The sequence below is a fragment of the Lissotriton vulgaris genome, chromosome 1_1, assembly GCF_964263255.1.
Source record: "Lissotriton vulgaris chromosome 1_1, aLisVul1.2, whole genome shotgun sequence".
Lineage (NCBI taxonomy): Eukaryota > Metazoa > Chordata > Amphibia > Caudata > Salamandridae > Lissotriton > Lissotriton vulgaris.
In genome coordinates, this window is record NC_141685.1 from 1177436119 (window position 1) to 1177508207 (window position 72089).

Consider the following 72089-nt stretch of genomic DNA (forward strand, 5'->3'; position numbering starts at 1 on the left):
CCCTGTGTGTGGCTAAGTAGCAGGTAAATAATTGAAGTTGATAAGAACTGATCAAAGCAGCAGCGGCATTTTAATAAGCTATACTCTTCCCCAATGATTTCTGTATTCTTATTTTATATATTTTCTCCCCTTTTTTTCACCATAGTAGCCAAATGCCAGGTGGATCCCTGCTAGTTAGACCCCGCTGTCGCTTCCGCTCCCACTTCCTTTTCTAATCTTGTCAATTAGGCTATCAACTTCCTTTGTTTGGCGCAAGTTGTACATGTGATTGTTCCTCATGATCCGAAGAGATGCGAGGAATTTTAGCTGGGTCCGGGCCCCTAAAGAGTTCAGAGTTACCATTCTCTTGCCCAACTCCCACTGTTTGGTGGCGGTAATATGGGAGACATCTGAATGGATAGAAAAGGAAAAGGGGCTAGAAAAGGAAGTGCTCTTTATATGACCAGCTTTCAAGGCCAAAGACAAAGGGCCAGATGTAGGTAGGCTATTACCGGTCGGTAACGGCCGAATTTGGCCGTTACCGACCAGTAATAGACTTTTCCTATGTAGGAGGCTTTTTTACCGATTCGGTAAATAACAAATCGGTATTTACCGAATCATCATTTACCGATTCGGTATTTACCGAATCATCATTTACCGATTCGGTATTTACCGAATCGGTAAAATGATTGTAGGAAGCACTGTAAACAGTGCTTCTGGGCTTTAAGGATTCGTTATTTACCACCAACTATTGGTTGGTGGTAAATAACGAATTCCTATGTAAATGCAAATATGGTCATTTACACCTGTGCCATGTGACAGACATACATACCCTTAGGGCATGTATGTGTGCCACATGTGCACACAAGCACTAATCAGGGGTGCAACAGGGTGTCAAAGTGACCCCCTGCCACCCTTGACTTTTTCACAATTTTACCGAATCGGTAATTACCGATTCGTTAATTGACATTCATTCCTATGGGCCTCCAGGCCCATAGGAATGAATGGCAAATACCGTATCGGAAAATACCGATTCGGTAAATACCGAATCTTACCGATTCGGTATTTTTTACCGAATAATTACCTACATTGCATTTACGGATTCGAAAAATACTGAATCGGTATAATTCTGTATTTTCGAATCGGTAAATCTAATTTACCTACATCTAGCCCAAAATTCTTTCCTTGATGGTATACGTGAGGAAGTTCACCAAGATTTTTCTGGGAAGCTCTTTCCCTATATGGGTCACGATGAATCATTTGAATGCCACCCATTAAGTCCAGATTCGCCTCTGGGGAGTCTTTTAGAAGTGTTACTTTTAGAAGCAAAACCACAAAATTCTTTATGTCCCCCCCTTCAAGATCTTCAGGAACATTTAGGATTTTGACGTTGTTTTTCCTGGAGTGATTTTCGAGACGTTCAATATCATCCTTCATCTCCCGGTTCTGTTGAGCCAGCTTGTCCATTGCTGCGGAGGAAGAACATAAGGCGTCCTTGATCGTAGGGATCTATGCCTCGAGAGCATCCCATCTTTGCGAGACCTCCTCAACTTTCTGGGCTAATAACTCGCAGGATGCCTGAATAGCAACCTGGTTGGCCACTGAAATTGTAAATCTCCTACCAATGTCCTCCTTCAGACCTAGCAAAATGTCAGCCAATGTCCCAGGTACCGTCAGAGACTGGGGAGCAGGTACAGTAGGCTCGGGAACAGAGGACAAAGGGACCTCTTCTTCCGGCGTGCTTTTATGGGTTTTTCCCTGGTCTGTGTCCTGGTTTTCTAGTGCTGAAAAATTATTTGATAATTCTACAGATGAATGGACAGTAATCTGCTGGTCTTGTGATGCAGCCCCCGTTGCTTTATTAGGGAGGACCAGGGGCCCCGGAGAAGGCTGAGAGGCGCTGCCCGGGAGGGCAGAAGAAGTCATAGATGGCATAGAGGCAGTGGCATTAGCCATAGAGCCGGATTTGTTCTTCCCCCCACTCAGAGGTAGTTGAAGAGAGGACCCTGTAATAAGACAATAGTGATGGCGTAATTTTAAGCCTAATAGAAGGTCCCCCTCTAGCTTTCCTCCTGCCCTTTCCTTTACCTGGGGGAGTATTTTCTGCAATATGACTCTCCTTCCCTAGTCTGGAGACGGCCTTGATTTCTACTAAGGGGGGGTGAAACCACAGATGGATTAAGTGGGACTGACACACTGTTAGCAATGTTAGCAATCCTACTGCGTAATGTGTAGCGGCTTATCCCAGCCTCTGACGTGGGCGCTATCATGGAACATCCAGGGTTACTAAGGTTACTGCTGGCAGCACTGTGAGCTCTCCTCTCCATGCAGAACTCTTGTACTCCACTTAAAGCACCCCGGCAGCATCAACAAAAGGATTTAGGGGCCTTGTGAGCTTTACCAGGACTCCGATGCCTGTACACACAACCAGTTCCTGGGTGACTGCCAAACCCCTCGAGAGAAGAGGAACAAATAAAGCGATCCCGGAACCCCCTGGGTCCCATGGAACCGCCTCACCTCGATTTCAGGGCCGGGAAAACTCAGTCACAGCGAGCCTTTCCTCGATGGAGTGCCGGTCCTCACCCTCCTGCTAGTTAACGTTCCCTGGCACTTACTCCACAAATTACCAGCCCAGCCGCTCCTCTAGAGACAAAGAAAAACGGTCCTCCGAGACCAAAACGCCGAGGGAGTCTCCTGGGGTTTCTCCGCCACTCTCTGGCTGCGCCCAACTCCTGGAACCACGGAGGTTCCAATACTGCTCCGCCCCTGGCTCCACAAACCATCGAGTCTGCGCCAGATCGAGCCCACGCAGCCTCGCTAAACGCTCCGGTGAACTCCGAAGGACACAGAGATGAGGTGCGAGCGCTAACACAGGTAAGTGTTAGCAAAGGCTTGTTTCATGGAAGCATTCCATACAGGAGAGCTTTATAGGAGAAGAGAGGAAAAAAAGAAAAGTGGCAGCCGCCGACCGCTAGTGACAGTTCAAACACCACACACTGGGGAGCCCCGCCGCCACGACCGTCAGCTTCCGGCTGCCATGTCCCCCCCCCCCCCCGGATTGCAGTTTTGAATGGGCTCTGGATATGTGTCTCTGCAATAAGCTGTCTCCTATCCCGGATTATGATCTACTAATGAGTCCCTTAGTTGCTCATGAACTAGACTGTTCTGGTGTCGGGATTACGGCCTGCACAGCGGCTCATGGAGTCCTAGGTATTTGGAATATATGGACTGCAGCCCATGACTTTCTGGCACGCAGTTATCTTGAAGAACACTTAAGTTGTCCTCTGATGGTGCTACAGGCTCCGGCTGTTGAAGAACATGTGTGTTCTTTTTCATTACTGAACTGGATAGCTGAAATGTGCACTGACGATAACAACGACTTCCTATGGGAGGCGGTTGCAACATACTGTGCCTATACGCTGTTGGATTGAAGTGACTTTTTTTTTTTTTACTTCATAGACACATACTGGACTCATGAGTTTTCTGCACTTTTTCTTTCTACGCATTACTTGTGATCGATACTATACCCCCCTGTTGGGTTTTGTACTTTTTTTGTGGTTACTAATTCGGAATGTACTCTAATTATCCAGTTTGGCAAAATTTTGAACTTGGTACTTTCTCATTCAAACTTGAACTCTGCGTTCTATAATTGCCCCCTTCTTGTGCGTTCTCCGATCAAGGGAGGGTGTAGTGGAGGCAGACCTCTGATTGCACACATTGCTGTTAGCATAAGCTTATTAGAAGTTTAAACGCCATTTTGCCCTTTTGCCGCTTAACTGAAATTCTGGTGCCTTTAATATGGCACTGCATACATGATTTTGAACACTTGGAAGAATTCAGTTTCCAGAGAGATAGAGAGCTTTTGCAGATCCTGATGTAATTCACTCCTTCTGATCTTAGAGGTATGGTGTCCCCCATTCAAGCCTAAGAGACCTTCTATATTAAAAAAAACATATTTCCTAGCTAGGGGGGGGGGGTGGCATACAAGGCACTATAGGACCTGTTTCCACTATCATCATAATATGATTTCCACTTTTGTGTTTTATGGAATTGTAACAATATTGCCTGTATTATTTTTATTCATATGCCTGCTTATGCTCACAAAAATACTGCATCTTAGAGCACGTCGTTAAAATAAACGTTTTCTCCTTTTCCCGTGTCTCTTTTTTACCCATGTTGTGGACTGGTATGAGAATAACAAACAAAAGAGTGTTCTTGATTCCCACCATTCCTCTGAGTAACCTAAGTGGCATGTTCTGGGTTGTCTAATCATTGATTACATTGCTATAGGATGAATAGATAATGTGGCACTGATGCTAGTTGGTTAGGGGTTTTAGGGAATAAGGTGAGTATTTTGGTCCACCACAATTCACTGAGGTCCTAGGTCTCTGTGCACAGTTCTGTGTATGAGCAGAATCCCTGCAACAGCCTCTCAGGAGATGCGTCGGTAAACAGCTGCGACAAAGGCACGCTTCTCTGGTGATGCGGCAGCGACCTCTGCGGCGGCGACACGCTTCTCCGGAGATGCGACGGCAACAGCTGCGACTGCGACTGCGACATGCTTCTTCTCGTTGAGTCGCACTTCCAGCTCCCAGCGACACACAGGCTTCTCCAGACAGAATTCCCAGTAAGGAAATTCAGAGGGGAGCTGGTGGTGAAGTTTTTTGTCCCTGAGACTTCAGCAGGAGGCAAGCACAAGTTCAAGACCTTGAAGAAATATTCTCCAAGATGATGAAAGTTCCTTAAAAGTTCCTTCTCCTTTCCTTGGCAATGAAGAAACCACTGCAGACCAACCCAGCAACACAGCATACTGGCAGGGGGGCAGTCCAAACTCCTGCAGCTTCTTTTGTTCTTCTCCTTGGCAAAGGTTAGTCTTGTTTCCCAGAAGTGACCTAAATGCTTTGGGTCTGGGTCCCATATTTATCCTACTATTCTCTTTGTTCTCTGAAGCCAGAGGGTCCTGTACCTAGTCCAAACCAGTTCTGGGTGCATTCTGCCAGTGCACACCTTCTTCGTTTGTCAGTGTGGGCCAGGAACATCAGACGCACCACAAGAGGTGGAGCCAGCATTGTGGAAGGCAGGCACAGCCCTATTCAGGCCCAGGTGCTACTCTTCCCACCACTCTTCATGCAGACAGGTCTATTCAGCCTAGTGCTGACTCACCCTGTCTCCTGAGCCTGTCACTCACAAAACCAGACACATAACACACAAACTAGCAGAGGCAGGCTGGATGGTTAGGCAATAAAAGACCTATTTCTAAAAGTGGTATTTTCAAAGACAGAATGTTAAAACCAACTGCACTAAAAGATGTATTGTATAATTCTGAGTTCAGGCATACTAAACTTGGATTTCTCCCATGTTCCCTGGGTCAGCTAGGATTATAAGATGTTATAATCAAACTGCCCAGTATGGCCTATGGGGACAGGAAGCCTTGCAATAGTGAAAAACGAAATAGGCTGTAATTCACTATTAGGTCATGCCACACATATCAGGGCATGAACTACCTTTTACATACAATGCACCCTGCCCCAGGGCCTACCTTAGGAGTGTCTGATATGTAGAAACGGAAGGTTTAGGGACTTGCAAGTGGGGGTACTTCCCAAGTCGACATGGCAGTCCCAGGCTGTACACAGGCTGCTCTGCAATGGCAGGCCTGAGACACACTTTACAAGCTGCTTATGTGGGTGGCACAATCAGTGCTGCAAGCCCACTCACAGCATTTGATTTACATGCCCTGGGCACACGCGGTGCACTGTACTAGGGTCTGACAGTAAATCAGATAATCCAATTATAGAGTCACTAATCCATTTCATCACTTTTCAATAGGGAGAGCAGATGTACTTTAGCACTGATCAGCAGTGGTAAAGTGCCCAGAGTCATAAACCCATCAAAAATAGGTCAGAGAAAATACAGGAGGAAAGCAAAAAGTTCAGGGAAACCCAGCAAAAAGAGGCAAGTCCAACACAACCCCCTTACAGCCAAAACGCAGGGTAGACCAATCACTATCGTGATGGGATTCCCTGCTTTGGGCGATAGAACATGGACCCTGGCCCACAACAGCAGGGGCATATTCCAGTTCTGCGCCAGTCTGAAACCATTTGGATCCCTCTGTCCATTCTCTCAGGGCCCATCAAGCTAACCCATGGGGAACCCTTCTCCTCTTCTGTGGACACCATCTGTGCAGCACCTAACCGTATCTTGCTCACAGGTGTGTCCCAACAGACAGACAGCAAGCCACAGTGGCCACTGACAGTGGTCAGTGATAAGACACAGGCATTATGCCTCTCAGGGCTCTCAAACCTCTGCGGTGTCAGAGAGCGGGGGCAGTAGCCTCAGGTTCTTGACACCCTTTGTCCACTCTCCATCCTGTCAGGTCAGGTATGACATCCTGGCACTGACCTACCAGCCCGGGCCTATAGCCGGCAGCTGAACAAGAGACTGGGGTCGGCTTTCCTACACCCTGTCCTCCTCTTCCTTGTGGCTCTGCACCCTCCGACCTGGAGTGGTACCCCCTTCCGGAATTGTCAGGACACATGTGGCAGGTGTCCTGCACAATTCGCCAACCAGTTCAAGGGTTATATACTGCAACTGGGATCCCAGCCTAGGGTCTGTACCCTTAGACTTGGTAGAGGTCAGGGGTGAGGCTGTCATCTCCCTGCCCCCCCCTTACTGAGGCCTTGCACCCTCCCAGCTGGAGTGGTGCCCCCAGAAGACAAACCGGTAGGGACACTGATTACAGTTATCCTTCCCTCCAGGTCAGGCAACACCTGAACCTGGCTTCCCAAACCAGGGACCAACCCCTGTGGCTGAACACCTGCCTGGCAAACCAGGACTTCCTTGGGAGTACATATACCCTCCTGAGGGTGACACATAACTCATATGTCGTGTGACAGTCTGCCTGGTGCAGATCTAACGACTCCTATCCATCTGACAGTGGTGACGATCCCCAGGACAGAAGTGGTGCCACCATGATCACTCCTTGGGGAGTCAGCCCTTCTGGCTGGCTCCTGATGTGAGAAGTTAGCCTAGCATATGATGTCCACTATTCTAGTGGGCACCTTGCACCAGTCTAATCAACCCTTATTGATGGTGGTTGTAAAGTCAACCTTATAGACAAGCTTTCCTAGTGGTAGCATGGACCAGCAGTCATAGGCTAAGACTTCAGAGAGCATGTGAAGCAAGCTGTTTTACCAACTATAATCCCTTGAATACCAAATGAAAGGACACCACACAAGGTATATATCAAATATATATGTATTTATTTCTAACACAACCCCTCTGCACTCTTTATGAGGTCAGAGATCGAAGTGCATCACAAGTTACTCAATTAGCATACAATAAATTGCACAAATATAGTTCTGCCCTAGGGGCCTCACAAACCATATACTAAGTAAGTGGTATAAGAACCACTACAGAAATAGTGAGTAGGCTTAGGGCCTAGGGAATCGCTGGGGCTTCACTAAACAACCAAAGTTTAGGAAGTAGGAGACCCACGGGAGACTTGTGTAGTGTCTAAACACAGTCGCGAGTTACCATTGACTTATAATGGAAACGTCAAAGTTACAAAGTTACAGTTTTAGGGCACGTCCGGATGGACTACGACAAAACCTCTTTAGACTAGGACACTTCGAGAGTCAAGACACACGGGAGCACCCGAGTACTAGTGTTACCTCACCAAGGGAATCCGGGTGCATAGGTGCCTTTTGGTGTTGGGTTTTGTCGATGTTTTCTATGGAGATCTGCAAATGTATGTATGTATGTATGTATGTATGTAGGCATACTTATATAGCGCAGCTGTCACCCAAAGGGCATCCTGGCGCAAAGAAGTGCTGCAGGCGACCAGTGGAAAAGTGTCCAGGTGGATCCAAGGGTGGATCGAGGAACTGAAGAACCTGAAAGCAGAGGAGATAGAGTCTGGGTCACTAGCCAGTGACCAGGAAGGAACCAGGAAGAAACCAGGCGATGTCGAGTTGATTTCAGGTGAAGAGGTGAAGCTTGTCTCTGCAGCCACGAGGACCAGGAAGTGTCGACGATGACCAGGAGCCGGATGCGAGGTGTCTCACAAAGGATCTAGTTCACTGCGGTGTCGGTATCTGGACTGGACCCAACAAGCCTTGGCAAACGCAATCCATGCAGGAAGTGAAGATTGGCTTCAGTGCAGACCAGCAAGGTCTGGATAGCTTCTCCTTTGCAGGGAAGCTGGAGAAAGCCTGGAGCAACTAGGAAAACAGTTTAGTTTCATAGAAAAGTCTTCAGAGGGCTAACTAGCTAGCGGGCTAGCAACCAGGAAGATGCGTGAGCTGAAATGCAAGAGCGGGCCCCACGCAGCACTCATGGAGTGTGGAGGGCTGAGCTTCAGTGCAAATGGCGCTCGGGTCTGGGGCTTCTCTTACCCCAATGCAAAACTGCAAGGGTACCTCGGTCGTCAAGCAGTTAGCAAAAAGTAGGATATCCAGGGTGTCCGGTCCCACGTCTCTCGTGTCCGCCATGGATCTCAGCTTTCCTGTGAATGTGGGTCAGAGTCAGAGAAGTCTAAGAGTCCAGTTCCTGTGTCGCTGAGTCTTCGGGTTCCGGCAGGAGCGTCGACACAGCAGACCGGTAAGTTACTGGTGGTGCCTGTTTGCACAGGGTGGTCACTCCTTGACCACAAGGGAGATGTCTTCAGTCTTCTAGTCAGAATAGAATGTTGAAAGTCCAAGAGTTTTGTATCAAAGTTTCATTCCAGGATAATCTAAAGTCCTGGGGACACAGCTCTTATCTTCATTTTTTTGTTTTTTTTGTTTTGTTTTTGGAAGACCTTTATTTCACATTTGTCCATCATCATACAGGGTGCATTGCATGGCCCACAGAGGGGCGAATCAAATAGTCAAGAAACAGAGTGATACGGCATGGATGACACAGCCATTTAGCTGGCAACCCGGGGGTCCAGCGGCAGTATACATGATGGAATCAGCATTGTCATTTGGAATTGCCCATAAGAAATGATCAGTCTAATTTTCTCTTTTTTTTTGTAACAACAGTAGAAATGTGTCATTCAGGCAAGCATCGCAGTCGTCGCAGCTTTTTCCCCGGGACCTCACCTAGGTGTGTGTAGAGCTGTATAAATGCATAGCAATGCGCGGGTCTCGGGGGGGTTGTGGGTATGGCTCGCATTTGCAATGCTCTGCCGTGCATGACAATCAGTGTGTGGTATAGCTCACTGAGGCATAAAACTACCGGTGAATGCTCGCGAGTCCAGGTCGCAGCCCTAAAAGCGATGTCCACATGTGCGGCAGCAGGGCGTGCACACTAATCCTCAGGCCCCAGGCGCAGCGGTCAGTCAGTGTTAGGACAGGTTCACTCCGCCTTGCCGCGTGTTTGTTCACTGCGTGCGCCGGAGCCCTAAGCGTCAGTACCTCTTCGTACTTCAGGTGTAGCATGCGTTTCGTAGTGTGCTGTCGCCTAGTGGTCGCTCTATCCTCAGTGTCCATATCGAGAGCTAAGTGTAAGTCTGGTCGGGGAACTTGACCAGCGGTTAAACTATCCCCCCCGCGTCATAACGGCAGGGGAAAACTGGGGTCGGGTAATGTATCGCGGTCAGGGAGTGGGTGGAGGGGGGGGCATGAAGGAGATCATCGTGTGATGTAGCGGGGGGGGTAAGCAGCCAGAGGGACCAGGGCTAGGAGGACAGGAGCTGTGTGTGGGCGGGGGGGAGGGGAGATGGTGCATTCCAGGTAAGGTCTCGGCATGTGAGTGCGCCCAGCGCGTCTATGAGGCAGGCGGGTGTCGCCTTAGATCATCTCATGTTCCTGGCAGGCCTCCTGATACGTCTGGAGGAGATCGTCCCAGAGCTGGGCGATGGGGAACTTGCGTAGTCCCGCCATTTCCTCCCTCAGGAGCACGGCACTTTCCGCTCGCGCCCAGTTAGTGAAGGACGTTCGCCAGTGCTGCGTGTGGGGAGGGGTAGCAGATTTCCAATGCTTGGTGAGCAGGCGTTTGGCTGTGATGAGGCCCATGTCCCAAAAGCGCGCTTGCACTTTGTTGGACTTAGTGCGTTTGTATAACCCGAGAACGCACGCTTCCCAGGTGTGCGGTAGCCTCTCTTCAGCTCCATGTGAGAGGAGTTTCAGGACTACTTCCCAGTATTCCCTCACCTCAGAGCAGTGCCACAGCATGTGTAGCAAGTCCGCTCCCGGTAGAGAGCAGCGCTGGCAGGCCGCATCCGCAAGCGGGAAGTACCTATTGATTTTATCCGGCGTGAGGTATGCGCGCTGGAGCAAATAGTACTGTATAATCTTAAAGCGGGGGTTTCTAGGGATGTTGGTCGGTCCCGCCAAGACCATCGCCCACTCCTTATCGGTCCAGTCCCGGCCCCTGTCCGCCGCCCATTTGTCACGCAGCGGCTGTGTAGAAGGTTGCGAGTGTGTCTGTAACGCCTGCGCCAGCCAGTGTATGATGTGCGATCCGTTGCCCATGACATGCAGGTACTGGATATAGCAATGCATCGGGAGTTCTTCCATCACTTCACCCCAGGAGGCTGTGAGCGTGCGCAGTAGCGACGCGTGCTGCAAGAACTGCCCAGCCGGGAGATCTGCGCTGTCAGCCAGGGCTGCGAAGGTAAGCAATTCGCCTTCAGCGTACAGGTCGCTCAGCGTGTCCACCCCCGCCCGTGCCCATGCTTCCAAGCGCGTTTCCGTGAGGATCCCCGCCGGGGTCGGTGTGCCCAGCAGTGGTATGACCGGGGCATACGGCTTGGTCGCTCTGGTAAGGCGTAGGCACCTCAGGAAACATTTCCGCGCCACCGCCACGTGCAGCTGGGAGGGGCATCGTGTTTGGGTGAGCGGGTGAAATAGTGTATTAATCTGCGTTTGCGTCCATGCAGCCTCGTTTTCCGAGGCTGTATCTTCAAGATATTTGCCACTCAGCCAGTACGCCACCCATTGCGTCTGTGCCGCAAGGTAATACAGCTCTAGATTGGGAACTGACAATCCTCCCGAGTCAGTTGGCATGTACATCTTCGTCAGTGCCACTCGTGGGCGGCCGCTGTTCCATATAAGGTCGCGGAGTAGCACCTCTAGGTCTCTAAATATCCTGGTTGGGACATAAGTGGGTATGTTCGCGAAATAGTAGAGTAGCCGGGGCAACACAATCATTTTAGACAGAGCTATGCGGCTTGGGACATTAAGTGGGAGGGTATTCCAAAAGCGGACCTGCGCCCGTATCGAGGCGATCGTCCTAACGAGGTTCCCCTCCAAGATGTCCAGCGGGTTCCGATAAATCTGTATTCCCAGATAGCGAAAGGAGGTGGGGTACCACTGTAATCTGCCTCCGCCCAGTTGCACGTCGCACTCGGGCGTGTCTGGGCCAAAGGGGTAGGCCCCAGATTTGGACCAGTTGACCCTGAGGCCCGACATCTCCTCAAATGCAGCAAAGACGGCAGTGAGAGAGGTGGGGATTGCGGTTATGTCCCTGACGTATAGGAGCAGGTCATCTGCATACAACGACACCGCATGTAGACCATCCGCCAGCGGGATGCCCCAGTCTGGCCCCTGTGCTCTAAGAATCGTGGCTAGAGGTTCCATGGCCAGGGAAAACAGCAGCGGGGACAGAGGACAGCCCTGTCTAGTGCCTCTGCGCACCCGGATGGCATTGGAGTGTAGTTGGCCCGTACGTACCCTGACCAATGGTTTGTCGTACAACAGGTCCACCATGGCCTCGTATCCTTCTCCCAGGTGGAACTTCTCCGCGACCGCTCGCAGGTATGGCCACTCCACGGAGTCAAAGGCCTTCTCCAGATCGAGAACGAGGCAGCCCGCTCTGGGCCACTGCCGGATGGCATATTCCTGCACTCGGAAGAGGCGACGGATGTTGTGGGAGGTGTGACGCTTTGGGACAAAGCCATTCTGATCTTGATGCACCAAATGAGGCACATGGGGAGCCAGCCTTCGGGCCAGTGTGGAGGCCAGGATTTTGTAGTCCGTGTTAAGCAGCGCCAGGGGGCGGTATGAGCCCACTCTGGTACCGTCTTTGTCCGGCTTCAGGATGGAGATCAGATTAGCCTCGTTCAGCGTCGGGGGCAGGATGGAGTCCTCCGCTGCTGCATTGTACATCTTTAGAAGCTCTGGAATAAGAATATCCGAGCCGGCCTTGTAAAACTCCGCCGGGAGTCCATCAGGGCCCGGTGCTTTGCCGTTGGACAGGTGGAAGATTGCCTCACGGAGTTCGTCCGCCGCAAGAGGGGCCCCTAGTTCGTTCTGTTGCGCCACTGTCAAGTGTGGCATCTGTAAAGGGGCAAGGTAGCCAGCAATGTCTGGGTGCGGGATTGGTAGTCTGGAGCGGTACAGCAAGGTATAATGCGCAACAAAGGTGTCGTGTATGCGGCGCTGTGTGTACACAGTAGTCCCGCCCGCCTCCTGTATGGCCGTCACAGGGGCCGCGCGGTCCTCTTGAGAAATCAGCCAGGCCAAGAGCCTACCAGGCCTGTCACTAAGGTGATGTGTCCTCGCCGAGTGTGCAGTATAATTGATGTGTTTGAGGCGTTCCAGCAGCGCCGCGTGTTCTGCGCGCGCCTCCAGCAGTGGAGCCTCGTCACCCTCCACAGCGTCTCCCTCCCTGGCAAGCAAGCCTGTTTCTAGTCCGGTAAGGTCATGTTCCAGTTGGTGCTTAATCTGGCCCTGTGTCCGCAAGCAGTGTCCGCGCACCACCACCTTAAACGCATCCCATTCCACTTGGGGAGAGGAGGCCGTGCCTGTGTTGTCCTCAAAGTACTGAGCAGTGCATGTGAGTAGGGAGTCGCGGAAGGGTGCATCCATTAGCAGCGCGGGCTGCATTCGCCAGGTGGGCACAGGGGGCAGCGGCTGCTCCCAAGTGATAAATAGAAGGTGAGGGTTGTGGTCGGAGTGAGTGCGGCCCATGTAGTATGTGTCCGTCACGTGGGGCAGTATGTCAGTGGACGCCATGAACCTATCAAGGCGGACGTGGAGGCCATGCGCGCCTGAATAGTACGAGTACACCCTCGCGCCTGGGTTGCGTGTTCTCCAGATATCATGTAGGTCCCATCGCGCCGCCCACTCTAGTAGGTCTTTCATGGCATTTCTCGTAGGGGCATGTAGTGGGGGGGGCAGGGAGCGGTCCAATGTCGTGTCCAAGGTGCAGTTGTAATCGCCACCCAACACCCATGAAGACTCCCGCCAGATCGCCATCGTTTGCGAGAGGCGGTCCAGGAAGCCACCCTGATCAACATTAGGGGAGTATAGAGATACCAGCGCCACCTGATGCCCATCCAGTCTGCCCCGCACGGCTGCAAATCTGCCCTCGTCGTCAATCGCAGCTTCCTCGCACACCCAAGGAGTCCCCGGGCGGACCCATATCAGCGCCCCTCGCGCGTACGAGGAATACTCCGTGGCGTACAGTTTCCCCCGCCATCTACGGTGTAGTGCCCTCACTTCTGTCCCGTTCAGATGCGTTTCCTGTAGCAGCGCGACGCTAATCTTGTGACGCTTCAGGTATGAGTATATGTGGTAGCGCCTAGCCGGTGTGTGCATTCCCCTAACATTCCAGGTACATATCTGTATGCTAGCCATCTGTGTCGTGGTAGCCAGGGTCTTTAGTGTCCGCCCCACACCGCCCCCACAACAGTCCGTCCCGCCCGCCGCTATGCATCACCCCCGCTTCTAAAATGTAGTCGATGTCTCTCGTACTGTGCCTTAGCCTCCAGCAAGGTATGGGGACAGGGAAGAAAGGGAAAACATATAGCCACAACATGGCAACAGGGAATGTAATTCCAAAAGGTCGGCTGCACAACATGTCGCCGTCCAAACACTCTAATGAGCTCGCAAACTATACAGTCCTGGGGGGTAAAAAGTGACTTGCAACTAGCAACAGGTACAGCATTGTAGTCCCTATGGGAGCCATGTGTCCTTCCCGGGCAAGGTATGGAGCCCGCTGTGGATCAGGAGCTGCCCAGTGACCGTCACCCAATGCGGTGTCTGCGGCCCGCCCCAGCAGCCATAGGAGGGGCTATAGTTCCATAAGGGGGGGCGCCTCTCCCACGAGCGGCTCCTGCTGTGGCAAATGTTCGAAGCAGTTCCGCAAGCCAATTGTTCAAGTCTGCGCTGAGTGCAGTCAGATCATGCGCATAAAAACGAAAACAGTACTTACAGTGCCTGGTGTCTCCCCCAGTGGCAGCAGCAATCTCTCTCACCATTCAAGGGGTCCGTAATCCACCCAGTAAGGAGTCAGATCAGCCAAGCGGTGGGTCGTACAGCGTCACATCTCGTGGTGAGCAGGAGGGGACAGTTCTGATCACATGTTAACCAAAGAGGTCCGCCGTTTGGGGTGTGACGTCGGGGGGTCCCCCCGATTGCTGGGTGTCTGGGATGCCGTAGATCGCCTCGTCGTCCGTCAGTGATGCAGCTGGGCTTGTGCCAGGGTGCGGCGATTGCGCCGGGGAGATGTTAAGTTCCGCAGCTCTGCGTAGCGCATCCCGTTGCTCCTGCAAAATAAGGTCCACGGGCGGGGAGTGGGTCGAGGCGGATCCGGGCTGCAGCGGCGTCGGGGTCCCGCGGCGGCGCCGACGTCGAGGTCCTCGGGTCTTCTCCATGGTAGAGGTCCTCTGCGCTCTCCGCGGAGCCTCAGGCATACCCCCATCCAGCCAGGCCTCCACTTCATCGGGACTCGTGAAGAAGTGCGTTTTGTCCTGTGCCACCACTCTCAGTTTGGCAGGGAATAGGAGCGAATATTTCAGGTTCACTTGGCGCAGTCGCTTTTTCACCGCCAGGAAGTTGTGTCTCTGTCTCTGGACCTGCACTGTGTAGTCCGGGAAGAACATCACAGTGGCGTTCTCAATGGTAACGTCTCCCATCTTCCTGGCTTCACGAAGTATGGCGTCGCGGTCCCTGTAGTTGAGGACGCGAAGGATGAATGGTCTAGGATTGGAGCCAGGGGGCAGGGGCCTCGTGGGAACACGATGGGCTCTCTCCACCACAAAGTAAGACGAAAGTGTACCTTCCGGCAGCAGATCTCTCAACCAGTCTTCCACATGTCGGGCTGGGTCCGTCCCTTCCCACTTCTCCGGAACACCCACTAGGCGAATGTTATTTCGTCGCGCCCTTCCTTCCGCATCCTCCGCCCGGTCCTCCAGGAACTCCACTCTGTTTAGGAGATCTTGTACTTGCCTGTCCACCCGTGTGACCTTGGGCTCAACAGTTGCCATTGTGCCTTCCAGCGCCGAAGTGCGGTCCTGTAGCTTCTTGTGGTCGGCCCCGAGGTGGGTGAGATCTATCGCCACTCCATCTATCCTAGCCTCCAGGGAGGTACGTGTCTGCTGGAGTGAGTTTTCCATGCGTTCCATGGCGGCTAGGACACTGTCAAGCTTCGACGCCACCTGGTCCGCATCCATCTTGGCCGTCGTCTTCGTCTGCTTCCCCTTCGTTTGCGTGTTGCCTGCTCCGGTACGTGTTTTCACGCCTCCAGACATGAGCCAGGCAGTGCTTGTGTCGTCGACCCTCCTGTCTCCGTGAGGGGCCGAGTGTCCGGGCCCGGTGCAACGGCGGAAGGGCGACGGGGAGGGCCAGGTCCCTATGCAGTTGCTGCTCCCCTTTCGCACAGCGAGCGCGGCAGCTTCTCAGAGGACCTGTGTCACAGCCGTGGGGCAGCGCCCGTGTGGCGGGAGGGCCCCGGGGGCGCCCCCGGCAGCGAGGAACGGTCTCCTCGGCTTCACAGGTCAAAGGTCTGGTATGTGCGCCCCTGACTCACTCCGGGCGGGCGCCTCTTCCGTCCTCCTCCAACCCCCGTAGGGCCAACTCGGGTTAGGGGCGCAGTCGGAGCGGTCCGATCAGCAGGGCGGTGGGGGGGGAGTGTAGTAGGGCCAGGTCAGGTTATTCAGGCCAATCAATCATTACCCTCAGGTTCATTGGGTCTGAGTGCGTTCCAGGCGCTCCAAGTACTGTTAAGTGTGCCTCCCAGCAGGGGCTGCGGCCACGTGTTGCGCCGCCTGGTTCCGATGGTGGACGTCGCCTAGTCCGCCAGGTGCACGGTCCAGAGATGCAGTCTGGCCACTACAAGTGTCCGAGCAGGTGGGGCGCCGGGCTATGTGGCGTGTCTCAGGGGCAGGCACGGACCTCCCGCCCTACCTTCAGTCCCGAGGCAGCGTCTGTTTCCGCCCCACAGCAGGCCTCCACCACCGTCTCCACTCCAACGTCGTCAGGGAGTCGCCCCGGGGCAGCGGTGCGGCAGTTGGGCCGGACCGCCCGGCGTCGCAGCCGTAGAGGCAGTGGGCAGTAGCTCGGGGCCAGGTCCACCAGGCGCCGCGTCAGTACTCGCGGTCACACTGATCGTAGATGCCGGGAGTCGGGCGGCCCGCCCGTGTGGGCCAGTCTGGGGGCAGCCTCCAAGTTGTGCGTTGCTGGGCCCCGCTAGTGTGCCTCCTCGGGTTGCCTGTAGGGCTCCAGGTGGTCTCCGGTCCGCCGATGGGCCCGGGTAGTGTTGGGCAGTTGCGCAGAGCCTCCGCCACCGCGCTCCCTCCGTTAATCTCCCTCACGGGGCCTCCTCAGGAAGGTGAAGCCCCGGCCTCTCGTGATTCCTCCACCCGGCAGGGTCTAGGGCCGGGCGGCCACAGTCTCTCGGCAGATCGCGGTGCAGAGCCCCGCCTCCAAAGTCCTCAAAAAGCCAGCAGGGCCCCAGGCGGTCCCCAGCCTGTAGGCGGGTGTCAGGTAGTCGTTCGGCGCCTCCGTCTCCGCGCCGCTACCAGCAGGCCCCCCCACGGGGCCCTCACAGGGGAGTGAAGCCGCGGCCTCGCATGATCTCGCCTCCCGCAAGGTCTAAGCTCGGGCGGCAGCTGGCATCCGGGAAATCACGGTGCGGAGCCCCGTGTCCAAGTTCCTTGAAACTCGCGCAGCTTGTGCCCGTGGGTCATGGGCAGGTCCGCCCGCAGTTCCGGGGCTGCAGCGGCAGAATTGACGGAGAAATGGCCCGGTATAGGAAGGCTCAAACCGGAGCTCTACCCAGGCACGTCCTGCAGCATCGCGTGTCAAGCCACGCCCCCCCACAGCTCTTATCTTCATACTAAGAAAATGGGTTGGATTACCTGCTAGGTCCCTCCTATGGGTGGACCTTGGAAGGGGATGGTTAAACCCCTTTCCCTTTGTCCAGTTTTGCGCCAGAGCGGGGCTGGATTGCCCCAGCAACTGGTTTGAACCGGGCTATGCATGGAGCACCTTGTGTGCCCCAGGCAGTGTCTGGAAAAGCATCTTTCCATTCAACCCACCCTGCCCCAATACACTACAGGCTGTCTGGGGAGGTGCTGGCACCTACCTCAACAGGAAACCTATTGTCAAGGCTCCCTTGCTGGAGTTTCCCCCCGCAGCAGGAGGTCAGACTCTTGTCTTCGGCCGCAGCATCCATTTTGTGATGCTGAGGCTCTGTTTAACTTTAACCAGGTAAAGCAGTAACTACATGTCTTCTCCCTCTAGAAGGGTGGAATGCTACCCCCACCGCCAGGATTGGTGTGGGAGTAGTATTCCAATGTGTTTGACACCTTACACGACATGTTTTAATAAAGCCAAACCAAAGTTAGCAATAACCTCAAGGATTATAATGCACTTAAGAGTATATGGTATGGCTATATCATAGAACAGCTATAAGGAGATGGTTCCGAAAGCGGTGTGTATATCATAACGTCAACATATCAAGCAAGAGGAAGGGTGACTATATAAAGGAACTACCAATACAATTCAATATAAAAAACTCAAATTCATTTAATAAATGTTCATAGTAAAAACAAAATACATCACTGTCAATATTACATAAAAATTAATAATAGACACAAGAAGTAACAGGTTACACAACAATAACATAAAATAATCATATATTAAAAAGGACCAAAAAAGTGGCAATCAATGTGTTCCGACGCACATTTCGGCGTTTCAAAGACGCCTTCTTCAGGAGCCACAAATTCTGTCTGAAAAAGTATAATTAAAAAATATAAAAACATAATCAATTCCAAGAAATAACAGTTTGATTTTCTCAAAAACCATATATTATAGGCAACATAATCATGCTTATTTATAATTATAACACAACTAATTCAAGACATTTAAAATCACACGTTAATTAACAATACTAAACGGATTCCTGAATAATACTCCTTCCTTCTTTACTATGGCAATATGAATAATTGCCAAACAGAGTATAATTCTAGTATATACATATTTGAGCAGTTGCTTGGTAAATGTACTACAGGTATCAGGGAACCCCTACCGGCTCTCCCACTCCCCTAGACTAACACTCGATGGTATTGGAGATTATATCAACCTAGGAGGGCAGAGATAGATCAATCACTGATCATTGATAACTCAATTGGGGAGTCCTGAATATGATCTAAGTGATTTAGAGTTAGCTAGATCTGTATACTGATAGAACTTCCATAGCGTAGTTTATTGCAAACTACAATTCCTTTGGGAATATCGGACAGTATTAATACAAAGAAGAAAAAAATATATATATCTTTTACTGAATGTTGATCAGAAAATCATGAAAACATTCTAAATCCGACACTATTAATCCGACACTATTAATAAGGTATAGTATAGTAACATGCGTGGGCGGTCATGTGGATCATTAACAGAAATTATTAATGAAAGGAAACCTGGGGATTGTAACCTAATTTATAGATACTAGGTATCACTATCATTCACCAAATATACTCACTTGGTAAAAACGTGAGATGAATCCATGCAGCACGTAATTTCTAAATTCAGGAAGATGACATTCTCTATTATGCGTATAACTTCGAGACTGCAGTAGTATGTAAATGTAAAGAGAGAAGGGACAACATATTTGTCCCGTTGCTTGTATCTTTGTTTGTCTCATCATTGGATTTATGTAGGTCGCTACAGGGGTATAACTTACATTTGTAAAGATTTATACTGTTCAATGCAGGCTGATACACCTAATTGTGTTCTTTTCTTGAAATGCCCAATGAAACATAAAAATAGATAAGGATATTCCTCGTCGATTTAGGCCAATATCTAGATAAAGAGGACGTAAATTGTGGTATTTAATAGAGGGTCCATCGGACAGACAAGGAGAGCTTACACAGTTTCTATGGCTTCTTCTTACCGTTATAAGAATATGAATTGCTCTATTTTCAGATATTCTGTTAAACGTAGGCAGATACATCGATTTCGGCCAAAATCTAGATGGATCCGAAAGCTGCAGAGGGGCTCAGCACATGCTAGGGCACCCTCTCACATAAAACCAAGCACTTTGCCTCCAGGATTGTCGAGGCCTACCATAGGAGTGACTTATAGGTTAATATGTGTCTATATATATGGGTAGATATAGGTATACTATATCTAAGTAAGGGGTGATTACACCACCATACCCAAGTTGAGTGATCAGCCTGTAGTTTCAGTTTGGATGGCCAGCCAGGGGTGGCATAATACATGCTGCAGCCCCTGGTAGGCCTTGGATGCACCTATGCCCTGGGTACCTATGGTACATTATACAGGGGCTCACAAAGGTGACCCAATACCCAATCAGCTATGTACCTAAAGTACATGGTATCAATTTAGAGAGAGAACAACTGGACTGTGGGTCTGATTAGCAGGCCCACAGCCACACTAAAGTCGAAAAAACAGAAAATCACAGCAAAAAGTGGGTGTGACCATAGGAAGCAGACCCTACTCTCTTACACAACCGCACCCCCAAACGTAGGAATATTAAATAACCTTGACCAGTTGAGTCTTCATGGTCTAAGTGGAAATATCTTGAGAGTCCATCTGCATTGCCATGGTCAGTCCCAGGTCTATGTTCCACTGTAAAGTCCATCCCCTGTAGGGAAATGGACCACCTAAGAAGTTAGGGATTTTCACCCTTCATATGATTTAGCCACAAGAGGGGCTTATGGTCTGTCTGAATCTTGAAGTGAGTACCAAACAAGTATGGCCTCAGCTTCTTCAGGGCCCAAACCACAGCAAAGGCCTCCCTCTCAATAGCTGACCAACGTTTCTCTCTAGGGTCAGCCTTCTGCTAATAAAAGCTTTTGGCTGGTTGTTGTAAGAAAGAAGAACACTGAAGCCAGGTAGGTTCCAACGACTTTATTCTGCCATCCACTCTCCATAACTGACAGGCTCACCAACATTCTAGAGTGAACTCTGGAGGAGCGTTCCAAGGGGGAGGAAGGAGGAGGGGGAGAGGAATGTACCAAGAGAAGGTTAAAAAAGGAAGGTTACAACACTGGTCTTGACCATCTTATTCAGTTGTGAAAGAACAGCTCCTACACCCAAATCAGAAGCATCTGTTTGAACAATGAATCCCTTGGAGTAGTCTGGACTTTGCAGAATAGGTGCAGTGCACATGGCCTGCTTCAGGTCATCAAATGCCTTTTGACAGCTTACTGCCCACTGGACTTTCTTTGGCATTTTCTTGGAAGTTAAGTCATTAAGAGGCGTCACAATGGACCCATTGTCCTTTTTTTCTATTTTTTTTTATTTTATTTCAGCAATCAGTTGTATATTGAACACAATACAAAGAAGAGAGCAAAAACTGGAAATCATATACGTCAAAATACTCAGCTAAAGCATACAGTACCGTAAATAATACCAAAAAATAATCATATAGGGAAAAAAACCAAAAAAATACAATAAAAACAGTACAGAATCAGATCTATTTTGATATCAAAGCCCATACATTTTGCCCGAATATTTTCTTTTTTGGCCTTTTAAGTCTATAAACCGCCATTTCTAATTGGTATATAGATAGCAATTTCAGTGATTAAACACTGGTGGCTCAGGATCTAACCAACAAGAAGTAATACAGAAGCGATAAATTGACATACAAATGAATAAAAATCCTTCTTCAGCTGCTGACCTTTTTCCAATTTGATTTGTTTTGAAGACCGAATATAATCATTTCAGCAGTCAATTGTACATCAATCCCCAAACTAATATTTAAAAATAATTCAACATCCGTAATAAATTGGGAACGTTTTGGGTAAATAAAAAACATATCTATAGAGTCAGCGGCTACATAACCACATCGATTACATTTATCACCGTTTCCGGCTTTCCATTTTGCCAACTTGGCTGGTGAATAATATAAATCAAAAATAGCCATAAAGTGTTGGTTTTGTAACGAGCCATTGAATAGCATTCTAGTTGATAACATTATCTAATTCAAGTTTTCTCTTCCATTTGCTCTCGACCAAACACAAATCATCTTCAAATTGATTTATCATCATTTGATATACTATGCCAATTTTATTTACCCTTCTACTAGTTTCCAGGATGTCAATTTTCTTCATTGATAAGTGATCAGAGAGGCCCTTAGATTCCAGGAAACTTCGAATTTGGAGATATTTGAAAAAATCATTTCTGGATAAATTATATTTCTGTTGTAAAAAAGAGAATGAAGCAATCTGACTTCCTTGATAAAGGTCTCCTAATAACTGGATCCCAACTGAATGCCATCAGCTTATTACTTGGTCTTTGAAAATCCCAGGAACAGGACCCATAGTTCTTAACAAACTTTCTGTAGTACCCAGTCAGGCCCAAGAAAGCTCTGACCTGTGTCTGGGTGCTGGGAGCAGTCCAGTCCTTTATGGTCTGGATCTTGCTCTCCAATGGTTGAACCTGACCTCCACCTATAAGGTGGCCCAGGTACACAACCTTACTCTGCACTATCTGGGCCTTGGTAGCCTTGATAGTCAGGCCTGCCTTTTGCAGGGCCTCCAAAACATTCTTTAGGTGGATCCGGCGATCTTCCCAAGTGGAGCTAAAGACAGCAATATCATCAAGATAAGCTGCACAGTAGTCATCCAGACCTGAGAGGACTTGGTTCACCAACCTTTGGAATGTGGCAGTTGCATTCTTCAGACCAAAGGGCATTATCACAAATTGATAATGACCTCCAGGGGTTGAAAATGCTGTTTTGGCTTTTGCATCATCAGCTAGTCTGATCTGCCAGTAGCCAGCTGTCAAGTCAAATGTACTCAAAAACTTGGCAGAAGCCAATCTGTCAATGAGCTCCTCTGCTCTTGGTATTGGGTGGGCATCTGCCCTAGTGACAGCATTGAGGCCTCTGTAATCCACGCAAAACCTCATCTCTCCCTTACCTACTTGGGTGTGAGTTTTAGGCACTAGGATTACAGGACTGGGCCGAGGGCTCTCTGAGGGCTCAATGACTCCCAACTCCAACATCTTTTGGACCTCTGTCCTGATACAGTCCCTGACATGATCAGGTTGCCTGTAGATTTTACTCTTGACAGGCAGACTGTTCCCAGTGTCCACTTCATGAGTGCACCAGGTAGTCTGACTTGGAGTCAGAGAAAACATATGTCTGTAGCACTATAGAACTTGTCTGCAGTCCTGTTGCTGTTGGTCAGTGAGGTTGCCTGCCAAGGCTACACCATCAACTGAACCATCATCAGGGTTCTGAGAAAGCAGGTCTGGGAGAGGGTTACTATCCTCCCCCTGTCCCTCATCTGTAGCCATGAGCAATCCCATTTCTGCCCTGTCAACATATGGTTTCAATCTGTTGACATGAAGCACACTGTGGGGGCTCCTGTGAGTTCCAAGATCAACCAGGTAGGTTACCTCCCCCTTCTGTTCAACAATAGTGTGGGGTCCAGACCATTTGTCTTGGAGTGCTGCTGGGGCCACTGGCTCCAACACCCACACTGTCTGCCTTGGCCGGTAAACAGTCAGCACAGCCTTTTGGTCATGCCAGGTTTTTTGGAGTTCCTGGCTAGCCTCAAGGCTTTTGGATGCCTTTTTCATATACTCGGCCATCCTGGAGCGGAGACCAAGTACATAATCCACAATGTCTTGCTTTGGAGCTTTGAGAGGTAACTCCCATCCTACTTTCACCAGACAAAGGGGTCCTCTTACAGGGTTCCCAAACAGAAGTTCAAAAGGGCTGTAGCCAACCCCCTTTTGTGGGACCTCTCTGTAAGCAAAGAAAAGGCAGGGCAGTAGGATGTCCCATCTTTGCCTAAGCTTTTCAGGTAAACTCTTAATCATGCCCTTTAAGGTCTTATTGAATCTTTCAACTAGACCATTGCACTGTGGATGGTAGGGTGTGGTGAACTTGTAGTTCACTCCACATTCTTTCCACATAGCAGTCAAATATCCAGACATAAAGTTTGCACCTCTGTCTGAGACAACCTCCTTCGGAAAACCCACTCTTGAGAAAACTCCCAGGAGGGCTCTTGCCACAACCGGTGCTGTTGTGGTCCTTAGGGGAATAGCTTCTGGGTATCTGGTGGCATGATCCACTACCACCAGAATAAACCTGTGCCCAGATGCTGTTTGGGGATCCATTGGTCCAACAATGTCAATCCCAACTCTCTAAAAGGGAACCCCCGCCAAAGGTAGTGGTATTAGGGGGGCCTTTGTGGTGCCACCTGATTTGCCACTGGCTTGGCAGGTGACACAGGAACAACAAAACTCCTTGGTATCTTCTGACATGTGAGGCCAGTGAAAGTGAGGGGCAAGCCTGTCCCAAGTCTTGTTCTGGCCAAGATGTCCTGCTAGAAGGATATCATGGGCTAAGGTGAGAAGGAAGCCCCTGAATGCCAAAGGTATGACCAACCTCCTGGAAGCACCAGGCTTGGGGTCTCTAGCCTCTGAATACAGGAGCCCTTTATCCCAATACACTCTATGGGTACCTGTAGCATTCCCAGCAGCCTCAGCAGCAGCTTGCTGTCTGAGGGGTTCAAGAGAAGGGCAGTCCAACTGCGCCTGCCTCAGATCTGCCCTTGAAGGTTCCCCTGTCCCAAGAAACTCAACCTGATCAAGTGTATGCTCTTCTAGGACAGTTCCTTCTTGGGTCTCACAATCAGCTTCCTTGGAAGGCTGATCCTCATTCTGAGGCAAGGGGGAAGGCAGTGCCTTTACCCTACTGCTTCTTTTCCTGGTAGGCAACTGGTCCATTATTTCAGGATCCAGGGCCTGTTTAGTGTTGATATACTCCTAGTTGACAGACAATGAATAATAAGGTTCGGGGAATAGGAAGAGGACAGGTTGCATACTGTGGTTACCACTCTTATAGCTGACCCCAGGGTATTTCATCGTTCAGGCCGTTTTTGTTTGACTTGATACGGAAGACCCACCTCTGTTCTTTTTCTAGGAGGTGGCCCTCATTGTCGACCTGTTCTATTATGGTCCAGGAAATGTCCTCATGTTTGTGGCCGCTTTCGACAAAGTGGCTGGTCAGTTTTGTGCTTGATGTTTTGCATTTTATTGTGCTTTTGTGTTCCCCTATTCTAGTCTTGATGGCCCTGCTTGTCATGCCAACATATTCTAGGTTGCATGGGCAGGTGATGAGATATACAACATTGAAACTATTGCAGTTGCTGAAACATCTCTGTTCCCACGTGGTCCCATTACTCAAAGTCAATTTTTTACTCTTTTTGGTCAGACAGCATACTTTGCAACCACCACATGGATGGTGCCCTTGTACAAAGTTTGGGTTCTTTTGCGAGTTCGTTTTGTCGGCTTTTGGTCTTGTGTGTACCAAAATGTCTCTTATACTTTGTGCTTTTTTGTGGGAAAAGATCAATTTAGGTATCTGAAGGCCACCACTATTTAGGATCTTCCAGTTCTTGGTGATGATTTTTGTCACTTGATTCGAGCTCGTGTTGTAAGTGGTTACACAGATGGGTCTCTGTTTTTCCTCCTTTGGTACCTTCTCCTCAAGAAGACTTTCTCTGCAGTTGTTTCTCGCCCTCTTATATGCCTGGTCAATGATTTTATTCGGATACTGACGGGTTTCCAATTTTTTCCGTAGGTCTCTGGACTGTAGTTTGAAGTTCTCAATTTCTGTACAGTTCCTGCGGAGGCGCAGGAACTGGCCATACGGTAAATTGTCCCGTAGATGTTTAGGATGGAAACTTTGGTACATTAATAAGCAGTTCTTAGAAGTACTCTTGAAGTGTGTGGTGGTCATCAGACTGCCATTTTTGGGGAAGATATTCAAATCTAGGAATACCAGGTTACTGTTCGAGGTGGTGCTGGTAAACTTCAGAAAGTCATCCTGTAGGTTCAACCAGGTTAAGAACTGTTTGGAGGTCCTCTCATCTCCATCCCAGATGATGAGGATATCATCGATGTACCTTTTCCAGGTCCTGATGTTATTTCTGAAGGGATTCCTGGGGTTCAGTATCTTAGTTACCTCCAGATGATGCACATAGAGACCAGCTCTGCTGGGAGCAAATGTGCTCCCCATGCTGGTCCCGTGCTTCTGGAGGTACAAGGTGCCATTGTATTAGAAGAAATTCTCTTTAAGTGCTAAAGAGCAACATTCCATGACCACGTTTCGTGCGGTCTGGTATTCCCAGTCGTCTTCAAAGAGTACATCCTCAATGATTGCAAGGGTTTCATTGTGTGGCAGGCTAGTGTATAGACTTTCCACGTCGCAGCTGATTAAAAGCTGGGTGTTGGGATCAAACGTCAGTTCCTCGAGTAAGTTCAGCACGTCTTTTGTATCCCTGAGGTAGGTTGATGTCCTTTGGACAATTGGTCTGAGAAATGCATCTGCAAATCTCGAGACCGGTTCTAAAACCGACCCAATCCCCGAGACGATGGGGCGTCCCGGGGGGTTTTGCAGACTTTTGTGGATCTTTGGTAGGGTGTACATGTAGGGGGTCTTTGGATTTTTCTGACATAAAAAATCCCCTTCTTTCTTAGTGATCCAGTTGTGGGCCAATGCAACCACATCAACCCCTAATTTTTACGAAAAATGGCCGATCTGGGCCTTGCATTTACCGAAGATGAAATTTCCAATTTAATGTCTACCCTGGGGACATTTGAAGGTCTTAGCTCGACGGGTCCTTCAACAAGAAACAATGACTGGGATGAGTTGGAAGAACTGAGGAGAACCCAGATTAAGACCGCAATTCATGGGCTATTAATGTCAGAATATCTGAAAGTTAACACTGCTCCATCAGGCCTCATCCACCCGAACATTTTTCTCCTGGTCTCCTGCAGCACTTTCTTGCAGCTCGCCATAGGAAACAGCGACGAAACCCGACACGAAAGAACACCTATGCACCCGGCTTCCCTGGGTGAGGTAACTCAAGTACTCCGGTGCTCCCGTGGGTGTTGACTCTTGAAATGTCCTAGTTTAAAAGGGTTTTACCGTAGTCCATCCGTAAGTGTCCTTAATCTACTACTTTGTAACTTTTACGTTCCCATTATGACTCTACGGTAACTCGCAACTGTGTTTAGACATTGCAAGCGTCTCCTGTCAGCCTCCTACTTCCAAACCCTTGGATGTTCAGTGTGTCCCCAGCGATTCCCTAGGCTATAGGCCTATTCACTATTCCTGAAGTGGTTCTTATACCACTTACTTAGTATATGGATTGTGAGGTCCCTAGGGCAGAATTGTATTTGCGCAACTTAAAATATGCTTATTGAGTAACTTGTACTTTAGCTCGATCTCTGACCTCATAAAGAGTTCAGAGGGGTTGGGTTAGTAATAAATACATATATATTTTGGATTCAAGCAAGCCTGGCTGAAGACGGCTGGAATGACAGAAACCGGTCCTAGGAAGCTTGTTTCCGGTCCAGGGAAGGCATGGCTTGGCAGTTCGAGCTGAACTGCTCCCATGAGGCACAGGGTCAGACTGATTTGCATATGGCAATGTCTAAACTGGGGTGGCAGAGTGGGCTAAAGAACGGTGATGGATTAAACCCAGATCTGTTGTGACTGGGTGTGAGTGTTTGATTGGTTCAGATACTCCGTCCATCATCACTACCTTTTGTACCGCTTTGTTCGCCATAAATTGGCAGGGTATGCTCAGACGTGAGTCCTTTGCTCACTTTGCCACTGGATTCAAGCAAGCCTGGCTGAAGACGGCTGGAATGCCAGAAACCGGTCCTAGGAAGCTTGTTTCCGGTCCAGGGTAGGCTTGGCTTTGCAGTTCGGGCTGGACTATTTCCATGAGGCACAGGATCAGACTGATTTGCATATGACCATGTCTGAACTGGGGTGGCAGAGTGGGCTAAAGAACAGTGATGGATTAAACTCAGATCTGTTGACTGGGTGTGAGTGTTTGATTGGTTCAGATGCTCCGTCCATCACCACCCCCTTTTGTACCGCTTTGTTCGCCATAAGTTGGCAAGGTTTGCTCAGACGTGAGTCCCTTGCTCACTTTGCCAATTCCGATTCCGATTCTGCGAGTGTGCGAGTGTGCGAGGAGGACGCAAAGACGCCGGTAGCTCTCGGCTCAGCTCACCGATACCGGCTCCCAGCTCCTAGCTTGCTGTCCCCCGCAATTATCACTCAGCGGGTGGGGTTTGACGCCTCACTTGGAGCTGACGTGCCGCAGCCGCCGAGGGGGTCACGAGCGAACAGAGCGAACAGCTCGGCATGAGCCTGCGCCTCCCCCTGCCAAGAGAGCTGCAAACGCCGAGAAGAAGGGTCGACAGAAGGCAGAAGGCAGAAGCGGACTACTCCTTCCTCTGGTTGCCAGCACAGCCCAGCCCCTGGCCCCCGACCTTGGCCCCGGCCCCGGCTTGCTTTTCACCCCCATCTGCGAAGCAACGCGCAGCACAGAGCTGCCCACCGTAAACTCGAGATCATAAAGATCATAAAAGAACTTTGAGGAGAGGAGCATCGAAGGCGCAAGGCGGAGGAGCGGAGGAGGAGTGGTATTCCCAGCACATTGAGAACAGAGAGCAGAAAGCAGAGACTCGCTGTGAGTCGCGGCAGGCACATGCGGGTGCAGGCAGCTGAGGTGAGGTGAGCTACTCCACCAGCCCTCCCTTCTATCTATCTCTCTACCACCCACCATTACGCTGCCGCCTAACCCCTCCCCGGCGCTCCATCACGCATTCTGCTACCCGTTTCCACCCTCCAGCAGCCCAAAAGGTGCTCCAAGCCTAACGCCAACTGCAACCTCACGCCTACTGCAACCTCATCTAGCCCCACGAGACCTGACCAGACGTCATCCCACCATGTGTGGCAAGAGTGCCACACACGGGGTGGAAGAATGGGTGAAGAGCACTTATTTATGAAGGCCTCCTTGTGAGCAAAAGAAGTAGTGCAGCATTCCCTCTGCTTGGCAGAGACCAGCTATCAGGGCCACAATATTTGGGAAACAGCCTAAACTTAATCAAACACCTCAGTGTACCACTAGAGCCGGTCCTTGCCTGCCCCTGTTAGAGTGCCGTCGCTCTAAGATAGCAAGCCCGGACATCACACTTCGCAAGCTCGATCAAGGGCAAGGCCGCCACGGAGGACTAAATAGCGGCGAATAGCTGAGCAGCAGCTGCAATCGCCTTGGAAACAAACTGGCGAGACTGTTCCACGCCTTGAATCTAAGTTCTCACTTCATTCCTTTCCCACACAACTAGTGTACCCTCAATATGAGGACCAGAAACTCATACCTGACCCAATTCCAGGAGAGGCCTCGGCCTCACAAATCAGCAAGGAGACAAAAAGCTAAACTACTCTATCCACCGGGACGAGGGAGCCTCAATCTAGGGTCAGGGCCCAAGGACGTTGAGCAAACGGGAGCAATCGGAGCCACCTTGCCCCAACCGGAATCAGCGGCAGCGATATCAGCACCCCCACTAGGGGTGAATCCCAGCACAGCTAATGCCATGACCCGTAAGCTCAACCCTAGTGCCACAAAATCAACCTCCGGGACTGACGGGAATAGAGATATAAGAGAATTTCTGCATCATACACCATCCACAATAAGCGAACCCAGCGGGGCTCTGAATCTTCAACCGACCCCATGCTCGGGAAAACTAACTGGGGACACAGATACGCCTATGGAAGATGGGAAACTCTCAAGCCCCACTGCTCCTTGGCGGTCAGTCATTCCACTCTCATCCAAAATTATCTTTCTACAAGGGGGAAGACCTCTCAAATCATCGATATCAAACACGGCCCTACCCAGATCCACCAACACAAGCTCAGTTACTCTGTCACCCCTACAGCTGGAAGCTCGCAATTTGAGCCTCACAACATACGGAAAGACTATGGCCCATGAAATCAACAGGTCCCACAAAGCCACTGGAGCAAAAACTCCCAGACTCCCTGACACCCCACAAAATCAACCCGCGAACCTGACAAAACCCTGTATCCAGGCACAAGATAAAGAGGGGCAATTCCCAAGCCCGAAGAGAGGAGGGGAGGATAAGGACGAAAAGCCTCCTCCGATTGCAAACCCTTTAACATTGATTCACGAGGCCCTTATCTCAATGGCAAATGCAGCAATATTGCACGCAGACAAGCTTAACGCCCAAATTAACATCTTACAAATAGCCGTGGGGTTGATATTTGGGATGGACTCCAAATTGGACCACCTGAACTCAATAATTCACAGGGCTCAGGACAGCACAGCCCTAATACCAAAGCCAGAAACATGGGGCTGCAGCCCTATACTGCTCAACTTAGAAAAACTACCAATCATAATGAGCACTTTAATTGAGGACCTCAAAACTGAAGCTAGCAAGTACCAGAAGACATCAGCCGCACAGCAAACCGCAGATGCGCCTTTTAGCATAAAATACAAAACAAACTCACAAGCTGGCGGCATAGATGGCCCCCAGGAAGCGAAGAATCTGGGCATTGGGCCTTCGGAAACTGAAACAGAACCCAGCACCACTCGCGATACCAACCAGGAAACTGACCACACACTTAAACTGGCTTCCCCAGAAACTCAGAATTTATCTAGAAAAAACAAGAAAAAACAAAGAAAACTTAATAAGCAGAGAAAAAATAATCCTTACTCTAATAGCACAATTAGGCACTGGCTACTGCCTGCTAACCAGTCGATTGCCACTTATATTGACACCCAAAAGGCGATCAGCCCCCTAGCCACTGACAAAACGAAAGGAAAAACCGCGGAAGTGCTGAAAGACACAAAATCCACCAACCGCCTTATCAGCCCGAGTACAGCTGACCCGGCACCGAATGAAAAAAACATGTGCCGGACCCACAAGGACATAATTTCGGGGAAATTACTGGGAGAAGTGTAGCTCACTGGTTAGAGGAGGCAGACCTGGAAGCAGAGGTCAGCCTGGGACCAGGGTTCAATTCCCGGCTCGGCGGGGTCTTGAGTCCTAAAAATGTCCATGGACTCGACAATTCTTGCTCTGGTGCCTACTCGATTCACGGGTTCACACTCTGCGACTCTGGGCAATAGCTTGCTTAATCTCCACAACGGCCCCTCGCGGCGGGATGCCTGGCTTTCACCTTGCGGATACCCTGCCGGGATTATCTCACAGGGGAATACCAGGACGGGTTCCCTAAGCAAGCGCTTAGAAACCGCTCGGTGATTTGCGCTATATAAAGTCCTGTACATTTACATTTACATTTACAAACAACTCAGGCCGCACCAAGAGATCGTGAAGCCTGCCTTTAAAGCCATCAGCCCCGCGAAAAACCAAAGATAATAATTAGAAAAATGACCCAAGCGCCTCAAGACATTAAAAACACCATCAACCCTCCTACAATGTCGGAGGGTTGATGGTGTCCAGAGCGCACCCCAATACACCCTTGAATCTAGCTTGGAGTCAAACAGGAACTGGGCTATGAACATCAGGCCACCTAGCCTACCCACTCAGATGACATTACAACAGACAACATGTCTACTAAACCAGGGCCCAGTATGCCTCACTAACACGGCAAATGCAAGCGCCACCTGTACAAAGGCCGAAACAACAAAGGGTGCTCTTCCTGACTACAATCCAACCGATCCAACCCCCCAGGGCCGGCAAATACTGCTATACCCCGAATACGCCTCACAGGGCAAGTGGGACATCCTCAATCGCAGCAATCTTTTAACACTCTGGCAGGGTTAAAAACCACGGACATCGAGACTGTCTCCTTCCTCAGCTCAAACTCTAATGAGCCAAAAGAGACCACAGAGCTCACTTTTACCAGCGCAAGCATGGCAGAGGTCCTGAAGAGAAACCAGTCGCTACTGGAAAGTTGGGGCATAACAATAAAAACCCAGCCAACATTAAAATACCCCTCAATTTTAAAAACTTGCCACTCTATGACTGGCATGGACACCCGGGAATCGACTACTGGGAGGAACTCAAGCACGAACGCCCCCCCTGGCCGCATTCCACACGTGGGGTCCATTCTTCAGGGGAGCAAAGGTGGCACACACACTGGCCTAACGAATGAAACTGCTATTAAAATAACAACCAACACAGGCCAGGGAAAACGCTCCTGCTCAATAAGCGGGTGCGCAAGTAAAGACTGGTCTTGGCTGCCGCAAGCTTTAAATTTCAGCTCCTAACATCTATCCCCTTGGAAAAAAGGGTCGAACTCAGCACTGCTTGACAACCGGCCAGAACTCTCACACAAATCAAACACCGACTACCAAGAGATTGAATATCTTGACCTGCAATGTTGTTGGGATTACAAAGCTTCTCCAAAACCACGCTGCAGTAACTTTTTTGGAAGAGGCAGACATAATCTGCATACAAGAGACTTGGGAGATAAAACTGCCATCAATAAGAGGATCCGCAGAATATGGCAAACCAGCCACAAAGATGAATACATTTGCAAGGCCCACCGGAGGGATAGCCATTTACATCAAGCTTTCGCTGAACCTTGAATTTACGGAAATAAAAGACTTACCAAACATGTTCTTGGCGGGCATCCTGAAAGGTCCTTACTCGCCCAACGGGCCATGCCCAATCCTGGTAATTAACATCTACCACAACCCGCATGGGCTCACAGCTAAGGACAACCTGCCCACATTAATAAATCAGCTTGAAGCCCTGCTATTACTACATCCTTTATTAGACTGCATCATCCTTGGCGATCTACACAATATAGGGATTACCACCAAACAAAATCACCATTCTGGAGCCACCAATGCACTGAATGCTTTATTAAATTCTTACAATTTGGCAACAGCTCACCTTGTCCTTTTAAAGAACAAACCTGGGGCTTTTATTGCCCCAACATACAACAATGAAACAACGATTGACTACATCATTTTAAGTGACAAATTACAACTCCTGATGTCAAATTATACAGTGCACCAGCGAAATGAAAGTGATCACGCTGCTCTAATTCTCACACTGACTCTGACAGTAGAAACCTGCCACAGGATACATTGCATTGGGGCCCCAAACGGCGAAGAATTGTCAAAGCTTCCTAGAAGAATCAAATGGGGGCCAGTACCAATCGCCACGTTCAACAAATGGACAAAGACTTGGGCAGGCTGGCCACCGAGCTCCCATAAGTCGGGGCAACAATAAAAGAATGGGATAAAATCGCTGGGAACCTAGCATTTCTACTTCGAGGTGATAGCGCACACGTAAACCGCAGGCACCCACCACTCTCATTTGGCTTCAATCAGGCAATAAAAGACAGCTCCAAACACCTGAACGCAAAACGAAAAGCACATCGGAAAAGTGGCACAGCTACGGACAAAAAACTACTACAAGAAGCTGCAAAAAGCCACTCAAAGAATGTGTGGGCCGCAAAACGCGAATACTGCGAGGGTCAATGGCTGAAGATCTTCCACTTGCTTAGACCGTGCAAATGGCAAGAGTTTTGGAGCCACATAAATAACCTAACCCAAGGGAAAAATCATAGAGAAAATTCCCTTGACGCACGGCCCTGGGTTGCCCACGTCAAAGCCTTGTACAAAGAAGAACTAACCGGATCTTACTCAAATAAAGTAGGCATAGAAAGGGAAGAGTTAGATCTTACTGCACATCCGACGGCTGCTCCCGGAAAACTCAAAGTATCCAAAATCTTTTAAAAAAAGCAGACAAAATGGGGCACCAGGCCCCAATGGCCTCCCGGGCTCTTTGTTCAAGGCGAACACAGAATTTTGGTCTGAAAACCTGACCCACTTATATACTGAATACTGGCTCCTGGGGGACTTTCCGGACTCCTGGCGAGGGTCGCTTCTGCACCCAATAAATAAAAAAGGGCCTAAACAAGACCCGTCCAACTATCGCCTGATTGCCCTCCTGGACATCGAGGGCAAGGCCTACGTGAGCACCATCTTGGCGGACTTACCAAATTGGGCAAATACAGAAGGACTGCTGCCCCGCTCCCAAACAGGATTCAGACCCGGGGCATCCACCGTGGACAATATAACTGCACTCTCTTATCTAGCCCACCGAGCACGGCTGCGCAAAAGTCTCTCCCTCTTCGCTTGCTTTATCGATTACTCAGCAGTGTTTGATGGGGTTGACCGCGCAATTCTTTGGAAGAAACTGAAACTCTGGAACATCAATCTAGCTTTGCTGAAAGCCATTCAGTCGCTGTACCAAAGAACGTGGGTCAGAATCAAGCTCTCAAGCGACTTCGCATCAGAGAAGATTGAAACGGACCGTGGCTTAAAACAAGGGTGCGTTTTAGCACCTCTGCTGTTTAATCTATACACAGCAGACATGGATCAAGCCTTGACTGGAGCGGCCTTAGCCACACCAAGAATCGGGGGCATCAAAATTCAGTTCACGCAGTATGCTGACGACCTGGTACTCCTGGACCACACAAAAATAGGTCTACAAAAGGCACTATCTGCCCTGGCAATTTACAATGACAAGAACAGGCTAGTGGCCAATGCAGCCAAATCTAAAATCGTCATCTTTGGGCACTACCGAAAAAAAAAATTGCTAAATGGACGCTCGGCCACTTGACACTGGGTTGCACGCAGCAATATAATTACCTGGGCGTTTGGTACCACGAATCGGGGCTACCCGGTGTTCACCTAAGGAAAATCTAACTTAAAGGGAAAGCAATCACTTATGCCATTTGCAAACTCCAAGCTTCCCTACACAGCCCCTCTACAATGGCTATTCAAAGAGTATTAAAGGCAAAACTAATGCCAGCCCTTAATTATGCTCAACAAGCGTACCCTGGAAAACTAAATAAAGACCTCGAAAAAATAAACTGCAGTGCATACAAGAAATTGTTCAGCTACCTGCGTGCACCAGAAACACCCTTGTACATCTCGAATTCTCTCTGAACCAACAAAAGCTGGAAGAGATGGCTGCTTTGAGCAAATACTACTATCTCACACCAGCGGCACACAACAAAACACTAAAGGCAGTCTTAAAAAACATCTTTCAGGAACCCGGGAATCCTTGGTCAGCGACCCTTACAGCGGCAAAGGACTCCCTTAGCTTAGCCACGGAGAATTGGGGCCCTGAGCTAGCCAACTATTCTGCTATTAAAAACGCAATTAAAAAACAAGTCTGCCTCCGCTCTCGTGCATTGGACTTGGAGTCCCAGGTAACAAGGGGATTCCTTGAGACCCAAAGCCTGCCGCACACAGTGAATAACGCTAAACAACACCTTACGCAGGTAGTGGGCTGCCCAGCTTTACATAAAATTCTAGCCTACAGACTACACCCCCTGCCCCTTAAAGAATTATATCCCACTGAACGAACAGACTCAGGGATTAAGGAATGCAGGCTCTGTAACTACAAACCGGAGTCCCTGGCCCACCTCCTATTTTACTGCCCGGCCCTGTGCACAGCTCGTCGCCTCTACCTCAGGCCCATCGTCTTACAATTGGGGACACAGACTACAAAGGAGGCGGTCTACCAACTGTACACACTGAATTCAGTTAAACAGATGGCCTCTTTTGGCAAATTTATGCAACAGACTCGTTCCAAGCTGATGGCTATCACGAGCTAAAGTGCCCAGAGCCTTACCTAACACATGTTGCTCGGCAAGAAAATAGACTCTAACCCTCTCTGCTCACAAGCACCCAGATTTCGAGCACACAGACTTGTTTTGAAGAAGATGATTTCTCTGATCTTTTTTTAACTTTTGTAGTTTTGTACTTCAGTTTTAATGTAATGGTTTTGAGTAACCACGCAATAAATGTGTTCATTCATTCATTCCTTGCTTACTTTGCCACTGGATTCAAGCAAGCCTTCCTAAAGACGTCTGGAATGTCAGAAACCGTTCCTAGGAAGCTTGTTTCCGGTCCAGGGAAGGCATGGCTTGGCAGTTCGGGCTGGACTGTTCCCATGAGACACAGGGTCAGACTGATTTGCATATGGCCATGTCTGAACTGGGGTGGCAGAGTGGGCTAAAGAACGGTGATGGATTAATCCCAGATCTGTTGACTGGGGGTGAGTGTTTGATTGGTTCAGATGCTCCGTCCATCACCATCCCCTTTTGTACCGCTTTGTTCGCCATAAGTTGGCAGTGTATGCTCAGACGTGAGTCCCTTGCTCACTTTGCCACTGGATTCAAGCAAGCCTGGCTGAAGACGGCTAGAATGCCAGAAACCGGTCCTAGGAAGCTTGTTTCCAGGCCAGGGAAGGCATGGCTTGGCAGTTCGGGCTGGACTGTTCCCATGAGGCACAGGGTCAGTCTGATTTGCATATGGCCATGTCTGAACTGGGGTGGCAGAGTGGGCTAAAGAGCGGTGATGGATTAAACCCAGATCTGTTGACTTGGTGTGAGTGTTTTATTGGTTCAGATGCTCCGTCCATCACCACCCCCTTTTGTACCACTTAGGCAATATAGGCTTACCTTGCGCAAACACAAGTCCTAATCCTCACCGCTGTCCAACAATGTTAGAACTGGCTATTTCTGGATGGCTAAGGCTGACGCCAAAGCCAGGCAGAAACCACCATTCTAGTCAGGACAAGGGAGTCACACGCCAAGATAACCCCTGCTCACCCCCTTGGTAGCTTGGCACGAGCAGACAGGCTTATCCCGGAGGGAATGTGTAAAGCATTTGGCACGCACACAACAGCAACAACATCCTAGGCACACCACAAAAGGAACTCCACACAAGGTTATATAAAAATAACTTTTGTATTGTCAAAACAAATCAGATAGTAATCACACAATATACATTGTGCAACTGGCACGGGCAATATTCACAAGGGATTATTTACAGGACAGGGCCACATGGGCCACTGTCAGAATCAACACTTTTAGAACTAGAAATACTGTTAGAAAAAGCACTTTGAACATATAACAATCAGAAGTTTCACACATGATGCATAGAACATTCAGAGGTGTAGGAAAGACACGTGATGTATAAACATACATTCAGCGGTGTAAGAACAAGGCACATGACGCATCAAAACACATTCAGAGGTGCCAGACAGGAAAACACATGATGGATAAACATACATTCAGCGGTGTAAGAACAAGGCACATGACGCATCAAAACACATTCAGAGGTGCAGCACAGGAAAACACATGATGCATAAAAACATTCAGAGGTGTAGGTAAGACACATAATGCATAAAGCACATTCAGAGGTGTCACAGGGATAATGGCATAGCACATTAAGCATAACTCACCTAACCAGTAAAAACTACAGTAGGCAATCTCTCACTAGTCTAAACACATCAGACTCTCCCCCTAAGCATAACTCACATTTAGGGGCGTAACTCACATAGTGAAATAAACTCTCACTAGCATAAACCTACATAGGTAAAATAACCTCATAATCACATAGCGCAAACATCACCTTAGGCAATTACTATCCTAAACATAGTGTTGGACAGGCCTCGTGAAGGGGCCACTCCCTCCCCGCATAACAAGACCCGAACACCGGCTCTCCCGGTGTCACCAAAAGAACCACCCCGGCAACCCACAGAAGCAACCCGCAACCCGTCCCCAACGGGACGCCTGCTCCCGAACACCACGACATCGGCCGGCCCGGGCCAACATCAGCAGTATTGCCCCGGCCCAGCCACCATCTTGGACACTGCACCACGAGGCCGCGTGGCCTCAGCTCGACCCCAACCCTGGGCCTGGCCAGGCCCCGACATCGAGGCACCACCATCCACCCAGGAGGTGAACGGACCACTTGGCAGGTCAATGGGAGAGAGGAGTGTCGATGGCTCTCCCCCGCCAGATGCCGATCGCCCTCAGCCTCCCCGGGCGCTGGCTCCACCCCCCTGCTGGGTGTCTGGACTCCCTCATCCCGGACCTCCCGACCTCCAAGAGCGAGGGTCCGGACATCAAAGGAGGCCAGACCTATAACTGGGGCAGCTCCAGAGCAGGAAGGCAGTTGTATCCTGGAGTCGAGAGACACCTAGAAGAGCTCATCCTTGACGGACTGCTGGCGCTGCCACAGCCCTGCCTTGTGAATCATCGTTCCTGCCTGCTGGCGCTGCCACGGCCCTCTGCAACCTACACCGTCGTCGGGACCTGCTGGCGCTGCCGCGGCCCATCATCGTGCACCATCGTTCCTGCCTGCTGGCGCTGCCGCGGCCCTCTGCAACCTACACCGTCGTCGGGACCTGCTGGCGCTGCCGCGGCCCATCATCGTGCACCATTGTTCCTGCCTGCTGGTGCTGCCGCGGCCCTCTGCAACCTACACCTTCGTCGGGACCTGCTGGCGCTGCCGCGGCCCACCCTTGTGTGAACCATCGCCTTTGCCTGCTGGCGCTGCCGCGGCCCTCCTCAAGTGAGACTTATCATCCTAGCCTGCTGGCGCTGCCGCGGCCCGACCTTCCAGAACTCCGAGCTCGAGGATTGTGAGCCACCCATCCTGCCACCCCGTACCAGACCGGTACCAAGACTATCCCGCTACCCTTTTCCCCTTCAGAGACTAGAATTGAGAGGACCCTCGTGTCCTGACCTCACTGTATCGCTAATAACCTTGCTTCAAGAATCATATATAAAGAGTGTTGACCTCATCCTTGTGTGGTGTTCATCTGTGGGGGGGAAGTTACTCGTCTGTACGATCGCTGGAGACGGCCCTCACCGGAGGCCTCTCCCCTGTCCTCGGCCGACCCTCCGGGTCCCCGTCTAACATTGGTGGCCAGCGGCGCGATCCGAACCAACGCATAATCGTACAGAGAGTAACTCACCCCACGACTCAACCACAATGACAACCAAAGAGAGCGGATCCACAGAAATATTCCAGATGGAGAAATTAGAAGAATACAACCACAGAGAGCTGAAACAATTTTGCATAGAACTAGGCATTGCTACCACAGGACTAAGCACGAAAGAAGACTTCAAAAAAGCCCTAGAATCTTGGGCGGAGACGGGTACGACCGTACCCCAAAACCAAAACCTCGAGGCGCCAGAAACGAGCACCACTCTGACAGAAGGAAGGAGGTCGGGTCTCTCCCCAGAGGAGATCCGAGAACGAGAAAAAAGCAGACTCCATGAATTAGAGCTGGCACGACTTCGGTTGGACGGAGAACTGAAATTGGCGGAACAAAAGATAACATTGGAACACTTGCGGCTCCGAGAGGAGCGGGAAGAGAAGCAAAAACAGAGGGAGTTAGAAGAGAAAAAACTGGCCTACGAACATGAACGCAAGCTAGCAGAAATAGAGCTTCGGAAACAGAATAAAGATCTCGGGGTGCCCGAGCGCCCGAACACTCCTGGCACTACAGATCCTAAAGTCCACATCCCCAAGGATGTCGTCAGAGAATATTATCGGAACGACGATATCCAGCAATGGTTCAAAGCCTACGAGATAGCCATGACCTCCCACCGGATTTCTCGAAGTGACTGGGGAGCCGGGTTATGGGGGAGGTTTGTCAACGAAGGGCGTGACGCCCTGCTGCAACTCCCGGACCATCAGATGATGTCCTACGACCACATGAAGGCCGCCCTCCTCACTCGATACGGACTCACGCCCGAGATGTACCGCCAGCGGTTCCGCGACTGCAAACGGATCCCGGGTACAACTTGGGTGGAGTACGTGAACTTTTTCAGCAGAGCATTCGAGGGATGGATCAAGGGCAGCCAGGTAACCACCTACGAACAACTCTTTAACCTCATTGTGTGGGAGCACCTCTCCAACAATTGCTTAGTCGAGCTCAGGCAGCACCTCCTCGACAGTAAACTGACTGAACCTCGGCAACTCGCCGCCGAAGCTGACCGATGGGAAAGCACTCGAGTTGCCCGAAGCGGGCCCAGCGAGCCAAACAGAACCAACCAAGGTCCCCATCGCCCCCGAGGAGGAGGAGGCCAGGGTCGGGGCAGAGACGCCGTCCCGACGGCTCCCACCAGCAACACCCCGCCCCCGGCCGGCAGGGGAAACCCCCCGATGCGTCCGGGGTTCTGAGCCAACGTTACTTGCAACCGGTGCCAGCGGACCGGCCACTATGCCAACGACCCTAATTGCCCGAAGAACCAGAATCCTATACCCCACCAGGTCGCTGCCGCCGCCCTGGGAGAAGAGCAAGCCCCAGAGGATTATGAAGAATACAAACAGGAACAGCCCGAGTGGGAACCAGCCGCCATGTCCCTGGTCTGCCTAGGGGAAGGGACATGATTCCGCGGGCTCCCCTACCCGCCAATACGAGGAAATACAGCCAGTGGGTAAACATAAATGGGCGCAAGGCTGAAGCCCTACGCGACACCGGGGCCAGTGTGACGGCAGTCCGCTGTCACCTGATAACCCCGGAGCAAATCTTGCCAAACGTCCTTTGCCCCGTCCGTTCAGCCAACAACTCAGAAAGCCTGTGTCGGAACGCCTGCGTCCCCTTCGAGTGGGGAGGAGTGTCCGGAATGCTGAAGGTGACTGTCCGCGATGATGCCCCAGTGGACTGCCTCCTGGGAAACGACCTCGAAAGTTCTCCCTGGGCAGCCGTCGAGAGAAGAGAGCACCTGGGGATGCTGGGCCTCCCCGAATGGGTCTGCGTAACGACCCGGTCCATGGCCGCCCGCGCCATCTCCAGTCCCGAAGAACCCAAATGGCCAGAACCTCCTCCTCCGATCGTCCCGGAGGGTGATGCCCTAAGTGACAATCCCCCAGGGCAAAACGAAGAAGGGCCCGTTCAACTCCAGGACCTTCCCGAACTGGCCCAGTGGCGTCAAGAGGGTGGTCCCACCCAGGAACAATTCCGACAAGAACAGAAGACCTGTCCCTCCCTCGAGGGACTCCGGCAGCGAGCCCTCGCCCAGGGAGCAGGAGACACCGCAGGGGCCCACTGGATTTATTGGGACAATGACCTGCTCTACAGCGAGCAAAGGATTGCGGAGCTGGGGGCCAGTCGGGTGCTGCTGGTGCCCCTCCGCTTCAGAGACTTCCTTTTGAACTTAGCGCACGATGTCCCCCTTGCTGGACACTTGGGACAAGACAAAACATACAGCCGCCTGGTAACACACTTTTACGGGCCCAAAATGCGAAATGATGTCTCCAACCACTGCCGGGCCTGCCCCACCTGCCAGGCCAGCGGGAAGAGCGGCCGAAAGATCAAAGCACCCTTGCAACCCTTTCCCGTCGTCACCACCCCATTCGAACGGGTGGGAATAGACATTGTGGGGCCCCTAGACCCCCGAACGGCCCAGGGGCACCGGTTCATCCTAGTCCTGGTGGACCACGCCACCCGGTACCCCGAGGCCATTCCTCTTCGGACCGTAACAGCACCCGTGGTAGGCCAAGCCCTAATGGGGATCTTCTCTCGAGTTGGCTTCCCCCGGGAGGTCGTCAGCGACAGGGGCACGAACTTTATCTCAAAGTACATGAGGTCTCTCTGGCAGCAGTGCGGGGTCACCTACCGGTTCACGACCCCTTATCACCCCCAAGGAAACGGACTGGTCGAGCGGTTTAACCGTACTCTCAAGGGAATGATCATGGGCCTGGAAGAACCCCTACGTCGCCAATGGGACGTGCTGCTCCCGTGCCTCCTCTTCGCCTATCGAGAAGTTCCCCAGAAATCCCTCGGCTTCAGCCCCTTCGAGCTCCTGTACGGACACCCCGTCCGGGGCCCTCTCAGCCTGGTCAAGGAAGGATGGGAGATGGCCCCCCAGAAGACCCCTCCGGATGTATATAAGTACCTCCTGACCCTCCGCAACCAGACCCAGCGATTCAGGGAACTCGCCAAAGCCAACCTTGAGGCCAGTCAGGAGGACATGAAGAAATGGTACGATCAACATGCCTCCTCCATCGAGTTCGAACCAGGCCAGCAAGTATGGGTGATGTCTCCAGTCGAACCTTGTGCCCTGCAGGACAAATGGACAGGACCCTTCAAGGTGATAGAGCGCAAGGGCCCTGTCACCTACCTAATAGACATGGAGTCCCCCCGGAACCCACTCCGAGTCCTCCACGCCAACAGACTCAAACCCCACTTCGTACGCTCGGAGCTCAGCCTACTAATGGCAACAGATAGTGGGACGGAAGAAGACTCCGAGCCCCTCCCTGACCTACTGAGGACCCGTGAAAAAGATGGCTCAGTGGAAGGGGTCAGACTCTCCGAGGCCTTGTCCCCGGAACAACGCCAAGACTGCTGGGCTCTCCTGCTACAATTTGCGAATCTGTTCTCCCTCACCCCAGGGTGCCTTCACGACGTGGACACTGGGGATAGTCCACCTATTCGACACAGGGCGTACCGAGTACCAGATCGGGTGCGCACCTGCATCCAGGACGAAGTCTCCAAAATGCTGGCTCTAGGAGTGATCGAGCCATCCGACAGCCCCTGGGCCAGCCCAGTCGTACTGGTCCCCAAGGCTGCCGCCCCGGGCGTCGCCCCCGAGCTCCGGTTCTGTGTAGACTATCGGGGCCTGAACGCTGTTACCCAAACCGACGCTCACCCCATCCCCCGGGCGGATGAGCTGGTTGACCGCATGGGGGCTGCCCGCTATCTGAGCATCTTCGATCTAACTGCAGGCTACTGGCAGATCGGCCTCACCCCCAGGGCCCAAGAACGATCCGCCTTCTCTACCCCGGATGGCCACTACCACTTCAAAGTGATGCCATTCGGCATGAAAAACGCTCCAGCTACTTTCCAACGACTCGTGAACCAGGTATTGGCGGGCCTCGAAGAATTCAGCGCCGCCTACCTGGACGATATCGCTGTGTACAGTCGTCACTGGGCAGACCACCTTCACCACCTCCGAGAAGTCCTGCACGCCCTACAGCAGGCCGGCCTCACCATCAAAGCCAGCAAATGTCAGATTGGCCAGGGGTCCGTGACCTATCTCGGACACCAAGTGGGGAGCGGTCTGGTGGCCCCCCTTCAGCTCAAGATCGCTGCCATCCAGTCCTGGCAACCTCCTGTCACCCAAACCGAGGTCCGAGCCTTCCTAGGGCTCACCGGATACTACCGGCGGTTTGTAAAGGACTATGGCAGCATTGTGGGGCCCCTCACAGAACTCACCTCCAAGAAAAACCCCAAAACCGTCAACTGGACTCCGGACTGTCAAGCGGCCTTCGAGAAGTTGAAGGCCGCCATGTGCACCGCCCCCGTGCTCCAGGCCCCCGACTACAGCCGGGAATTCATCGTCCAGACGGACCCCTCAGATCATGGCATTGGGGCCGTACTCTCCCAACTCAACGCAGAGGGAGTCGATCAGCCAGTGGCCTTCATCAGCCGACGCCTGCTGGCCCGAGAGCAGCGCTGGAGCACCATCGAGCGGGAGGCCTTCGCAGTAGTATGGGCCCTCAAGAAACTCCGGCCCTACCTCTTCGGTACCCATTTCAGGGTACAGACAGACCACCGACCCCTGCAATGGCTGATGCAGATGCGGGGGGAGAACCCAAAACAGTTGCGATGGTCCATCTCCTTGCAGGGGATGGACTTCACTGTGGAGCATCGCCCTGGCCAAGACCACGCCAACGCGGACGGCCTGTCACGCTTTTTCCGCCTCGGCGAGGAGAGTACCCAGGAGGATGGGTGACTCTCCCTGCCTTCAGCTGGGGGGGACGCATGTTGGACAGGCCTCGTGAAGGGGCCGCTCCCTCCCCGCATACCAAGACCCGAACACCGGCTCTCCCGGTGTCACCAAAAGAACCACCCCGGCAACCCACAGAAGCAACCCGCAACCCGTCCCCAACGGGACGCCTGCTCCCGAACACCACGACATCGGCTGGCCCGGGCCAACATCAGCAGTATTGCCCCGGCCCAGCCACCATCTTGGACACTGCACCACGAGGCCGCGTGGCCTCAGCTCGACCCCAACCCTGGGCCTGGCCAGGCCCCGACATCGAGGCACCACCATCCACCCAGGAGGTGAACAGACCACTTGGCAGGTCAATGGGAGAGAGGAGTGTCGATGGCTCTCCCCCGCAAGGTGCCGTTCGCCCTCAGCCTCCCCGGGCGCTGGCTTCACCCCCCTGCTGGGTGTCTGGACTCCCTCATCCCGGACCTCCCGACCTCCAAGAGCGAGGGTCCGGATATCAAAGGAGGCCAGACCTATAACTAGGGCAGCTCCAGAGTAGGAAGGCAGTTGTATCCTGGAGTCGAGAGACACCTAGAAGAACTCATCCTTGACGGACTGCTGGCGCTGCCACAGCCCTGCCTTGTGGATCATCGTTCCTGCCTGCTGGCGCTGCCGCGGCCCTCTGCAACCTACACCGTCGTCGGGACCTGCTGGCGCTGCCGCGGCCCATCATCGTGCACCATCGTTCCTGCCTGCTGGCGCTGCCGCGGCCCTCTGCAACCTACATCGTCGGCGGGACCTGCTGGCGCTGCCGAGGCCCATCATCGTGCACCATCGTTCCTGCCTGCTGGCGCTGCCGCGGCCCTCTGCAACCTACACCTTCGTCGGGACCTGCTGGCGCTGCCGCGGCCCATCCTCGTGAACCATCGCTCCTGCCTGCTGGCGCTGCCGCGGCCCTCTGCAACCTACACCTTCGTCGGGACCTGCTGGCGCTGCCGCGGCCCACCCTTGTGTGAACCATCGCCTTTGCCTGCTGGCGCTGCCACGGCCCTCCTCAAGTGAGACTTATCATCCTAGCCTGCTGGCATTGCCGCGGCCCGACCTTCCAGAACTCCGAGCTCGAGGATTGTGAGCCACCCATCCTGCCGCCCCGTACCAGACCGGTACCAAGACTATCCCGCTACCCTTTTCCCCTTCAGAGACTAGAATTGAGAGGACCCTCGTGTCCTGACCTCACTGTATCGCTAATAACCTTGCTTCAAGAATCATATATAAAGAGTGTTGACCTCATCCTTGTGTGGTGTCCATCTGTGGGGGGGAAGTTATTCGTCTGTACGATCGCTGGAGACGGCCTCACCGGAGGCCTCTCCCCTGTCCTCGTCCGACCCTCCGGGTCCCCGTCTAACACATAGCATAATCACATTGTGCAAAATTCACCTTAGGGCCTTGCGCCCTACCCACATACCAGTCCCCTTGGCCTTCTGGCCATCTGAAGGAGACTCAACAGCCCTGTGTCCAGAATGTCAGGGCGCGCTGCCATTGCAGCGCCAGTCAGGGGTGCGCCACCGGCGCAAACCTACACGTTGCAGCTGCGCACTAATTGCTGGGCAGCTGTGAACAGTCACAAGGGCCTAAATGTTGCAGCTGGCACTAAGTGCTGCGCAGCTGTAGAAGGCCTGGCACCACTGTGCCATCTCTGTCCCACACAGGGACTCTCTCTCCCTTGGCACCTAAACGGTGCAGCTGCCCACTAATTGCTGGGCAGCTGGAGACAAAACTGCGACAAGGCTCTCACTAGCCCTCAGGACAGAAACTGTGCCCAAACGTTGGAGCCACACAGGCTCTGAAACAACTGAGGGGCGTTGGGGCCATCTGGGCTCTGGAATACATACATAGCCCTTGGAGCACTCTGGCTCTTCACATCAACTATGCCCCTCAGGAGCCAATTGGCTCTGAACAAAACATGCCCCCAAATGGTTGGCGCTCTCTGGCTCTGTACAACTATGCCCAACCGGGGGTAGCACTGACCCCTGAGGACCCCGATGGGCCCTCTAGGTAAATCTGTCCCCACGAGCCTCACAGGCTCTAAACCAATAACTGCCCGGGCCTCAACGGGGCCTTTAAAGAACAACTGTGCCCCCTTGGAGCCTCGTGGCTCCCACTCGAAGTCAGCTCCGGCAATAGGGGAGGGGCGGGCACCGGCAATGTGCCCTGATGCCCCCTGCACAACAATACACACTGAGGCCCCACTCACCGGTCTCTTGATGCTGCCGGTCTTTGCTTCCCTTGCGGGGATCTCTTCACTCCCTGGACCACGGCTGGGCGGCACTCGGCGCGGCAGAAGCGGGCAGGGCTATCTCGCTCAGGGCGAGCCTCGTCGGTTCCCGCTGCACCGCAATTCTTTCTAGGACAACCCCTCCACGTTGCAGGGCTCCCTCCGCTCATGGGAGCCCTGCAGGGCCGCCATATTCCTTTTCCCTTCTGCCGCACAGCTTCCAGTGATGGCGCGTCCCCGCCCCCGCCGCAGGCCAACTCGCCTGACTTCCGGGGCGGCCGCGGCCGGGCTGCAGCAGCGATTCTGGGGCACAATAAAGGGTGGGCACCCTCGCAACTAAATATACATGTTGGCGGCCTTGACGCGGGATGGCCCCCGCAACATAAACATGAATCCGGGCAGAAAGCAGCGAGGTGGGCTCTCGCTAGCACAATTGAAGTGCTCCCAAGTGCTAAAGGAAATTTAAAGCGTTCCCCGCGCTAAAATAGCAAATAAAGCGCTTCCAGGCGCTTAGAGGGGAATTCAGCGCTCCCAGCGCTATAGGAACCAAAGTAAAGCGCTAGAGCACAAGTAAAGGTCCATAAGTCCAGCAATTAAGTCCTTCAGCCATCCAGGGCATCCAGAGGCTGGGCAGGACCCAGGGAGGCAAGCCTTCCCCTGGGCCCAAGCAGCAGCATGCCCCTGGCAGGATTCAAGTAGAAACAAGAACATGTTGTAAGGGGATACAGCCCCTTTTTATACAGTAAAATCCTTTGTCTAGCAGGGTGCAGGCAATGTGAGAACCAGCTACAACTGGTTATAGGGAACTCCTTTCACTGGCCAGGCTGGGGACAGCAGACGCCTCACAGGGGGTGGAGCCAGCATTGTGTGGGGAAAGCCCAGCCCTATTCAGGCCCAGGTGCACCCCTCCCCTCACATCAGCATGCTAATCACTCCATTCACCACCGGGGCAGACCCACCCAGACTCTTGGAGCCAGGCTCACCAGCCAGCTTCAGCCAATCACACGCCAGACACAAATTACACAAATATACCAACTTCTAGAAGTGGCACTTCCACACTAGACAAAATCATGCTGCATATATCATTGCGCAGCATTCAATCTCACGAGTTCGCACATACCAAACTCGACCCTGCACTCCCCACACATCAGGAACTACCATGTGCATACATAGTCCACATTCATTCCTATGGGAGGGCAGGTCACTCTCACCACACACACAGAGAGCTCACGCACTTTACACTGTACCACAGTGAAAAAGTGCGCAGAGGCATAAAATCACCAACACCAGGTCACAGAAACAGGCTAGGAAAAAGCTAAAAGTTTCGGGGTGAACCTGCCAAAAAGGGCCAGGTCCAACACAACCCCCTTCCAGCTAAAACGCAGGGTAGACCAATCACTCCACTGATGGGCTTCCCTGCTTTGGGCGACAAAACACGGACACGGGCCCGCACGGCAGGGACACCCTCGGGTTCTACGCCATTCTGAACCCACATGGTTAGCTCCAAACCAGAACTCTCTGACCCAAGTAGGATATCCCACTCGTACTCCCCAGTCGTCCACAGCCAGGACCAGGCCATAGGCCATCCAAATGTCACAGGTCCTGACCAATCCACAGAGTGGGAGGCAGTAACCCCTGGGACACAATAGCCATTCTCCACTCTCCCTCTCAGTGTAGCTACAACTACCACTGATCTTTCAACCCAGGGACCATACCCTCAGGCTGACCAGAGGTCACGGGCAAGAATGCCCCACCCTACCGCTACTTCTGGGGTTCCGCACCCTCCCAGGGAAGCACCCACCAGAACACATCTCTCCCACCAGATCAGGACCTCACTCCATCACTGGTCTACCACCTGGAATCTAGAAACTATTTCACTTCGGAGGTACAAAGCACACAGCACAGTCCCTCTTCAAGCAGGTGGGGGGACACAGCACACAGCAAAGTCCCCTTCCCTCTACCTTAGTGGAAACAACAAACTACAGGTGAGCCCCAGATCACACAGCAAGGGCAGCCCCCTCAGTCTCTTCAGCTGAACTACTTTGGCAGAGATTCCTTCTTGACCTGGGAGTTTCCTAATCTCCCAACCTAGGATCTAAACCCTCAGGTTGTACCGGGGTCAGAGGCAAGGACACCGTCCCTCTGCACCCCCTTCCAGAGTTCTGCACCCTCCCACCTTGGAGCGATACCGCTGGAAGCAAAACTGGTCAGGACACTGATTACAGATGCCCTTCCCTCCAGGTCAGGCTGAACCTGAACCTGGCCTCCCCCCTAATAGGGGAACGACCTCCAGAGGCCCCACAAATGCTCAAGCACTCTAGACGGTCAAATGCCCAGCGAACCAGGACTTCTGCACCCTCCACTAGGATGGTACTACCCAACACCAGGACCGCCGGAGTTCTGGTTACAGACACTCCCCGTCCTCTAGACACAGGAAGATCCTCCTCAAATGACCTGTAAGTACAGCCTAGGCCCCTGACCTGGCGCTCCCTTAGAGAACCCTCCAGGCCCTGAGATAGGGTTTCTCGCCAACGTGGGACACACCGTCCCACACTCACTCCGCCTCCACTGAGACAGGACATGAGCCCCTACACCTCTACCATCCTACTTGGACCTAGCTGGGCTGCACATGAACCTCGTCTCCCACACAGGATCATCAGATACACAAGCCACTACTTTTGGAATCACTCCCAAATGCCTCTGCAAGACATCTAGCACACTGCCAGATGTCCACCTTCTCATCCAGTGCCTCTGCAGGACCTCCTGCACACCACCAGAGGTACACCTCCTGTGCAAGCTCCTTTTATTACAAAAAAACTCACACCAACTCCTCCAGTTCAACCCACCACTCATCCACACACTCCCCATCCCAGATGGGGAAATAGTTTCTCACTGCCTCTGACTCTCAACCTGTACCCCTCTTACTGAGCACCAGGCACCATACTCTGGGAACTGGGAATGGGACTTCACACACTGGACATATTTTAGCTGCCACCACTGGATCCTACCATACTGGGGAATCCAGACACACACTACACTCAGGGGATAACCACCCTCCCGAGCAAGCCATTCCTCCTCCACACTCTACCCACACAGGGACAGGAACAGGGATTGGGCACTGGACCCAGCTAGGGATTCCTTATCTATGGGAACCTCCCCCCTACTGGTTTCCCGCCCTGTCATTTTCTCTCATCTGCCACTAAACATAAAAGCGCAGGAACACCATTTGAAAATGACACTCTTGAAGAAAAACAAAATCACAAACAATAATCCCAACATGTGACTATCTAAAATGCAGGGTTTTGTAATGTAGCCAGTTGTCACTGTGGTACTGCGCAAACAGAAGTCCTAATGCTCACCGCTGTCCAACAATGTTAGAACTGGCTATTTCTGGATGGCTAAGGCTGACGCCAAAGCCAGGCAGAAACCACCATTCTAGTCAGGACAAGGGAATCACACGCCAAGATAACCCCTGCTCACCCCCTTGGTAGCTTGGCACGAGCAGACAGGCTTATCCCGGAGGCAATGTGTAAAGCATTTGCGCACACACACAACAGTAACAACATTCTAGGCACACCACAAAAGGAACTCCACACAAGGTTATATAAAAATAACTTTTGTATTGTCAAAACACATCGAATAGTAATCACACAATATACATTGTGCAACTGGCACGGGCAATATTCACAAGGGATTATTTACAGGACAGGGCCACATGGGCCACTGTCAGAATCAACACTTTTAGAACTAGAAATACTGTTAGAAAAAGCACTTTGAACATATAACAATCAGAAGTTTCACACATGATGCATAGAACATTCAGAGGTGTAGGAAAGACACATGATGTATAAACATACATTCAGCGGTGTAAGAACAAGGCACATGACGCATCAAAACACATTCAGAGGTGCCGGACAGGAAAACACATGATGCATAAACATACATTCAGCGGTGTAAGAACAAGGCACATGACGCATCAAAACACATTCAGAGGTGCAGCACAGGAAAACACATGATGCATAAAAACATTCAGAGATGTAGGTAAGACACATAATGCATAATACACATTCAGAGGTGTCACAGGCATAATGGCATAGCACATTAAGCATAACTCACATTTGGGCCTAACCAGTAAAAACTACAGTAGGCAATCTCTCACTAGTCTAAACACATTAGACTCTCCCCCTAAGCATAACTCACATTTAGGGGCGTAACTAACATAGTGAAATAAACTCTCACTAGCATAAACCTACATAGGTAAAATAACCTCATAATCACATAGCGCAAACATCACCTTAGGCAATTACTATCATAAACATAGCAAAATCACATTGCGCAAAAATCACCTTAGGGCCTTGCGCCCTACCCACATACCAGTCCCCTTGGCCAACTGGCCATCTCAAGGAGACTCAACAGCCCTGTGTCCAGAATGTCAGGGAACGCTGCCAATGCAGCGCCAGTCAGGGGAGCGCCACCGGCGCAAACCTAAATGTTGTAGCTACCCACTAATTGCTGGGCAGCTGTGAACAGTCACAAGGGCCTAAACGTTGCAGCTGGCACTAAGTGCTGCGCAGCAGTAGAAGGCCTGGCACCACTGTGCTATCTCTGTCCCACACAGGGACTCTCTCTCCCTTGGCGCCTAAACGGTGCAGCTGCCCACTAATTGCTGGGCAGCTGGAGACAAAACTGCGACAGGGCTCTCTCTAGCCCTCAGGACAGAAACTGTGCCCAAACGTTGGAGCCACACAGGCTCTGAAACAACTCAGGGGCGTTGGGGCCATCTGGACTCTGGAATACATACATAGCCCTTGGAGCACTCTGGCTCTTCACATCAACTATGCCCCTCTGGAGCCAATTGGCTCTGAACAAAATATGCCCCCAAATGGTTGGAGCTCTCTGGCTCTGTACAACTATACCCAACCGGGGGTAGCACTGACCCCTGATGACCCCACTGGGCCCTCTAGGTAAATCTGTCCTCACGAGCCTCACAGGCTCTAAACCAATAACTGCCCAGGCCCCTACGGGGCCTTTAAAGAACAACGGCGCCCCCTTGGAGCCTCGTGGCTCCCACTCGAAGTCAGCACCGGCAATAGGGGAGGGGCGGGCACCGGCAATGTGCCCCGATGCCCCCTGCACAACAATACACACTGAGGCCCCACTCACCGGTCTCTTGACGCTGTCGGTCTCTACTTCCCTTGCGGGGATCTCTTCACTCCCTGAACCATGGCTGGGCGACACTCGGCGCAGCAGCTGTAGGCGGGGCTCTCTTGCCCGGGGGGAGCCTCGTTGGGTCCTGCTGCACCGCAATTCTTTCTAGGACAACCCCTCCATGTTGCAGGGCTCCCTCCGCTCATGGGAGCCCTGCAGGGCCGCCATATTCCTTTTCCCCTCTGCCGCACAGCTTCCGGTGATGCCGACGCGGCAGCCCCCGTCGCAGGCCAACTCGCCTGATTTCCGGGACGGCTGCGGCCGGGCTGCAGCAGCGATTCTGGGGCACAACGAGGGGTGGGCACCCTCGCAACTAAATATACATGGCGGCCACGACGGGGGACGGCCCCCACAACATAAACATTAATCCGGGCAGAAAGCAGCGAGGTGGGCACAATTGAAGCGCTCCCAAGCGCTAAAGGAAATTTAAAGCGCTCGCTGCGCTAAAATAGCAAATAAAGCGTTTCCAGTCGCTTAGAGGGGAATTTAGCTCTCCCAGCGCTAGAGGAACCAAAGTAAAGTGCTAGAGCAAATGTAAAGGTCCATAAGTCCAGCAATTAAGTCCTTCAGCCATCCAGGGCATCCAGGGGCTGGGCAGGGCCCAGGGAGGCAAGCCTTCCCCTGGGCCCAAGCAGCAGCACGCCCCTGGCAGGATTCAAGTAGAAACAAGAACATTTTGTAAGGGGACACAGCCCCTTTTTATACAATAAAATCCTTTGTCTAGCAGGGTGCAGGCAATGTGAGAACCAGCTAAAACTGGTTATAGGGAACTCCTTTCACTGGCCAGGCTGGGGACATCAGACACACCACAGGGGGTGGAGCCAGCATTGTGTGGGGAAAGCCCCGCCCTATTCAGGCCCAGTGCACCCCTCCCCTCACATCAGCATGCTAATCACTCCATTCACCACCGGGGCAGACCCACCCAGACTCTTGGAGCCAGGCTCACCAGCCAGCTTCAGCCAATCACACGCCAGACTCAAATTACACAAATATGCCAACTTCTAGAAGTGGCACTTCCACACTAGACACAATCAAGCCGCATATATCATTGTGCAGCATTCAATCTCACGAGTTCGCACATACCAAACTTGACCCTGCACTCCCCACACATCAGGAACTACCATGGGCATACATATTCCCCATTCATTCCTATGGGATGGCAGGTCACTCTCACCACACACACAGAGAGCTCACGCACTTTACACTGTACCACAGTGAAAAAGTGCACAGAGGCATAAAATCACCAACACCAGGTCACAGAAACAGGCTAGGAAAAAGCAAAAAGTTTTGCGGTGAACCTGCCAAAAAGGGCCAGGTCCAACATACCCCAACCTTTTGCCTAGTGTTTAGCTGGTTTTCAAGTTAGTTGGCCTGGGATCCTGCTATTCAGGGCCCAAGGCTATCTGCTCTCTCTTTAAAATGGACTCCATGTACTTTAGGTACATACCCAATTGGGGATTGGGTCACCTTTGTGAGCCCCTGTATAGTGTACCATAGGTACCCAGGGCATAGGTGCATCCAAGGCCTACCAGGGGCTGCAGCATGTATTATGCCACCCCAGGCTGGCCATTCAACCTGACACCACAGGCTGATCACTCAGCTTGGGCAAGGTGGTGTAATCACCCCTTGCTTAGATATAGTATACCTATAATCTACCCTTATATATAGACACATATATACCTATAAGTCACTCCTATGGCAGGCCTTGACAATCCTGAAGGCAGAGTGCTTGGTTTTATGTGAGAGGGTGCTCTAGCATAAGCTGAGCCCTTCTGCAGCTTTCGGAACCATGTCCTTACAGCTGTTCTATGATATAGCCATACCATATATGCTTAAGTGCATTATAATCCTCGCTGTTAATGCTAACTTTGGTTTGGCTTTATCAAAACATGTCGTGTAAGGTGTCAAACACTTTGGAATACTACCCCCCCCCCCCGCCACTTCTGGTGGCGAGGGTAGCATTCCACCCTTCTAGAGGGAGAAGACATGTAGTTACTGCTTTACCCAGTCAAAGTTAAACAGAGCCTCGGCATCACAAAATGGATGCTGCTGCCACAGACAAGAGTCTGACCTCCTGCAGCTGGACGAAACTCTGGCAAGGGAGGCCTGGACAATAGGATTCCTGTCGAGGGAGGTGCTAGAGCCTCCCCAGACAGCCTGTAGTGTATTGGGCAGGGAGGGTTCAATGGAAAGATTATTTTCCAGACACTGCCTGGGACACACAAGGTGCTCCATGCATAGGCCGGTTCAAACCAGTTGCTGGAGAACTCCAGCCCCAGCTCTGGCGTGAAACTAGACAAAGGGAAAGGGGTGTAACCACCCCCTTCCAAGGTTCCACCCAGTCCCTTAGTTTAATATAAAGATAGGAGCTGTGTCTAGGGACATTAGTTTATCCAAGAATGAAACTCTGAAACGAAACTCTTGGACCTTCGATGTTCTATTCCGACTAGAAGACTGAAGACATCTTCCTTGTGGTCAAGGAGTGACCACCCTGTGCAAACAGGCACCACCAGTAACTTGCCGGTTTGCTTTGTCGACGCTCCCCCGGAACCCGAAGACTCAGTGACTCAGGAACTGGACTTCCAGACTTCTACGACTTCGATCCACATCCACAGCAAAGCTGAGACCCGTGGCGGACACGAGAGACGTGGGACCGGACACCCTGGACTACCTCCTCTTTGCTAACCAGTGCAGCTTCTGAGGTATCCTCGAAGTTGTGCCTTGGGGTTTGAGAAGCCCCAGACCCGAGCATCATTTGCACTGAAGCTCAGCCCTCCACACTCCACGAGTGCCGTGTGGGGCCTGCTCCTGTAACTCGCGACTGTGTTTAGACACTGCACGCGTCTCCCTTGGGCCTCCTACTTCCAAACCCTTGGTTGTTCAGTGTAGCCGAAGCGATTCCCTAGGCTCTAGGCCTATTCACTATTCCTGAAGTGGTTCTTATACCACTTACTTAGTATATGTTTCGTGAGGCCCCTTGGGCAGAATTGTATTTGTGCAACTTAAAGTATGCTTATTGAGTAATTTGTACTGTATCTCGATCTCTAACCTCATAAAGAGTTCAGAGGGGTTGTGTTAGTAATAAATACATATATATTTTGTATATACCTTGTGTGGTGTCGTTTCATCCGGTATTCAATGGATTATAATTGGTATAATTGGTAAAACAGCTTGCTTCACATGCTCTCTGAAGTTTTAGCCTAAGACTGCTGGTCCATGCTACCACTAGGATAGCTGATCTATAAGGTTGACTTTACAACCACCATTATAAGGGTTGTTTACACTGGTGCAAGGTGCCCACTAGAATAGTGGACATCATATACCAGGCTAACTTCTCACACCATTTTTCTCGGAAGACTTTGGGGAATGCGGGGTGCGTGGAGTTGTGTGGATCCATGCAGATTCCAGAACGGTCCTCCACAGAAATGTGAGGAAAAGATGGTTTTCTTTTACAAACTTTTAGGTTTGCAAGGGATTCTGGGTAATAGAACACGGTGAGAGCCAGTCAAGTCCCCCATCCTGGATTTCCCTGGGTGTCTAGTTTCAAAAAATGTATAGGTTTGCTAGGTTTCCCTAGGTGCCGCCAGAGATAGGGTTCAAAATCTACAGCTAGGCACTTTGCAAAAAAAGGATCAATTTTCAATTTGAAAATGTGGTGTGTCCACATTGCGTTTTGGATTGTTTCCTGTCGTGGGCACTAGGCCTACCCACACAAGTGAGGTACCATTTTTCTCGGTAGAGAAGTGAGGAATGCAGGGTATGTGGAATTTTGTGGATACACACAGATTCCAGAACGTTCCTCCACAGAAATGTGAGGAAAAGATGTTTTTATAAAACACATTTTTAGGTTTGCAAGTGATTCAGGGTAACAGAACCTGGTGAGAGCCAGTCAAGTGATTCCATCTTAGATTCCCATGGGTGTCTAGTTTTCAAATATGTATAGGTATTTTAGGATTCCCTAGGTGCCGACTGAGTTAGGGTTATAAACATTACAGCTCGGCACTTTGCAGAAAAAGGGTCCGTTTTCACTGTGAAAATGTCGTGTGTCCACAATGCGTTTTTTTGTGGCTTTTTCCTGTTGTAGGCATTAGGCCTACCCACACAAGTGGGGAACCATTTTTCACGAAAGACTTTGAGGAATGCAGGGTGTGTGGAATTTTGTGGATCCACACAGATTCCAGAAGGTTCCTCCACAGAAATGTGATGAAAAGATTTTTTTAAACACATTTTTAGGTTTGCAAGGGATTCTGGGTAGCGTAACCTGGTGAGAGCCAGTCAAGTTATCCCATCCTAGATTCCCCTGGGTGTCTAGTTTTCAAATATGTACAGAGTAAGGGTTAAAAAACTACAGCTCGGAACTTTGCAAAAAAAGGGTCAGTTTTCACTGTGAAAATGTGGTGTGTCCACGTTGTGTTATGGGCAGTTCCCTGTCACAGCCAATTGGCCTACCCACACAAGTGAGGTACCATTGTACTTGGAAGACTTTGGGGAACATGGGGTGCGTGGAGTTTTGTCAGATTCCAGAACTTTCCACTCAGAAACGTGAGGAATTTCTTGTTTTTTTTGTCAAATGTTTAGGTTTGCAAGGGATTCTGAGAAACAGAACCTAGTGAAAGCCAATCAAGTCACCCTCTTTTGGATTCCCCTGGGTGTCTAGTTTTAAAAAATGTAGATGTTTGCTAGGTTTCCCTAGGTGCCGGCAGAGCGAGGGTGCAAAATCTACAGCTAGGCACTTTGCAAACAAAGTGTCAGTTTTCACTGTGAAATTGTGGTGTGTCCACGTTGTGTAATGGGCAGTTTCCTGTCACAGCCACTTGGCCTATCCATACAAGTGAGGTACCATTGTTCTTGGAAGACTTTGGGGAACACAGGGTGTGTGGAGTTTTGTGGATCCACGCCGATTCCAGAACTTTCACCATAGAAATGTGAGGAAAATGTGTATTTTTGGACACATGTTTAGGTTTGCAAGAGATTCTGGGTAACAGAACCTAGTGAGAGCCAGTGAAGTCACCCCATACTGGATTCCCCTGGGTGTCTAGTTTTAAAAAATGTATATGTTTGCTAGGTTTCCCTAGGTGCCAGCAGAGCGAGGGTGCAAAATCTACAGCTAGGCACTTTGCGAAAAAAGGGTCAGTTTCACTGTGAAAATGTGGTGTGTCCATGTTGTGTTTTTGGCTGTTTCCTGTTGCGGGCACTAGGCCTACCTACACAAGTGAGGTACCATTTTTCTCGTTAGACTTTGGGGAATGCAGGGTTTGTGGATCCATGCAGATTCCAAAACGTTCCTCCACAGAAATGTGAGGAAAAGATGGGTTTTTTTCACCAATTTTTAGGTTTGCAAGGGATTCTGGGTAACAGAATATGGTGAGAGCCAGTTAAGTCACCCCATCCTAGATTCCCCTGTGTGTCTAGTTTTCAAATATATATATATGTTTGTTAAGTTTTCCTAGGGGCCGACAGAGTTAGGGTTAAAGAAATTACAGCTTGGCAGTTCGCAGAAAAAGGGTCTGTTTTCACTGTGAAAAATGCGGTGTGTCCACATTGCGTTTTGGGCTGTTTCCTGTTCTGGCCACTAGGCCTACCCATACAAGTGAGGTACAATTTTTCTCGGAAGACTTTGGGGAATGCGGGGTGCATGGAGTTGTGTGGTTCCATGCAGATTCCAGAACGTTCCTCCACAGAAATGTGAGGAAAAGATTTTTTTTTAACACATTTTTAGGTTTGCAAGGGATTCTGGGTAACAGAACATGGTGAAAGCCAGTTAAGTCACCACATCCTAGATTTCCCTGGATGTCTAGTTTTCAAATATATATATGTTTTTTAGGTTTCCCTTGGTGCTGACGGAGTTAGGGTTAAAAAACTACAGCTCGGCACTTTGCAAAAAAAGGGTCAGTTTACACGGTGAAAATGTGGTGTGTCCATGTGTTTTGGGCCGTTTCCTGTAACGGCCAATAGGCCTACCCACTCATGTGAGGTACCATTGTTCTTGGAAGACTTTGGGGAACGCAGGGTGCATGGAGTTTTGTGGATCCACGCAGATTGCATAACTTTCCACCACAGAAATGTGAGTATTTTTTTTTGTCAAATGTTTAGGTTTGCAAGGAATTCTGAGTAACAGAACCTAGTGAAGCCAATCAAGTCACCCTATCCTGGATTCCCCTGGGTGTCTAGTTTAAAAAAAATTACATGTTTGTTAGGTTTCCCTAGGTGCCGGCAGAGCGAGTATGCAACATCTACAGCTAGGCACTTTGCAAAAAAAGGGTCAGTTTTCACTGTGAAAATGTGGTGTGCCCATGTTGTGTTTTGGGCCGTTTCTTGTTGTGGGCACTGGGCTTACCCACGCAAGTGAGGTACCATTTTTCTCAAAAGACTTTGGGGAATGCGGGGTGCGTGGAATTGTGTGGATCCATGCAGATTCCAGAACTTTCCTCCACAGAAATGTGAGGAAAAGATGGGTTTTTTTCACAAATTTTTATGTCTGGGTAGGGTAACAGAACATGGTGAGAGCCAGTTAAGTCACCCCATCCTAGATTCCCCTGGGTGTCTAGTTTTCAAATATATATATGTTTGTTAGGTTTCCTGCTAGAAATGGGATTTTCGGTAGGCTAAGGCTTGCACCAAAGTCAGGCAGAAACCACCACTCTAGTCAGGGCAAGGGAGTTACACGCCAAAGATAACCCCTGCTCACCCTCTAGGTAACGTGACGTGAGCAGTAATCAATCTATCAATCAATCAAAACACTTGTGTAGCAAGCTACTCACCCGGAAGGGTCTCAAGGCGCTTGGGGGAAGGGGGCCGCTAATGTTCGAACAGCCAGGTCTTGGGTTGTCTCCTGAATGCGAGGTGGTCCTGGGTCAGCCGAAGGTGGATGGGGAGGGAGTTTCATGTCTTGGCCGCCAGGTAGGAGAAGGATCTGCCTCCGGCGGTGGCTCTTCGGATGCGTGGTACGGCGGCAAGGGTGAGGCTGGCGGACCGTAGCTGGCGGGTGGGCGTGTGGAAGGTCAGGCGGTCGTTGTGGTACTTGGGGCCCAGGTTGTGGAGAGACTTGTGTGCGTGGGTGAGGGGCCTGAAAGTGATCCTCTTGTTGACGGGGAGCCAGTGCAGGTTCCTCAGGTGACTGGAGATGTGGCTGCGTCGAGGGATGTCCAGGATGAGCCGGGCGGAAGTGTTCTGGATGCGTTGTAGTCTTTTCTGTAGCTTGGCTGTGGTTCCGGCGTAGAGGGTGTTTCCGTAGTCCAGCCGGCTGGTGACGAGGGCCTGGGTGACCGTCTTCCTGGTTTCGATCGGGATCCATCGGAAGATCTTGCGGAGCATGCGGAGGGTGTGAAAGCAAGAAGAGGAGACGGCGTTGACTTGTCTGGTCATCGAGAGGGAGGAGTCCAGGATGAAGCCCAGATTGCGTGCGTGGTCTGTCGGCTTGGGGGCGGTGCCCAGGGCTGGGGGCCCTGGGCACCATTGGGTGCCCAGGGCGTTCCTCCACAGAGGGGCCCTGGGCACCCTGGGTGCCCAGGGCCCAGGGCTGGGGGCCCTGGGCCCTGGGCACCATGCTTCAACATTCTTCGCATGCTCAAAAAAACATTCCGCTGGATCCCCACCGAAACAAGGAAAACAGTCACCCATGCTCTGGTCACGAGCCGACTGGACTACGGAAACACCCTCTACGCAGGTACTACCGCTAAACTCCAGAAGAAACTCCAACGAATCCAAAACGCCTCAGCCAGGATCATATTAGACATCCCGCGCAACGAACACATCTCTGGTCACCTGAAAGACCTCCACTGGCTACCCGTCAATAAGAGAATCACTTTCCGACTGCTAACCCACGCACACAAATCACTCTACGACATCGGACCAGAATGCCTCAACTCACGACTGTCCTTCTACACCCCCTCCCGCCAACTACGTTCTTCCAGCCAAGCCCTCGCCACTGTACCTCGCATCAAGAAGACCACCATGGGAGGCAGATCCTTCTCATACCTGGCTGCTAAAACATGGAACTCACTCCCCGCTTACCTTCGCCTTACCCAGAACCACCTAGCATTCAGAAAGCAACTTAAAACGTGGATATTTGACAAGTAATCCTCCTCCCCTTTCTAAGCGCCTTGAGACCCTCTGGGTATGTAGTGCGCTATATAAATTCTCTGACTTGACTTGACTTGACCAGGAGTCGTCCCAGTCGGAGGGTGATGGTCCAAGGATAAGGACTTCTTTCTTGTCTGAGTTCAGTTTCAAGCGGCTGTTCTTCATCCACTCGGTGACGTCTTTCATCCCTTCGTGGAGGCTGGTTCTGGCGGTGTCGGCGTCTCTGGTGAGGGAGAGGATCAGCTGGGTGTCGTCGGCATAGGAGATGATGTTGAGGTTGTGTTGGCGTGCGATGGCTGCGAAAGGTCTCATGTAGATGTTGAAGAGGGTGGGGCTGAGTGATGATCCTTGCGGGACGCCTCAGATGACTTCGGTGGCTTCGGAACGAAATGGGGGGAGGCAGACTCTCTGTGTTCTTCCAGCGAGGAACGAGATGATCCACTTCAATGCCTTCTCTTGGATGCCGGTGTTGCTGAGGCGTTGGACTAGGGTGCGGTGGCAGACAGTGTCGAACGCTGCGGAGAGGTCCAGGAGGATGGGTGCCGGTGTTTCCCCGTTGTCGAGAAGGGCTCGGATGTCGTCGGTGGCTGCGATGAGGGCGGTCTCGGTGCTGTGGTTGGCTCTGAAACCGGACTGCGAGGGGTCGAGGGATCCATTAGTCTCGAGGAAGGCGGCAAGCTGTCTGTTGGCTATCTTCTCGATGACTTTGGCAGGAAAAGGGAGGCGCGAGATGGGGCGGAAGTTTTTGAGGTCGGTGGGGTCAGCTGTTGGTTTCTTCAGTAGGGCGCTGAGCTCGGCATGCTTCCAGCTCTCCGGGAAGGTGGCGGTGTTGAAGGAGGTGTTGATGACGTCTCGGAGTTGGGGTGCGATGGTGGAGTCGGCCTTGTTGAAGATGTGGTGGGGGCAGGGGTGAGTCGGAGATCCAGAGTGGATGGTGTTCATCGTGCGGGCTGTGTCTTCGGTGGTCACTGCGGTCCAGGTGCGGAGGGTCGTGGTGGGGTGCGTTGGTTCGACGGTTGGGTGCAAGGATGGTGTGCCTAGCTGTTGTGGATGTCGGCAATCTTGCGGTGGAAGAACGAGGCGAGGGAGTCGCAGAGATCTTGTGAAGGGGTGATGTCATTTTTGCCGGTGCTGGGGATGGAACTCCTTGATGATGCTGAAGAGTTCCTTGCTGTCGTGGGCGTTGTTGTCCAGTTGATTTCAGTGATTTCTTCTTGGTGGTGCGGATGAGCTGGTGGTGCTTGCAGGTCGCGTGTTTGAGGGCGGTCATGTTGTCAGTGGTCCGGTCGAGGAGCCAGGCATTCTCGAGGGTGCAGCAGGTCTTTTTGGAGTCCTTGAGTTCCTCGGTGAACCAGGGGGCCTTCTTGCTTCTGGGTTTGCTGGGAGGGTTCTTCAGTGGTGCGAGGTCATCAGCGCAGGCTGTCAGCCACTGCGTGAAGTTGCGGGCTGCTTCGTTGGGGTCCGGTGTGCTGGCAGGTGGGTTCTGTCTGAGGGAGGTGGTGAGCTGGTCGGCGGTGGTCTTGCTCCAGCTTCTGTGAGGAACCTGTTGCGGGTGGTGGTGGGTAGTGGTTTTTCTGAAGCTGAAGTGGAGGCAGCTGTGGTCGGTCCAGTGAAGTCCGGTGGAGTGGCTGAAGGCGATGTGCTTGCTGGATTAGAAGACGGGGTCAAGCGTGTGGCCAGCGTAGTGGGTGGGGGTGTTGACCAGTTGCTTGAGTCCGAGGTTTGCGAGGTTGTCCAGCAGGGTGGTGGTGTTGCGGTCCTTGTTGTTCTCCAGGTGGAAGTTGAGGTCCCCTAGGAGGATGTAGTCGGCGGAGGGGAGGGCGTGTGGGCTGATGAAGTCTGTGATGTCTTTGCTGAATTGTGTGCGTGGTCCCGGGGGTCTGTAGAGGAGGGTGCCTCTGAGGGTCGTCTTTGGGTCGGTGTGGATCTGGAAGTGGAGGTGTTCAGCGGCGGTGAAGGTGTCATTAGCGTCGGTCGTGATGCGGATGATGTTCTTGTGGACGATGGCGATGCCTCCTCCGGTCTAGTTGACGCGGTCCCTCCTGATGATCTTGTATCAGTCCGGGATGGCGATGGCGATGTCGGGGGCTGAGGAGGCGTTCATCCATTTTTCAGTGAGGAACGCGATGTCTGGTGATATTGTGTCGAGCAGGTTCCAGAGTTCCACGGCGTGTCTGTGGACGGAGCGGGTGTTGAGCAGGATGCACTTGAGATCGCTGTTGGGGTTTGGCTTTGCTGGCGTGGTGCATGTTCGGAGGCAGGCGTACTTGCAGGTTGTGCAGGTGAAGGGTCCGTGGAAGCGTTTCGGGGCAGCTCGGCAGCAGGCGGGGTTCTGGCCGGCATTGAGTGCGTTGAGGGCGGCGTCGTCGTAGGTCTGTCGGGTCGTCTTGCATCGTCAGTGGGGGCCAGGGGTCCTGGCGCTGGGCGCGGTCCAGGCGCGGACGGGCGCAGACGGCCTTACCTTTGGCGTGCCTTCGGCGCACAATCGGCGCGCCCGCTGCGCGTGACCGCTGCGCGTCCGAGCGGTCGCCATTTATGGCGAAATGGGAGGGAGGAAGGAGCAGCTGGGAGACGGGAGCGGGGAGGGCACAGAAGGAAAAGGGGGCGTGGCCGCTAGCACGCCGGCGGGAAGCGGGGAGCGGGGCGGGCAATGACAATACAAACACAGCACTGGGGGAACAAAATGCAAATGGAAATAACAAGATGGAGACGAAAGATTAAACAGCAGAAATGGGAAAAAAAACTTTATATACAGCACAAATGGGGAAAATACAAACAAAGTGATAATATACTGCACAAATGGGGAAAAAGAAATACAGCACACGCAGTTACGGCGAGGGTCGGGATCAGCGAGGCAGAGGGTCGGGGTCAGCGAGGCAGGCTCTGCGTGCAGCAGTGGGGCGAGGAGCACACACAGCAGCTGGAGGCCGTGTGGCGCAGGGGTGTCCTGAGACAGGTCACCAGTAAGGCTTATCCCGGAGGCAATGTAGGTTAAGTGTTTGCGCAAGCACCCAGCAACAACACCCAAGGCCCCACACAACGGAAACTCCACACAAGGCTATATATAAAAATAGCCTTTGTATTATACCAAACACATTAGATAATAAGCACACACTTTACAATGTGCCAACAGGCACGGGCGGAATTTACAGGGGATTATATACATGTGACAGGGCCACGTGGGCCACTGTCACGAATATGCACTTTTAGAACTAGCACTTGGTAGAATTAGCACTTTGTAGGAATAACACTTAGAACATAGAACATATAATAACTGTAGCACCAAAATACAAATGTAGCACACAACCAGTAATCACTGGTCAAAGGTAAGTACCACCTACGCAACCCTAACCACCTTAGGAAAATATCACGCAGGGAACCATGAGCTCACTAGCATAGCTATACTAGGAAAAACCACCATCTAAGCATAAAAACACATTCAGAGGTATAGGCACAAAGACATTATACATGATGCAGGAATTACATTAGGCAGGTCATTGCAAATTGCGTAAAAATCACATAGGGAACAAACACGTACCCCACGCAAGGGCACAACACCAGAACTGTCCCCAGGCCAACTGGCCTCTCTGGGGCTGAAACACCCAGTGTCCAGCAATGTCAGGGCAGGCTGCTTAAACTGTAAAATAGTGTATATATTGTACATATAATAATTGTGTGTATATATATATATTATTTGTAGCCCTGAAGAAGTCCGTGGAGGACAAAACGCGTTGGCTACAATTGTGAAGAACCAAATAAAGATTGAACTTCTAAAAACATCCAAGATTCTGCTACCGAATGTTTTTCTATTGTGATTCATTAACTTTGATTACTATTGTACATGCTTACAAAATAATAGTTTGTGCGCTGGATCAGCTTCTCTAAAAATTGTATGTCGGAACAATTCTTTGTTCTAGGAGATTTAGGGGAATAGAATCTCTGATCCGGAGCACCATAAAAACAGAACAAACTAGGCAATACACAGGATTGGTGCAATTTCCCCAGTTCTTTTGCTCTCAAATTGTGTAGTTTGGGTTAGATTGGCACTATCCGCCTTCCACTTCGCACATAGTAAGAATGGACTTCGATGACAAAAGAGAAGAAATGTTGGGAGATCTGTTTAAATCTAAAGAACCCAACACCAATGTCACAAAAAAGGTGACTCCAAGAAATGAGGGCCTAAAAGAAAAATTTTATAGACTAGAAAAATTAAAAAAGCAGGAACTCGCTAGATGGTGGAATGGAGCAACCCTGCGAAAATACATTGAAAACAAAAAAGTACCTCGTGGTCTACGGATCCTAATTTTTCCCAACTATGAGGACCTAGAACAGGATTTGTTAGACGATTGGGAGGAAGGACTTTATGATGCCTCATATCGCATGATGAGAATACTCATTGTCAACTCTGAGAGAAAGGTCAGCAAAATAAAAGAGGAAATTGTGAAATTAGAAAAAGAAATTGCTGAAATGAATCTAAATGATGCTACTACTAAAAATTATGAGATCTTGAAAACAGAGCTAGCTGCCTATCAAATATACTTGAACAATAAGAAAATGAAAAAGATACAGAGGGATGAAAAGGATTATGCTAACGGCAGAATTTTCACCTTTTCAAAAAAGTACGATGATGTAACCCCTAAAGTAACATCTAATGGAAACTCTCATGCTAAACCAATAAGTGTCTCTTCAAGCAGCACATCCCTTTCCTCTAAGGATAGTGACCCTGGCGAGGGCACCAGTAAACAGGAAGTGCCTGTATCCTCTGCCTCTTCTCATTTTTTAAGGGAAGTTCAACGGTACAGATTAGGAAACAAAAAGAAAAGTCAATATCAGAATCAGAAGGGGAGGGAAGAAACACAAAACAAGGGGTACAAACCAGGCAGCAAAGCAAGACAAACATGAAGAAGTAAATGATGATATAGAGTCTAATATGGTACAGAATGCTTTAAGTATTGTTAATTTATCAGATAGAATCTTGACTGAAAATGAAGAAACCTTGCTGTTAAAAGGATGGAATTTTTGTGTAACAAACACTTGTAATTTTGTTGGCCTACATGTTGACCTATTCAAATTTATAAAAATCTAAGATTAAAAAAATACTTTGAACATCATAAAAGTGTGCAGAATGTTCCATCTATTAATTTAAGTGTTTCAGAAATGTCAATTGCTGATTTAAATGTTACTCATTTAATTTCCACCTTGAATGAGGAAGACGAGAATGTAGATATTACAGAAACTGCTAGATCATTGGAAATAGTCGAGGATGTCTCTCTTGATAGTGGCTTGAGGTTACAGTCAAAGTTTTTACCATTAAGACCACAAGATACCTTTATCGATGAGTTTCATAATAAGGTAACTCAAGAAATTCACCATTTAGAAGACAAACATATGTTCCATTCACACTGCAAACATGAAAACAATGTAACCAAGAAAGACAGGGACATATTGAACAGACTACGCGATGATCCCAAAATAGTTATACGAGAGGCAGACAAGGGAGGAAATATTGTAGTGATGAATCGAGTTGACTATCTAAATGAAATAGATAGACAACTAGGACAGAAAGATTGCTACATCAGATTAAAAGACAATCCTACCAAAAAAATCGAGCAAAACATCAATGCCGCATTAAGAGATTGGCATGAATCTTGTCTCTTGTCAGACACTGAATACAAATATCTACAGGCTCACGACTCCCGTCATCCATGTATATTTATCCTCCCAAAGATCCACAAAGGGGGTGTGGGTTCCCACCTGGGAGACCTATAATATCAGTGAACGGTGGACCTACTGAACGGCTATCCAAATTCGTGGATGAATATCTCCAGCCCTTTGTCAAAAACTTGCCCTCCTATCTTAGGGACAGTGGGGATGTTTTATGCAAACTAGAGGACTTTGTTTGGGATAGTCCTGATCTACTCTTTGTCACTCTAGATGTAGAAAGTTTATATACGTGCATAAAAAGTGACTGCGGTATAGAAGCTGTTAAATATTTCCTGTACAAACGCAGTGCCACAAATCTAGAGCACACTCTCATGCTACTTGAGATGACACGTATGATCCTTGAAATGAACGCATTCCTTCGCAACGGAGACTGGTTCTTACAAAAACAGGGAACAGCGATGGAATCCAGGTTTGCTCCGTCCTATGCAGGCTTTTTTATGGGCCTGTGTGAGACGGAGCATGCCTGGGGCATCGGATCACAACCATGGAACGATAATATCATCTTCTATGGTAGATATATCAATGATATTCTGATGTTGTGGAACGGAGATCTAACAGAAATGATGGCCTACTTGAATTATCTAAATGACAATCGGTTCAATGTAAAACTGACCATGAACTATTCCAAAGAATCTATTGATTTTCTGGATCTTAGACTATATGTCAGTGGTAACAAAATCATAAGTGACATTTTCAAGAAACCCACAGCGTGCATGAGCATTTTACATGCTGAAAGTGCACACCCGAGGGGAACAATAAATGCTATACCCTTTGGGGAAATGACAAGAGCCTGACGAAATTGCAGCCAAGAATTTTTTTTCCAAAAACAGGTTAAATCAATGAAAAATGCCTTTAAAGAGAGAGGATACACAAATAATTGCCTAGATAAATCAGAGTCAAAGATCAAAACTGTGAATCGCAGTACCATCTTGCAGAGTAGTGCAAACAGAAACAGAAAGAAAACAATGGTGAAATATTGTTTATAACTAAGTTTGATCTGTACAGCAATCATGTGTACAACATTTTACGTAAAAACTGGCACATAATTGCGTCTGGTAAAATGCCCCCTGGTACAGTACCAACAAAACCCAAGGTGGTATACAAGAGGGGAGAAAACCTAAAAAAGATGTTGTGTCCTAGCTATATCAAAAGTGAAAAGGAAATAAGTAAGACCACATGGCTAACCAATAAACCGGCTGGTTTTTATGTATGTGGCTCGTGTACTACTTGTCAATATGGTCTCAATAAAAAAATAACATTTCAATATAACACCAAAAGAGAATATGAAATTCGATCTTTTTTTAACTGCAATACTACATACACTGTATATGCTTTGGGCTGCGCATGCAACAAAGTATATATAGGTAGTAGCATTAGAAGCCTGAAAATAAGAGTCCAGGAACACATCAGGGCAATAAGAAATAATGATACCATGTACCCTGTGGCAATACACATTCAAGAAAATCATCCAACCAAGAGAGATATCTGGTTCCATGCTTTGGAACAAGTACAGACACCACTGAGAAGTGGAAATAGAGAATTGTGCTTAAGAAAAGCAGAGGCAGGTTAGATTTGTAGATTAAGGACTACGATTTTGGGACTTAACACGAATACTGAACTACATCATTTTCTGTAAATCTGGACAACCAAGACTTCAATTCAGTATTTGTTCGTTAACTCTAAAATTATTCAATTGGTGACCTAGCATATGTCCTTAATTTCTGAATAATCTAGGATAGTGATGGAACAATTAAACGGTATTGCTTTGTGTATTGTGTTAACTCTAAAATCATTCAATTGGTGACCTGGAATATATGTCCTTAATTTCTGAATAATCTAGGATAGTGATGGAATAATTAAACTGTATTGCTCTGTGTATTGCGGGGATCTTTTTGTCATAAAAGCATGCTTATGTTTATAAAATATTATAAAACTTTGCATAGCTGTAATAAGGATATACAGACTGTTCCTTGATGAAAATATGGTGATACCAGTGTTGCATTTGTGATGTTCAAGATTAAAAATGAAACACTGTATAGCTACATGAGGGCTGTACATGAGATGATCTTTTACAACCCAACATAATTTATTTTGACACAATATGCAGGGATTGAAAATAATTGTAAAACATTATGTTTAGAGATCTACTGCTGTGCTATACAACTCCACTATTAGTGATACCATTCCAATATGGCGCCAAAATTTAAATCTAGTCGGTTAGAACAGAATCCTCCAAAATGATGCTTATAAAATAAATCGGAAAAGATAAGGCAATCATAATTTCGGCCCCGGATTTCTAAATTCACACTATTAACATTGGGAGCTGCGCTCATTTGACGGTTTTCAGTAAGAAGGTTTTTTATACACTACAATATGGCGCCCAAAATAACAATTGAATGTGAAATTTTGAGACCGATCCAAAATGGTGGGTCCGGTTACCGAACGAAATCGTCAGCATGTTGGGACGAGTAGGCATTTCATTTTTATGGCTTAAAAACTCAGATTGACATAAACCAATATCAAACACATAAAACAATGAAAAATAGACGATATTTCTGTAATAACAGGTTTAATTTAAAATAGACACAGTATATGCCAAAAAAAAACCTGGAACCTTGTTCCCCTTTTTTTCGGCGACCTGACTCTTGTAAACAACATTTTATATGAGTAAAAAAATGTAGTCATGCAAACAGAAATTCAGGATGGTGTGACTTTCACTGTTATATGGCAGGATAACTTAGAACGACCAAGATGGCGCTCTTATAACACGTCAATTGCTCGGCTCAAAAGCAAAGACATACACAGATTATCGCAGGTGTATTCAATCGATCAATCAACTAACATATAAAAGCGGCTCTGCTCTCCATTGTTTATACGCTACAACGGGAGACGCCACGCGATGGAGCCGGCCTAAACTACCTTTCCAAGTAAGTGTTATGCTGCCAGAATAATTTCGCGATTTAAATGGGATAGAGGGTTTTCGCGATAGGAACTCTTTTTATACTTGGAGTTTAATCTTGACTTTAGTTTGAGTAATTTGGATATTGGGTATAGGTTTACACTGATAGCCTTACAAATTGGGATTTCATTTCTAGCCTCTGCCCATAGCCTTAAAAAAGGCTTTGCGACTTTTAAATATGGCTGCCAAAAAGATAGAGAGGAATATTACAATAGGGTAGAACATAGAAAAGTGCACCTAGGGAGAGGAACTAGAGACTCTAAACAATTGCAAACAAACAATGTTTTCCATTGACAAAAGTGATAACGAAAATTAGAAAGGGGAGAAAGATGAGGGAAATGTTGAGCTCATTATTGCCTACAGTTCGCAATATATTAAAAAGCATTCCCCTCAATTTTGCAATGATTAATCACAAAAGCCCAAGGACTTTTTCTTGAAATAACAAAACTTGTTACTTGGAATTAGAGCTTTCATGTAGTTCTGACAACAGTAGTAGATAAAAATATAGGATAAGCCTATAGTGATAGTATTCTTTTGCGCCTTTTATTTCCATTCAGATTTCTGCCACATTGGGCTATCTGACCCGATTGACCCTGGTTGTGAAATTGAAGTATCTTTTACTCAAAAAGAGAAGGTATACTAATAACTTTAATGTTACCATAACAACGCAACCTCTTTTACGATACGTTGAAAAATATTAAGGATATAATTTTCCGTTTTAGAAAATTTTAAATAACGGTCTTTGTCTGGATGGAAGAATACATTCACATTTAATCCTAAGAAGAATTCATTCTATTTGGTAAGCCCACTTTCCGGCTGTATTTTCATTTGAGAACTGAAGATATACAGGTATAGAATTGACCAGTCTATATCATAACAATATCCTAAACCCACCATGAAATGTTTAGACAACAAGGTTGTTAAGGCCCACAACTGGTTGTTTGTCCTAGTTTAATCATGACTCCTCTTTTTAAAGTTATCCAACAAGACATGAAAGTAGCAGAATTTAACAAATCTTGATGAAGGTGTTTTTCTGTTTATATGTACATTTTTACACAAATGCTTTACAGAAATGGCTTGTAATTAGATATATATAGGAGAACTGTTTAGAGCCCAATATTTGGACTCTCCCTTTTTAATAGATTGTAATGTAATTAAATGTGTTTTTAAACTGTAAAATAGTGTATATATTATACATATAATAATTGTGTGTATATATATATATTATTTGTAGCCCTGAAGAAGTCCATGGAGGACAAAACGTGTTGGCTACAATTGTGAAGAACCAAATAAAGATTGAACTTCTAAAAACATCCAAGATTCTGCTACCGAATGTTTTTCTATTGTGATTCATTAACTTTGATTACTATTGTACATGTTTACAAAATAATAGTTTGTGTGCTGGATCAGCTTTGCTAAAAATTGTATGTTGGAACAATTCTTTGCTCTAGGAGATTTAGGGGAATAGAATCTCCGATCCGGAGCACCATAAAAACAGAACAAACTAGGCAATACACAGGATAGGTGCAATTGTGCTTAAAACCCCTTTCCCCAGTTCTTTTTCTCTCAAATTGTGTAGTTTGGGTTAGATTGGCACTATCCGCCTTCCACTTCGCACATAGTAAGAATGGACTTCGATGACAAAAGAGAAGAAATGTTGGGAGATCTGTTTAAATCTAAAGAACCCAACACCAATGTCACAAAAAAGGTGACTCCAAGAAATGAGGGCCTAAAAGAAAAATTTTATAGACTAGAAAAATTAAAAAAGCAGGAACTCGCCAAATGGTGGGATGGAGCGACCCTGCGAAAGTACATTGAAAACAAAAAAGTATCTTGTGGTCTACAGATCCTAATTTTTCCCAACTATGAGGACCTAGAACAGGATTTGTTAGACGATTGGGAGGAAGGACTTTATGATGCCTCATATCGCATGATGAGAATACTCATTGTCAACTCTGAGAGAAAGGTCAGCAAAATAAAAGAGGAAATTGTGAAATTAGAAAAAGAAATTGCTGAAATGAATCTAAAAGATGCTACTACAAAAAAATATGAGATCTTGAAAACAGAGCTAGCTGCCTATCAAATATACTTGAACGATAAGAAAATGAAAAAGATACAGAGGGATGAAAAGGATTATGCTAACGTCAGAATTTTCACCTTTTCAAAAAAATACGATGATGTAACCCCTAAAGTAACATCTAATGGAAACTCTCATGCTAAACCAATAAGTGTCTCTTCAAGCAGCACATCCCTTTCCTCTATGGATAGTGACCCTGGCGAGGGCACCAGTAAACAGGAAGTGCCTGTATCCTCTGCCTCTTCTCATTTTTTAAGGGAAGTTCAACGGTACAGATTAGGAAACAAAAAGAAAAGTCAAAATTCAGAATCAGAAGGGGAGGGAAGAAACACAAAACAAGAGGTACAAACCAGGCAGCAGAGCAAGACAAACATGAAGAAGTAAATGATGATATAGAGTCTAATGTGGTACAGAATTCTTTAAGTTTTGTTATTTTATCAGATAGAATCTTGACTGAAAATGAAGAAACCTTGCTGTTAAAAGGATTGAATTTTTGTGTAATAAACACTTGTAATTTTGTTGACCTACATGTTGACCTATTCAAATTTATAAGAAAACTAAGATTAAAAAAATACTTTGAACATCATAAAAGTGTGCAGAATGTTCCATCTATTAATTTAAGTGTTTCAGAAATGTCAATTGCTGATTTAAATGTTACTCATTTAATTTCCACCTTGAATGAGGAAGACGAGAATGTAGATATTACAGAAACTGCTAGATCATTGGAAATAGTCGAGGATGTCTCTCTTGATATTGGCTTGAGGTTACAGTAAAATTTTTTACCATTAATACCACAAGATACCTTTATCGATGAGTTTCATAATAAGGTAACTCAAGAAATTCACCATTTAGAAGACAAACATATGTTCCATTCAAACTGCAAACATGAAAACAATGTAACCAAGAAAGACAGGGACATATTGAACAGACTACGCGATGATCCCAAAATAGTTATACGAAAGGCAGACAAGGGAGGAAATATTGTAGTGATGAATCGAGTTGACTATCTAAATGAAATAGATAGACAACTAGGACAGAAAGATTGCTACATCAGATTAAAAGACAATCCTACCAAAAAATTTGAGCAAAACATCAATGCCGCATTAAGAGATTGGCATGAATCTAGTCTCTTATCAGACACTGAATACAAATATCTACAGGCTCATGACTCCCGTCATCCATGTATATATATCCTCCCAAAGATCCACAAAGGGGGGGTGGTTTCCCACCTGGGAGACCTATAATATCAGGGAACGGTGGACCTACTGAACGGCTATCCAAATTTGTGGATGAATATCTCCAGCCCTTTGTTAAAAACTTGCCCTCCTATCTTAGGGACAGTGGGGATGTTTTATGCAAACTAGAGGACTTAGTTTGGGATAGTCCTGATCTACTCTTTGTCACTCTAGATGTAGAAAGTTTATATACGTGCATAAAAAGTGACTACTGTATAGAAGCTGTTAAACATTTCCTGTACAAACGCAGTGCCACAAATCTAAAACGCACTCTCATGCTACTTGAGATGACACGTATGATCCTTGAAATGAACGCCTTCCTTCATAACGGAGACTGGTTCTTACAAAAACAGGGAACAGCGATGGGATCCAGGTTTGCTCCGTCCTATGCAGGCCTTTTTATGGGCCTGTATGAGACGGAGCCTGCCTGGGGCATCAGATAACAACCATGGAACAATAATATCATCTTCTATGGTAGATATATCGATGATATTCTGATGTTGTGGAGCGGAGATCTAACAGAATTGATGGCCTACTTGAATTATCTAAATGACATTCGGTTCAATGTAAAACTGACCATGAACTATTCCAAAGAATCTATTGATTTTCTGGATCTTAGACTATATGTCAGTGGTAACAAAATCGAAAGTGACATTTTCAAGAAACCCACAGCGTGCAACAGCATTTTACATGCTGAAAGTGCACACCCGAGGGGAACAATAAATGCTATACACTTTGGGGAAATGACAAGAGCCTGACGAAATTGCAGCCAAGAAAAGAATTTCCAAAAACAGGTTAAATCAATGAAAAATGCCTTTAAAGAGAGAGGATACACAAATAATTGCCTAGATAAAGCAGAGTCAAGGATCAAAACTGTGAATCGCAGTACCATCTTTCAGAGTAGTGCAAACAGAAACAAGAAACAGAAAGAAAACAATGGTGAAATATTGTTTATAACTAAGTTTGATCTGTACAGCAATCATGTGTACAACATTTTACGTAAAAACTGGCACATAATTGCGTCTGGTAAAATGCCCCCTGGTACAGTACCAACAAAACCCAAGGCGGTATAAAAGAGGGGAGAAAACCTAAAAAAGATGTTGTGTCCTAGCTATATCAAAGGTGAAAAGGAAATAAGTAAGACCACATGGCTAATCAATAAACCGGCTGGTTTTTATGTATGTGGCTCGTGTACTACTTGTCAATATGGTCTCAATAAAAAAATAAAATGTCAATATAACACCAAAAGAGAATATGAAATTCGATCTTTTATTAACTGCAATACTACACACACTGTATATGCATTGGGCTGCGCATGCAACAAAGTATATATAGATAGTAGCATTAGAAACCTGAAAATAAGAGTCCAGGAACACATCAGGGCAATAAGAAATAATGATACCAGATACCCTGTGGCGATACACATTCAAGAAAATCATCCAACCAAGAGAGATATCTGGTTCCATGCTTTGGAACAAGTACAGACCCCACTGAGAGGTGGAAATAGAGAATTGTGCTTAAGAAAAGCAGAGGCAGGTTGGATTTGTAGATTAAGGACTACGATTTTGGGACTTAACACGAATACTGAACTACATCATTTTCTGTAAATCGGGACAACCAAGACTTCAATTCAGTATTTGTTCGTTAACTCTAAAATCATTCAATTGGTGACCTAGCATATGTCCTTAATTTCTGAATAATCCAGGATAGTGATGGAACAATTAAACGGTATTGCTTTGTGTATTGCGTTAACTCTAAAATCATTCAATTGGTGACCTGGCATATGTCCTTAATTTCTGAATAATCTAGGATAGTGATGGAATAATTAAACTGTATTGCTCTGTGTATTGCGGGGATCTTTTTGTCATAAAAGCATGCTTATGTTTATAAAATATTATAAAACTTTGCATAGCTGTAATAAGGATATACAGACTGTTCCTTGATGAAAATATGGTGATAACAGTGTTGCATTTGTGATGTTCAAGATTAAAAATGAAACACTGTATAGCTACATGAGGGCTGTAC